Raw genomic sequence first — 56,623 nt, 5'->3', positions numbered from 1 at the left:
ACTGCACAAACCTTCCACTTCCCTCCCTGCATGGCCTTGGCCCACGTCTCTCCGTGACCTGTTGGTTCCTCGGCCGCAGTGCCAACGCTGGTCCCCAGGAGCGAGCCAAAGGCTGGGGGCGGTCTTTGCACGAACATCGGAGGCAGGTCTTGGCTTTGGCGTGGGCATCCTGACCTCTCAGGGCTCGGTGGGCCCATCTGGGTTTTTACTGGTGCAAAATGGGCGTTATCAGTGCTGGAACTTGATTTTTTCCTCCAGGCATCTGGTGGAAGAACATGCAGCATTGGGGATGGGTGCATGGAAGGCATTCCAGCAAGCAAGGCTGCACAAGAACACTTTCTGCTCAGGGCCATCCGTCCCTTAAATGAACACCCATAGCAGAGATGCTGCCCTGGGGCCTATGGACATTCCTTGGCTATATTTGGTGACGGATGGAGAATTTGTTGCTTCCCCTTAACCCATCTGTTCTCCTTATTGGCGGGGAGGAGCTAACACCAGAACTACAGTGTCGCTATTCGGATAAACCCAGTACTTCAGCAGCAATAAATCTTCTCTAAAAAGCTTTTGCTGCCTCCCACCTGTTGGCTGGGAGAAGATCAAGTTGACAAAAGTTTTCCACCAAATCGTATTTTTATCCAGGACTTCATCGTGAGTCCAGATTACAACAAAAGCCTGTTCACAAAGCAGAGGGAGGTCGCTGTATCACAGCACATCTCTCACCTCTGGAATCCCACCTCTCCCAGAGGTCTCCAGCTCCCAGGTAGCTGCCTTTATTGCATTTTCTGAATTCCCTTAAATCCCAAAAGGCCCTTTTCCTTCTCATCATCCCCACCCCTTCACTGTAAAACCTGGGAGGTCCCAAGCAGGGACCCCAGACACTCTTGCTGGCTGCACCAGGGAGCCAAAATACCCATTGTGAGAACGGCAACAGAGAGAGGCGGGCTGGGACCAACACCGTTTATTACAGAAAAACACCCAGAGGGATTTCATTAACATGGCAGTCCATTCACAAGAAAAACCGCCGGAGGACAATGAAGTGAAACCCACAGCAACAACACACAGCAGGGAAGTCCAATCGTCGGCCAGTGCAGCCCAAGAAGCACAACCGCACTGTCCCATCGGGGTGGGAGATGTGCCCAGCCCATGCAGCCAGTCCTGGGGACTGCATCGCTCCCCCAGGCGAAGGGCACGTCACAGATGGGCACACGGAGAAAGCACACAAGCAGCAAATCCACATCTGCCAGTTGTAGTGATGGAGGAGAAAAAAAAAAAAAAAAAAAAGTAGGAAACCACGTGGATAAAAGCAAATGGGGCAGCCATGGCAGGAACGGAAAATCCTCCCCACGCAGGAGGGACGCAGGAGGTGCAAAGGGAGGTCTACCTCACTTCGGACCTGTTTCCCGAGCCCCACGTCTCCCAGCGAGCCCCTAAGCTGCCCTGGCAGCAAGAGGACCCTAAGCAGAGTCACCAAAACTCCTGCCCGCACCATACCCCTGCCCTCCAGCTTGCACCCAGCTCCCCGTGCATCTCAGGGCCTTCGGGCGGCAAAGCTGCTGAGATCCAGGGCCCTGCCCCAAAACCACAACACGCTGCTTCCCTGGAGCTAACAGCACCTTCAGACAGAGCATCTCCTCCTGTACAGCCCAGCCCTGCCAACACCCCTCAGCAAAGCACACATCCCCCACGGCACCCGATGCAAGCACCCAGCCCCACCGGCTGTGCTTGCACCCTGTATCCAATCCCACCAGCACCCTGCCCCGGCTGGGGGCTCCTAAGAGGTTGCTGAAAACCCTATTCCTCTTGCAACATCACCCCCCGGGCTGGCAGGAGGCCCCAGTGCAGCCCATTTGCAAGCTGGGCTTGGCTGGGCTTCCACGATGCGATCTTCAGGAAACACCTTGGAAATGTTTACTGGGGGGGGCCAGGCTGTTCTCCCCACCCCAGCTGCCAAGAAGGTCTCCGAGATACAGTTCAGATCCCAGTATCTGGGGTTCACATTAAAAAGATGAGACCTTTTTATAAACCTGTATATTAATAGATGTGTTACTGAGATACTAATTTCTTTCCAGACCTTTTTTTTTTTGTTTGTTTGGATTTTAGACCTTCCTCTAAGGTGTTTGTCACCCAGATGTGACAAGTAACAGTCTGTCAAAGCAAAACAGTTCTGGGGGGAAAAAGTGCAATTTCCTTTTCACTGCTAGAGTGGGATTTAGTGCAACGAGGAAACAGGCTCCCGAGCCACTGAAGGCATCACTAGCTTGTTTATATATTCGTCAAAAGTACGATAACTCCAGCTCTTGGCTCGCTGTCGGGAAGGGATGAGCTGTTTTAGCTGAAACTTCCCTGCAAAGTTGAGCCAGAGGCAGACACATACCTCAGAAAACTATGGTTCATGGAGCTGGTGTTTGTAGAAAACTACTATCTGAGAACACTGGGCACCCTTTGTGCCCAACCATGGGGTGTACTGCCTAAAAACAAAACACAACAAAACTACAAGAAAGAAGTAATCTTTACATTTGTCTCCTCAGAGTGTCCTTTGGGACAGGGCTTTGTGCAGAAATGTCAGTGGGATTTTCACACCTATTTTGGAGCAGCTTTTCAATTGATTTCTCTTCCTGTTTTTTAATCAGAGATTTAGTTCTCTCTCACAGCATCACTAGCAGAGGTGTCTATTTTAGGAAACACCAGAGGTTTTAGGAAGCTGAGGAGAAAAAGATTATCAACTCATATGGGCTCAGCCTAGAGAGGAGGGAAAAATCCTTTAATTAAAACCCCCAGGCTGAAATTCTCTGCAGATTTATCTAAATGGACTTCAAATGATGTCCCTAACATATTAGGGCCTGCTTTTAACTTAATTCAAGCCTTAGGCATGTGTCTGCAGACCCTGGACGGCTCACACAAGAGCTGGGCTTTGGATGCCTCACTGAGATTATTATTTTAAAGTGCTAACTCATGCAACTGTGAAACCCAAATTTAAAAACCTGGGCCAATAATATGCTAACCCAAAGCTCCAAGCAGGAAACAGGATTTATATATATATATATATATATATATATATATACACACATACATAAGTTTTTGTTTCTATTTTTCCAAATTTTAGTGCATGAATGGAAAGCTGTTCAGCTGACAAAATCTTGGAGAAAGGACAAAAACATGAAAGATTTTCTGGTTGGGGAGCAGGGGCTGGGGCTGTGAAGGAATAATATTATGGTTTCATTTTAGTTAAAAGGGACAACATTTTGTTTCAAAGCTGCAAGAAGGGTTTTGTGTGCTCCCAACTTTCCAGTTCAACAGTTCAGCCTGAACATTTGCTTTGTAAATCAAAGGCTTTGGGAATTACCTGGGGTTTTGCAAAAAACACCAATAGGTTAAACCTGCCTGGCACAAACAACCCACAAAAGGCGAGATCCATCTTCTTCGAGGGATTTTGCCTGAAGCAAGTGCAGAGCGCGGAGGAACAGGGAAAGGCTCGTGGGGCTGCCCAGCACAGGGGAGCCTCCAGCCCCGCGAGGAACGGGGACAACGCCACGACATTGCAAGGAATAGAGGCGAAAGGAAGCCTTTCATCACCCCCTTCCTCCATCCTTGCCCCTGACAAGGCTTCCGCTGGGGAATAACCTCATGCTCTCCAGGGCAAACGCTCTCTGCCTTGCAGACCACAGCCCAGGTCAGAGCGTGGTGCGCGGGGTGAAGTCTGTGCCGCGCACCGGGGGCCGTGGGACCAGCCAGCTCCTCTACTTGCTGTGCTACTTGCTGTTCGGGGTTTGCTTCTCCTGCGCCGGCCGCTTGTGCTTCTGGGCGACGCCGTAGGGGACGTGGGCAGCGATGGTGCCCATCTCCTTGGCTCCCTCCACGTGGAACATCTGGTCATCGAAGAAGATGTGAGGACGGATCTTCTTCAGCAGCGGCCCCTTGGGAGCCCCGGCCAGGAACAAAGCCTCATCTGTCTCCAGGCCCCAGCTGCGCAGAGTCTTTAGGGCCCGGGCTCCCGAGCTGGCCGCGCTCCTGGCAGTGACCAGGTAGGTGCGAATGGGACACTCCATCCTCAGCCCCTTGGAATAGAACTTCTTCTGCAGCTTCCCCAGGGCCTCCAGGAAGCCCTTCAGGGGGCCCTGCCAAAGAAAGAAGAAACCATCACTTTGCAGAACTCCACACCATCCCTTCCTCCAGGCACCCAGTCCCGGCAGAGCCAGACTAACCCCTTCTCCCTGTAAGCCCCCAGAAACGACAGTGAGGGGCCAACTGCAGCCATCCCATGGGCCAGCAGTACAGGCTGCTGACCCACCCCATCTCACACGCCACATGCCGACCCCTGGCTTCTTCCCAGAGGCGAGAGCATCCCTGCGGGCTGTCTCTCTCTCCCAGAGGCTTTTTCTGGCTGCACCCCAGCACTACCTGTGCCAGAGGCTTGTTCTCGTGAGCCTTTTCGTGCTCAAAGAACATGTCCAAGCCGTGAGCCTTCACGATCTGCTCCGACTCATCAGAGAAGAGCACGGCATCACCATCAAACGCCACCCGCAGCTGGTTCTCTGACACCTCCAGGTCTTTGCTGGGGCTGAAGATGGTGGCTGCAGCGATGCCTGTGGAGGTAAAGTGTGAGGCAAGAGGTGGCAGTTACCCAAGGACCTGGCCTCGTGGCTTATCTGTTGAGGAGCAGAGCAAAACATGATGGGCTGGAAGTAAACTCTCCAAGGAAATGCATGCACCCAGTGGTGCCTGCAGCTTGGTCCCAAGACGTTTTACAGCAAAAACAAATCCCCAGATGACAAACCTCCGTTTGCATACAAAAATTAACAGGGAAAACCAGTGCCTTTGCCTTGGAAAAGCTGTGGATCTCAAGGAAAGCCTTATTTCTATGGAAACTAGAGGCTCTTGGAAGCATCAAGGATAGGATGTGGGACAAGGCAGACCCTAGCTGCACATCAACGTAGGGACAGGGACATTGGAGCTATCGCTCCTGGCACCAACCCCCTGAGGGCTCCAGGCTCCTCCCGCTGCCCCCTGCCCCCCAAGCTGGACCCCAGACTCACCCTCTTCAATGGCCCCACTCACTTTCTCAGCATCGGAGGAGAGGTAGAGGTTGGTGTGATAGGCCTTGAGGTAACAAATGGGGCTGTTCCCTCCCGTCATGCAGAACCTCTCGATGAACAGATCTGAGGGCAGATGGACCCTGGGGTGAGCCTAACTGCCCCCAAAACAAGCCTTGACGCTGCTCCCTTGTGGCCTCCCAAAAGTGGGCAGGATGGAGGCTAATTTTGGTACTGCCATTCAACAGCACGGCAGCCAGAGCATCCTCACCGCCAGCCAACTTCCACTCAAAGCTCAGGAAATTTGGGAGAAGTGGGCTCAGCGTGTGGTTTGCAGGAAAAGACAGGAGAAAGCATCTTGCTGCCAAGCAGTAACACTCTGCCCAAAAGCCGTCGGCACCCGTGCAAAGGACAGCTTTGCTCTCAGCTTACCATAGTGGTTGATGCTGTTGATCAAGCGAACCCCAACCTGGGCATGGTTGTTGGTCATGAGGACGATGTCGAAGAGCTCCTCGCTGTCAGGGTAGAGCTCGCGCAGCTGCGTGTTCACTGCTTCCAGCGCCTGCAGCACCCCAGGGTGAGGGGAGTTGGGTGTCAGCGAGCCCCAGGCATGGCCCTGACCCCCTTCTCACCGAGCAAAACACTTCTGTTCACCAAAACCAGGGATCTGGCCAGACCCCAACTACACCCTGAGCCAAGCTGACATCAGCAAGCAGCTTTAGCTGAGAAAAAAAGAGACTGATTTGGGGGAAAAAAAACCCACATAGTTACTCTTCTATTTTCAAACACAAAAGGTTTCAAGCTTTCATTAGGAGATGAGAATAAATCAGCTCAAAGTTACAGATAAGTGTTTATCAAGCAATCAGAAACAGAACAAGTCCCTCCCCACCACGTGGATTAGTTTATTCATTGGGAACAGGCAAGAGATTGCTTCAGTGAGGGCCAGCCCACAAAACGGCACTGAATCCAGCGGAAGTGGGGCAGAAATTGGAAAATAATTTTAAAGTTTGAAATGCCTTATTTCAACATGTCGAAATTAGAAACTGGCTGACTCTGTAGCCAGGCTAAATTCAGCCAATTTAAAAGAATAAATAAATTGTAATAAAAGATATGAGAATTCCCTAAAGGGAAACTTTAAATACAATCCAAAGAGATGATTTCTTCAATTCTTGGGCTTGATTGCCAATTTGGAAAATTCAGCGTTTCCTCAGTCCTGGAAGGAGCGTATCACTTTCCAGGAGGTTTATTTCACCTCTGTTTGCTCTGTGGCTGCATCCCTTCTGCCATGCTGCTCATTTCCCATCCCTTCCCCACACAAGCACCCCATAGCACTCCCGTCTCCCCAAAACGTTTGGGTCAGGACCACAGTGCGGATTCAGCTTAGGCAGGTGGATGCTCACCTTCACGAAGGGGAAGGCAGCCCCAGGGAGGAAGGGCTCATTCTCATGGTCCAGCTGGTATTTCACATAGGCCTCCACCCCTTGCTCGTTGTAAATCTTCTGCTCCTCCTCCATACGGAAAAGCGCTCGCGACGACACCGCGATGGTGATGGCATTCTCGGGCTTTGGCTGCAGGGAAAGGGATAAAATTGAGGAGGCAGCCCCTGCCCCCAGCCCTGCTGCCCAAGGAGGCATCTGTTAACTTTCAACATGAAAGGCCACGGGGTGGGTAACACCTCCATAGCCATTTGGAGGATGACGGGGCAGCTGCAACCCTGATCTTCCAGTGCTTCAACAGATGAAACCCTGATGCACCGTCCCCGTGCATTTGGGATACCCGAGAGCCTTTTTCTGCTGCTCCCACCATGCCCAAGCTCTCCCACTGCAAACAGGCTCCCAGACCCAATGTGTTACCCCAGGAGAACCACTCAACCCCATGCAGAAGGAATTTGTGTGGCTTCGCTCTGCCCCCAGCCAGGAAAAACCACACACTGCGGCTCAGCCAGATCCGCGCTCCCACGATGCTGTCCAGATGTGACAAACAACCCGTGCCAGCTCAGCTTATAAAAACACTTGATATAGTTATTGTGGGCGGAAACATGACAAACAGGTGGTGCAAGCGATGATTTATGAGTCATTATTATTAACGTTCGAGGGCTCGATCCAAAATCCACTGAAGTCAACAAGGGGCCTCTAGTGGGACTTGGCAGCGGGACAGGGGACACCAGAAAAGTCAATCTCATCTTGACCCCCAACCGTCCTCGCTCTCCCCTTGGAAGGCAGAAGGGTGTTAATCCCCATCACTCACTTGCAAGCATGAAAACAAATTCATTACTGATGGCCAATAAGAAATCCTCGCTCCCAGAACAGCAAATCCTAAGGAAGGACAGCGGCGCAGGCAGCCCTGTCCCCAGGAGACTCTGCCTGCAGCGAGTCCTGGGAGCAGGACAGGGCTTGGGGGCTCACACGTGGGGGAGACTCCCTGGGGAGCTGAGAGCAGTCCCAGCCCACATGCTCTCTGGGTGCATCTCCGCAGGGAGCCTGTCAAATCCAGGCCATCAGCACTTCAGGAACACCTCACCCTCAGCTTCTCTGTGATTTCCAGGATCCTCGTGTAGCGCATTGCCCCATGACTAGTGCAGCACGTTGCCTCGTGACTAATCCTCCGGCAATGCCGTTTGCCCAGGGGCAGGAGGGCGCCTTCACCAGCTGCTCCGCACACCCAGGTGCTCCAAAGTTCAAGCTCCCACCCTGCCTAGGGCTGAGCTTTACAGAAACACCAGCCTGGCAAGGACAAGGTACCCCATCCACATTGGGGATCTTTGCTCCCTGCCGGGCTGGGCCTGCCCTGGGGCTTACTCTGCCCCCAACCCGGCCCCGCTGATCCTGCCCAGGGTGGAGACACACCCAGGAACCAGGAATGAGTCAATGGCAGCCCCCATGCCCATTCCCAGCACCGCACCCCTCCCCGTAAGCGGTGCCCAGGGCCAGCCCTGCAGCATGGTCGGTCCTAGACACCTCTCCAAGGCCATATCAGTACCCAAAGCCCCAGCAAGCAGATTAAGCAGTGGGTGATCAGGACTAGACACAGATTAGCTCAGGCTGAGAACATCGCTGTGGCCAGAGGGATCCCCCTTTCCCACAGCATTCGCAGAGAAATAAGGCCCCGTTTGGAAGCGGCTCTTTTGAGAAAGCAGGTGAACAACCCCCAGGACACGCAGGATCACACAGGTCTGCGCAGAAGCTGATCAGCGACACCAGCAACGCTCCCACAAGTGAACCACAGCCAGGTCCCCATCTTACGTTTAGCCGCCTGGTGGGTGTTAGCTATTAACTTGTCACGGGCCACGTCTTGGCGCTCCAACCCATTAATTAATAACTCTGGTGTCATGGGCCATTTATTAGCTGAAAATATTAATAACTATTAAAGGTCTTGGGACATCCGGCTATTAGCCTTCATGAAGGAGTCCTGCTGCTGCCGAGTCCCTGCAGCGGCGGGTTATTTATCTGGGTATGGAGGAGAGCTGCTGGGCACTTGCTCCCCGATGGACCGCAGGGCAGAGCATCCTCCGCAGCCAGCCCTGCGGCGGGATCTCCAGCAGAGAAAGTAGGTCAGCAGCACGCACGGCACAGAGGCATGTTCAAGGGGTTGAGATGCGTGTGCGGGGCCACAAGCCGAGCCTAGCCGGGTGCCCAGCTTAAATTTGCATCTCTATCTCCCCCGCGGCACACACCTTGCACCCAGTGGGTGCCAAGAGTGCAGGCACCTTGCGCAACGGCAACAGGCTGCTCAAGGTCCCTTCCCTGCCATTTAAAGGCACCAGCCTGCAGGAGGTTAATTTGAGAGGTAATAAACGCAGCAATAAAAATAACCATAAGCTCGAGGCCTAACTCTGTGCCCCAGCGTGGGCTGCTGGAGCCCCAGCTGCCTGCGGGCGGGAAGCCCAGCCTCCGGGAATGGGACCTGCTGGATCCTGTTCGCTCCTGCCAAGGAAGATTTGCACCTTTGGAGCACTTTGAGCAGGAAAGTCTCACCCGGGCACTAACGCAGCTCTCAGCTCCAGCTGGGCTGGAACAACCCCACTGTTCTCCGGGAAATGCTGACATTTAGAAACTAAGGCAATTCTGCTCTACGAGGAGGGAGCCGCATTTTGACATTTCTTTGAAGTGGAGGTTTCATTTGGAAGCGCTCCCTCCTCAGGGTTGTTCGGATGCTTCTCCATCCCCACCAGTACTGCAGATGGTCATTACTACATTCAAAAATGGGCTTGAAAAAGTCAGAGCACTGCAGGAACCACAGCACCCCAAATCCCCCATCAGAGTGCTGTGAACAACCTGACAAACCCCACTCTGCCTTGAAACATCATGGTTTTGGGGGAAAACACCCTTCGTTTTTGGTAGGAAGCACGTGCATGGGAGGGGTCTCACACCCACAGTCTGTGTTGGGATACGTTTAGTCCCACGAGCTGTCGTGGAGCCTGCACGGCACCCCATCCCACCACAGCCTCCCGCTCCAGCTGCCCCAGCCCCGGCGGGATGGGCACTCTGAACCACAAACCCTGTTTTGCCCTCAGAGCAGCATCCAAGGTCAGCCAAGGTCAATTAAAGTTCATCATCCAACGCAAGCCCAGGAAGCAGCTGGGGGGCTCTGCTCAGCTGAATCCAACCAAATTTGCTGCCTGGGGATTCATGATGATTTCCTCTCCCTTCCCACGGGAAGGTCAGACCCAGCCCCATCCTGAACGTCAAGCAAGAGATTAACAATGTGTTTAACAGGAGTGCGAGCAGGCCAACGTGGGGGAAGGTCCCATCCCAACCCTGGGTCAGGCTGGACAGGAGGGATGAGGAGGGACACATCCTGACAGCCCAGCCCTCTGAAGAGGAACACCAGCCCTCAGCATAGCTCCAGGCAGCCTACGAGGTCCATACCCCATCTCAGAAGCCTAACTGACCTTTCCAGCAGGCTGTGCCTCCCAGACCCAAACACCCCAGTTTTGGGGTAAAGACGTATTTCAGTGGCGACTGGAAATGGCACATTTCTCTGCAGGCGCAACAGCTGGCAGGCTTTTAAATCACCCTCCTAATCGGATGTAAATCCTAAGCAGCCCCCCGAGGATTAGAGGCAGACATTTGGAAATCCCACACGCTGCTGGGATGTGCAGTGAGGCCATGTACTCCCACCCACGAGAGCCACAGGTGCCCACAGTGCCACCCAACACCAGTGGCTTCACTGCCACCCCTGGAGGCCATCACTGGCTGGCTCTGAGGCAGGAGCCACAGTGGAGACCCCATTCCGCACCCCTTGATCCTTTTGCGTTGCCTGGACCCACCTCGATCCTAAAAACCTGCAGGAACTCTGGCAGCTCCAGGCACTTCTCTACGTGCTGCAGAAGAGCAAATCCTTGTGGACAAATTCAAAATTTGGAGGTGAATTTTGGTGTAAGATTTGGTCACAGAAAGGGAAGAGGAAGGGCTTTGGGTCTTGCTCCAGGGTCAAGCACGATATTCAGGTCCTCACCCCAGCTAAAGCATCCCAAAAATGCAGCACCCTGGTGAACCAGGTGGCTCCCCATGGGTGCAGGGGACTGGCAGAGCAGGGGACGAGCAGAGTGCCCTGAGGAGCGGAGCCAGCAGAAGGCCAGCTCCCACCGACCCAGCCTCTCCTCCCTGCACGGCGTCACTGGAGAGGCTGGGGGACATTTTCCACATTGCTGAAGAGTGACAAGTCTCATCGCTGACCTCCCCAGCTGGCAGGAGCGAGGCTGAAGCAGCCGTGGGAAAAGCAGAGACCCTTGCAAAGCAGGGAGCCCCGGGGGGGCTGCGGGGACGCCCTGTTAACTCATTTCCCAGCCAGGAATGGGCTCCCCAAAAATGCTCCCCCAAAATTACCCTGCCTCCTGCCATCTTACAGCCCGTCTCCAGGAGGGAGCAGCTCCTCACACCTCACACCTGCTCCCCCACCAGTATTTGCTGCGGCTGGTGGAGACATTCGGCCAAGAGGACGGACAGACTCAACACCCGCAAGGGCGCAGAGGGACGACAGCAAACTCCATTTCCCGCCCTGGGCGGCCGTGAGCCCCCTGCTCGGGATCGGATTAAAGTTCAGGGCAATGGCTGAGATGGTTTTGAGTTTTCCAAACACATTATTTATAATGCAGAAAAGCGCTCTGCAGTCATCCATCATGAGGTGCGACAGCTGCCTGGCAGCGTAGGGCAGCCCGGCTGCGTGCGAGGGCAGCCGAGCCGCCTGGCCGCAGGCACAGGGTCCCCAACCTGCCCTGGTGGAGGGGCTCAGGGCAGGGCAGGCACCATGGACATTGTCCCCAGCCCCACGCAGGTGGATGGCACAGCCTGACTTCAGGGCCCAAGTGCCTGGATCTCAGCTCTGCCACTGGTTTGCTGTGGAAGCAAACCACGACATTGCCCTGTGCCTCAGTTTCTCCAGCTGTACTGCAGGGATGGGCGTGCTGGTCACCAAGTGGGCTGCAAGGAGAGGAAGAGGAGGAGCCTGGGCTGACATCCGCAGGAGGCTGAAAGCATGGCATGAAAGACAACCAGCCACATCTCGCCACCAAGCCAGGCTGTCCCTCTCCTCCGGGCAGTGCTGCCAGTTGGCGGTGGGGACAGGACTGGGGCCTGCCGCTGGGTCCCCAGTGGGGAAAGCATGGGGGCTGCTCCAAGTTGGGGTCTGCAGCGCAGGGGCTTGGCTGTCTCCCCTCGCTGGAGGGGTCACATGCCGAGCTTTGCCACAAAAGATACCGGCTGCTACCGGGCTCCGGACCTCACTGTGGGCAGCAACTCTGCCGGGGCCCCAACCTTTAGGGGAACCCGCAGCCCCTAGGATGGCTGTGGCTGGGTGGGTTCACAGGCTGCAGGACCAGGGCTAGCCCACCCCGGGACACAGCCCCCAGCCCCACCAGGCTGCCAGCCTCGCCAGGCTGCAGCTATTCTGAGATACAGCAGCACTTTCCAGGCACTCCCATGTTTAAACCCAGCAGGCTCAGCCCTGGTTAGATAACAGAGGCTTTCCCTCTAATCTCCCGGAGCAGGCGAGCCTGGCAGGGGCAGCTACACCCCCGCGACACCCCACTGCTCCGGGAAGGGATTCAGCCTCCGGGCTGTCCCCCTGCTTTGCCACAGCCACCCCTCCTGTCCCTGGCAGGGCCTCCCACCTTGGCGCAGGGGACAGGGAGCTCACGGGGCACGGAGTCGCTCTGCAAGGACACCTCAGCCCAGGAGGGATCCAGGAACACGCCGGGGACCTGCAGGAACCCGGCGAGACTGTGGGGATCCGGAGAGACCCCTGAGCAACCAAGGGCAACCCATGGATGCCATGGAGGAGTGGGGGCACCTGGAGAGACCCAGGGCTTCCCCAAGGACCTGGATGGAGACAAGGTGGGCAAAGGAAAACCAGAGACACCCCGGGGGACCCCCAGAGCACCTGGAGGAAATGGGGCACCCAGAGAGACCCAGAGAAGATGAGGCACCCAGGAAGACCCCAGAGAACCCGCAGGAGAGATGGGGCACCTGGAGAGACCCAGGGGGACCCGGAGGAGATGGGACATGTCCGGGGGGGGTGGCACCCAAAGGAGACGGAGCACCCGGGAACACCCCAGAGGGGGCTGGTTTCCCGGCTCGGACATCTCGGGGGGGCTCTCACCGATTTGGGCTTCTTCTTGGGGGCGAGATTGTCGTAAAAAGCCTTGGCCTCCTCCCAGGGCCGCCCCGGCGTCTCGGCCGTGTCCGGAGGCTCCATAACGCGGCGGCGGCGGCACCGGCGGCGGCTCCGTGCGCGGCACCGGCGGCTCCGCACGTACCGGGAGCTCCCGGAGCCGCTGCCGGCCCGGCGGAACGCGCTTTATAAGGCATCCCATGAAGCTCCGGGGTTTCAGCCCACCGGGACACGGCTTAACCTCTTCGGGACCGAGCCCGTCCCGCCGCCGTCCTCCGTCCCGACCTCCCGTAAACACCGGGGGGCTGGAGGCTCCGCAGCCGCTCCCGGGCAGAGTCAGCCCCGGGGGGGGGGCAGCAAACCCCCGGGGGTCGAAGGGAAGAGGCCGGGGGAGAAAAGTGCCACCAGCAGAGAGCCTAGGGAGGACACGGGGGGTGACAGGGGACGCAGGGGTGACAGCAGCTCGCACTCAGCCCAAAAGCACCGGGGGTCGTTGGGGTTTGCCCACCCTTGCAAAGCAGAGGGTGGCACCGGTGCCAGGTTCGTGCTCTGCGCCGGGGAAACCTGTGCCGCATGCTGGTTAATGGAACGAGCACAGATATCAATTAAGGCTCTTCATTAAACATTCTTCCACGAGCGCTAGCGGGGCTGAGTCCAGCCACAGAGCTGTGCGTAAAGCCCAGCTTTCAGCTCAGGCTGAAAACTGCACCATGACCAGCAGAGCCCCAGAGGCCCTCAGGGAGCAGGGGGTGTACCCCAGAGACCAAAACGGGTCAGTGAGGAAGGACCAAGTGATGGAAGATCCCACCTTGTCTCACCTGGCGCGGTGCGGTGCCTGGGAGGAGGTTGCAGAGCCCCAGCACTGAGGCCAGCAGAAGGGTGTTGCCCAAAGCTCTGTGCCAGCAGATCAACACCAACCCTCCCTGCAGACCGCAGCCTCGAGACCCCTGTGTCCCTGCCCATGAGACTGGTCAAACACAGCCTTGCTTGCACTGGGGATCCACCAGGAGAAGCTGGGCATTGGTGAACAGAGCTGGCTCCAGGGCTTGCCCAGCTGACTGGATCCCAAATCCTTTGGGATGCCTCATCAAAGGCTCCCTTTCCCCAGGGCCTTTGCTTGTCCTGGGAAATAGCTGAGCTTCCTTTGGGGTGGCCCTATGGGAAGCAGGAGCTTTGAGGGCCCCTGGATCACCGAGGGTGTTCTCAGAGTCCCCTCTCGAGCTTGAGTCACTGCCCTTTCAGACAGCAGCCCTGGCACGTCTCCAGGCTCCGACACAGAGGGGACAACCTGCCCCATCCCTCCTTCCCCAGGCACTGCTGAGCTGCAAACACACATGCACACTCCCGGACAGCCCAGGCAAGCACTGCAGCCAAACCCAAGGTGCAGAGCTCTCCCTCAGCAGCACTCCTAAAAATACACACACTGCTATGGTTTTGGCATCCTCCCATCTCTGTGCTCAGGGGCTGGCTGCTGCAGGACAGAGGAGATGCTGGTGATTTGCAGGGTGGCAGCCAAGCCACACACCTCCCCACACGCTGGAGCCAGGCAGGATGGGGTGAGCATGGCCAGGCTCGCAACTGGGAGCCAGCATTGCTGCCCAGGAGCCAGCTCTGCCTGATTAACTACAGAGAAGTATTTAAAGTTGGTGAGAGCTCCTTAGCAACAGGCGCTGTCTCTGCAGGCTGCTGATGGAGAAGAAAGGCCAGAGGAAAAATATGAGCAGGAAAGCTGGGGGTGGAGAAGAGGAGGCTGAGAAAAAGGACAAAGATACGGTGATAGAAGGTCCCAGTTGCTGGTGGTGCTGGAATAGGACCCAGGACAAACCCACCATGTCCTCTGGCTATGCCCAGCCCTGAACGAAGGGCATAGCCAGCGTCCAGCTCCTGATTGACAAATTAAACCTATTGCCAGAGATGTCTGGTCCTACCCACACCCAAGAGATAACATTCCCTTTCCCAAAGCCACTTGCATGGCTGAACGGTTACACTTTGACCCACCCTCAAACTCCCCAGACTGAGCCCCCCTGTGCTGTCTCCAAGGGCTTCTCCATCCCTTGGAGTGTCACAGGCTCAGTTGAGACCCATAAATGATGCCCAGGAGTGCAGAGTTGTCATCTCACTCTCCCCATAGCTGGGAGCCAGCTGCCCCCCAGTAAGCCCTTCAGGGGGGAATGCCACACATGGGGGACAGTTTATTTTTCCATTAAAAAAATAGATAACAACTTCACTGTCTCCTAAGAGATATTACAGCCATCAACACCACAACGTGCAGACTAAATACCAATCTGTGAAAATATTCCTGTTCTGGGGCAGGAGGGATGGAGGCAGCAGGCTGGGATGGAGGGAGGAAGGAGACAGACATGTTTCCTGTGGCCTCAGAGCCTTGCCAGGAGGCTCAGCAGGTACAGGACCTAACCATACCTCTCCACAGCCCCAATCCAGGACCCACCAGCCCCCATAGTAGTGCCACACGCGAGGAGCAGCACCAGGATATGCCTTCCATGCCCACACTCTTCACCTTGCCCCAGGGCAGCCCACAGAGGAGTCAGGTAGCCGCTGCCTTCAGTCTAGGACCCCAGGCATCACCTCAATACCCAAGAAGGCCAGAAACTCCACAAAACACCCAAGATGCTGCCAGGGCAGTTGTGGAGGTCACCCGCTTGCTCTGCCAGCTCACACAGGTGATGGGGTGTAAGGTGGCTTCTGGGATCAGACACTGGCCACATCCAGGGGTGGCCTTGGACACTTCTGCACTCCCCTAAAGCTCCCTGACCAACCCTGGCCATTCCCAGCAGCAAAACCAGAGGTGGAAAACCAGAGCTAAAGCTGGGCAGAGGGAGCCAGAGCAGTGAGGCCTTGGGGAGGGTGCAGCACCCTGCCCCAACTCCACAGCACCCTGGGGCCAGCCCTGGCCCCTCTGGAGAGCCTTGCGAGGAATTGCCAGTGAAAGAGAGACCAGGACTTGGGACTTTTCAGCCTCCCTGGAGGCATCACAAGCAATTGGGGGCGGGGGGGGGGGGGATCACTGGAAAGAATAAAGAGCTGGTTTCAGTTGGGATCAGGGAATGGGCCAGGCAGAGAGCAGTGGGGGAAAAGCAAGGAGAAAGCAGCAGGGACATGGGAACAGTTGGCCCTGGGGAGCCAGGACACTAGCCATTGGCTGCAGGGAGTCCAGCTCCAGGATGGGAGAGGGTTGGTTTGGGGGTAACCTCAAGCCAGCAATACCCAGAGCTGGCTCTACCCATCAAGGGAGAGCTACAGCCCATGGCCCGTGGGCTGCCCAGGGCGCAGCTGGGAGCAGAGGCAGCTGGGTGGCAGGAGCGGCGGAGCGTGGCTCACGCCTGGGGCCAGGCAGGCATGGGGGGGGACTCAGCAGAAAATGGGGATGGAAACCATCACGGGGAGCAGAGGTTGGCTGCCACCAGTCCAGCGATGAGCCCCCAAGGCTCTATTTCTGCATGTCACACTGCAGGAGGAGGACAATGGAGGGGTCACTCTTTGCTGCCTCCTTGAACTCCTCCAGGGAGATCTGGTCATCCTTGTCCTTGTCCATCTTTGTGAAGATCTTGTCAACACGCTGCTGGGGTGTCAGCCCATCTTGGTTCATCCTCATCATGATCACAGTCCCCACCATCTTGTAAATGGCCTGGAGCAGGAAGAGAAGCAAAGTACCAGAGCAGGAATGTTAGATGGGCGAAAGGTCCCAGAACAAGGCAGGGGACAGGATTGCTGCTCTGCTGGGACCCAGTTAGCTGCTGGCACGAGCTATGCTGCTGCACAGCTACAACCAGGTGCACACTGGGTACCTTTCAGACAAGACTCTGGGCAGGAACTCTCATTCTTTGGGCCAAAAGGGACCCAATAGCTGTGAAAAGCCTAGAAAAATCAAGCTACCCCGCTGATTTTAAGCACTGGTACCTCAATGATCTCCAGCATCTCCAAGCGTGTGATCTTCCCATCCCCGTCCAGGTCGTACATCTCAAAGGCCCAGTTGAGTTTCTGCTCAAAGGTGCCCCTGGAGGTGACAGACAGGGCACAGATGAACTCCCTGAAGTCGATGGTCCCATCACCATTCTTGTCGAAGGTGCGGAAAGCGTGCTGGGCAAACTTGGAGGCATCTCCGTAGGGGAAGAACTGCAGGGAGGAGAGAGGAGAGAGATTGAAATGGGGAGAGGGAGCTCAGCATGGAGGCTGCACCCGAAGCAGCACCCTTGCCCCAGTAGGAGCAGGGTGCTCCAGCCCTGCAGGCAGTGCTCGGGTCCCCGACCGGAGCCCACCTTGATATAAAGCTCCTGGAACTCCTCCAGGTTGAGGATGCCGGTGGGACAGTCCTTGAGGAAGCCCTTGTACCACTGCTTCAGCTCCTGCTCGCTGAACTCCGTGCTCCTCACCAAGTCATCCAGCATCTCCGGAGCCAGCTTGCTGCTGTGCTTGCCCATGGCTGCCCCTGGGAGGGAAAACACACGGCTCCTACACATGGCTCGGGGAGGGCTGGTGCTCCCAGACCCGGCCCTGCCCCAGTGGCTGGCCGACCCCACATGCCTCTGCCCTGTGCTAGAGCTGATCCACCCAGCTGATGGGTGTCCATGCACCGTCAGATGCCAGGACTGTGACCGTGGCACTGGGGCACTGCTGGAGATGTGCAAGAGCTGGCCCTGGGGCAGCCCACCAGTGCAGCCAGCAGCATCACCTCCATTCCCCCACCCTCTTCTAGACTGGCTTCCTTTGGGCTGTAGAAAAACACTCAAAAAGCAACTGAAGACCCAGATCTCCTCCTCACATGGCCTTTACTAGGCCGTGAGGTCCACCTGCCCTCTGTAAGGACAGGACAAAGAAGAGGTAACACAAGTCTGCCTCTAAAGCAGGGAAGAACCTCACTGGCACCATCTGACTTTCAGCATCCAGCTGGCCGCAGCAATGCCCAACCCACCCCTGGCCAGCCCTTGGTGAGGATGGGGTCCGTGGCTGAGCACCCCTCTGCTGCAGGGCTGCCTGCAGCACGATGCACTGGAGCTCTGGCAAGCCCGCAGCTGCGTGGGCAGGATGCGGAGCTGCTCCGATACACGCCGTGCCCGCTCCCACGCAGCCTTGGCTGCCGGCACCGCTCAGCCCGAGCGGCAGATGGTTTGCTGAGAGCTCCTGGAGCTTCTCTCTCTAGAGAGAAAGTTGAGTAGAAGTTCACCTGGAGCCCAACCAAGCACCATCTCCCTTCCGAGCATCTGATTTCCTGGCCATGTGGGCTGCAGGACACGGGGGTACCCTGGGGATGGGCACAAGCCTCCCCCCCGCAGCAATGCAGGGCTCCTCGTGCTCCCAGCTAATCCCACAGGCAGAGGCTGCTTCCTGCCCCATCATCCCACCAGCATCTGTCACCGTCTGCCGCGGCAGCGCTTAACCCACCACCCCTCAGCAGCCAGAGCCGAGGAAACGTCCGGACGCCCACAGAGCGCAACGCTTCCCCAGTGATCCCAGCTTGGTTTTAGGGCTACACAAGTCTCCCTGGCACAGCAGCCCGGCTCTAACCTGCAGGGACTGATTAATCCCCACCACGCACTACGCTCGTGTCCTCCAGCATCTCCCACCAGCCAGACTGGTGGGTGGATGCAGCCTCTCACCTGCACAAGGGGCAATTTTCCCCATAATGGAACAGCGAGGGCCTTTGCTGGAAGCACCACACCTTATCCTGCAAGTAAAGCCCTCGAAGAGGGCAGGACTCAAGAAAAGCATCCTTTGGTCCACAGACCTCGACTCCCGTTTCTGAGCAGGACCCAGCACAGGCCATGCCGGGGCAGGGGGCAGCAGGGAAGGCTGCTGGGGCCATCGCATGCTGGGCACAAACCGCTTGTCACAAAGCACCGATATCATCATCGGTCACTGGCTTCTGGTCCCAAAACAGGACAGAGAGGGGTCACTAAAGGTGTGCCCCCCAGGACTGCACCCTTGGCAGTGCAGGGCACCCAGCCTCCAGCACCACCCCGGCGGATCGGCACCCTGGGGAGAAGGGAAGGGGCGCAGGGCTCTGCCGCAGGGGATGGATGGACGGACGGATGGGGCGGCCAGGCTGGCGGCAGCAGCACTCATGGGTGCGGGGGCTGTTCTGCCCACCCTGGGGGACAGGCTCCGTGGCACCGGCCCCGACACCCTCTGGAACCGGCTCCCGGGAGCAACGCGGCTCCCGGCACCTGCCCCGACGGCGGCTCCGCACCGGGGAACCGGGTCCCAGCCCCGGGGAATGGGGGTGCGGGGCGGCGGCTCCGGCCCCGACGGCCCTTACCTGTCCTTCGGCGCGGGCGGGCAGGCGGCGGCGGCGGCTCGGCGGGGCCGGGAGGGGCACGGAGCCGGTGCCGGTACCGGAGGGGCCGCGGTCCAGCCCGCCGGCTCTGCCCACGCCGCTCCCGCCCCTCTTGTAGCCGCGGGCCGCCCGCCCCCCCCCCGGCGGCATCTTTCGCCCATTGGCTGGGAGCGCTGTCAATCAACAGGGAGGGGCCGCGGGGGGGAGTGGGTGGTCGAGGTGGGATACTGGGGGGGGGAAATACTGGGATGCTGGGAGGGGAAATAGCACTGAGATGCTGGGGGATGCTGGAGGGGAAAGTGGAGGGAGTCCTGGGGAGGATGCTGGGACCGGGATGCAGGGGGTTGCTGAGGGTGCTGGGGGTACTGGGGGTGCTGGGGGTACTGGGGATGCTGAGCTCAGCATCAGGGATGCTGCTGGCCCTGCCTGGTCCCCAGTCCCTGCACTCTCTGCCCCTCCTGCTGCTGCTTTCCTGGCCACTCTGCCCCACTCCCCTGCCTCTGGCTCCCGTCCCTGGTGGTGGCTGATGCCAAAGCACCCCAAAATCCCCTTCCCTTGGTGCACTTCAGGGGTGGCAGGGGTTAGCAGGGGCCATGCTGCCTGCATCCTCCTGCCAGGCAGCCAGCGCAGGGCCCCATGCTGCCTGCACTGAGGGGACACGGGGTCACACCTCAGTCCTCGCTTGGCAGAGCCGCAACTGAAGCACGGAGGGGAAAAGGCCGGGAAAAACGCTCTGATTTCCAGAACCAAACGTGGAGTGTTTCCATGGCGATCGTTGGCAGCTCTACCCCGTGACCTTGGCCATCCTGCTGTGATCCCAATGCCACCCAGGACAGTCCGCAGCAGCCCCTCTGCAACTGGTGGCCACTGAGCCCAGATGAAGCCTCCAGCCAGGCAGGGCTGGTCCCCATCCCGGTCCCCAATGGGGCTGTGGGGTGCCATGGGGTGCTCTGCCCTTCCCCATGGCTCAGCATGTCCTGGCCCAGCCCTGGTGCACCCTCGCTACGGAGGTGACTGTATGAAGCTGCAGAAACTGCCCCAGCCGGAGGTGAGAGAGGGCTGGTGTACAAAAAAGAGACAAATATTTGCAGCTGCATATATGCAGCGGGACTGCAGGGATCCATCACGCGCCCACCTCGGGGGTAGGAGGGCTGGGACCCCCACCATGGGTGGATGTGGCATCCCTGCACCATGATCCTGTCCGGGGCTGGATCCCCAGCAGGGATGCGGGCGATTCAGCCCGATGGTTTTCGAGTCACTCCAGCAGCCTCCGCTGGGCACATGTCTGTCCCCAAAACCTCTCAGTGAGCCTCCCCAAGAGCTTGGGGGGGATGAGCCCCCTTCCCCGTGCCGGCTGGGCAACCAGCTGCTGGTTCTTACATGCTTAAGTAGAGAAGACATCAATTAGCACCACTGCAAACCGCCCGCGCTCAGGGTGCGCAGGGGGACTGAAAAATTAATGAGGGCTTAATTGAAGCAGCATGGCTGCCAAGGCTGAGACCTGCACAGCTCAGTTCATGGGATGGAGAGTGCTGAAGGGGCATGGGGCGGCTGGGAGAGGCAGGGGACCGCAGGCTGGAGGTGTGACAGGGATGCCCTGGGGATGGGGACAACGGTTGCTGTGGGGTATTGGGGTGTCCAACTTTTGGGGGCTGCGACGCCCCGAGTCCTGGTGCTGGGGAGATGCAGGGCTGGCTGCACTGGTGGCCCCGAGCACACGGGCTGGAGCACCCGACTGAGCCCAGCACCCAGATTGGGGCACCTCAAGTCCTACCCCAAAAGGGATGTTCGCCCTGGGATTGCAGAGGGGACACCAGGTTGTCTGGGGAGCGGGGGGGGACGGGACGGGACACCGGCTCTGCAGACAGCGCTGGCTCCGTGGCAGCCCTTTGCTCCCCGCTCCCGCAGCAGCATCACCCCAGCTCCCTGCCCCGGTGTCCCCGGGGTGCAGATCTGCCAGGGCCTCGCAGGCTCCTAAAACCCTCCTTATCCGGCGACATTGCCGAATGCGAAGGGCTGCAGCTTCCCCCAGCGGCTACGGGCTGCACCAGCACGGCTTGGGGGGCTGTGCCCGATGTGGGGGGACCCCGCAGCCACAGCCCCCCACTGCCCGGGGCTGCTGCAGCTGGATCACCCCACACAAAACTGCCGGGAGCAGTGGGGAGCAGAAGTCACCGCCGGTCGCCCCGGCCTCCTGACAGCCCTTGTCCCTCTGCGCTGCCAGGTCAGCCGGCTGTGACACCAGCGGTGCTCGGGGCATCGGTAGCTCTGCCAGCCCCTCTGTGACCCCACGACACGGTCCTGGGCAGGACCCATCACCCCGGGTGGGGTCAGCTGGGCAGGGCCGGGGACGGGGATGGGCACTGCCCCTTCAGGCCAACGCACAGTGTTCAAAGCCAGTGCAAGCCCACGAAATCCCCGATTTCCCAGTGACACACTGGACAGCAGCCACACGATCAGAGCACAAGGCTGGTGGGCCATGGGCACATGCTGGGACATCAGGAGGGGCTCCAGGTGGCTTCTCCCCTGGCACATCCTCACCACGGGCCACACATCCACAGGTACACATGCCCAGGGGGAACCTGGTGCCAGCCCCACTGTGGGCAGCGTTTGGGGTTGAGCTGTGGTTTGCAGAGAGTTTTTGGAGCAAAATGGGGATTTCTCACTCGCTTGCTCATTTCTTCTGCTGCTCCCTCCCTGTGAGCCGTGTTTCCTCGCCAGCAGCCTCAGCTTTTCCCCAGCCTCTCGCCATCCCTGGAGCAGGTCCCTTCCCTGCCCGCTGTGCCCCAGGGCTGAAGCTTGGTGCTGGGTGCCCTGGCTGGTATTGGGGTGCTGTAAGGTGGGCACCCATGTTTTGCTGCACAGAAATGCCCTCGTAAAGGAGCAAGGAGCTGCTGTCACCTACGCCGTGTCCCTGGGGGACACCTCTGGGTGCCACTGGGCAAGCCAGACCTGAGGTGATCACAACACTGGGGTGCCTCTTGATGGCCACACTGTGATGCTTGGGAAACAGAGGTGCAGGGTGGAAAAGCAGAAACACTCCAGTTTTGGGGTTCCCCACCTGCTTCCTACCTACCCCCCCCCCCCATCACCCTTGTGGGAACAGCTCTGCATCAGCATGTTCCACCCAAACCCCTTCTGGCCCCAGGCCAGGGGGGAGCCGAGGGGGGGCTGGATGGTGATGCCTGGCCAAAATGTGTTCCCGGGGCACGTGTCTGGTTTGGCTTTGTGGCAGTGGCACCGGGTGGGTTCGGTGGCTGTCCCTCTCCCCAGAGAGGCATCTGGGGTGGGGGGGAAGCGGTGCCATCCATGGGCTGGGGCAGGAACAAATTTGGGTCTTCCCTCCCCCTGCTCAGAGCAGGCTGCGGGTGCTCGGGCTGCCAGGCTGGCTCTGACGGGGACGGCAGAGGGGACATAGGCACCCGCTTGGCGCCACCACGTCCCCCAAAACCATCACCCCAGCTGGACCCGGTGCCCTTCGCCCAGGCAGGCCGCAGAGATTTGCCGGCCGGCACGCAGGGGGTTAAGCGTCTCCGTCTCTCTCACACTTGAGACGTCACCGTCACCAGTGGCGTGGGGAGGGGGGGGGGGTGCTGGGGGGGCCATGGTGGTCTTTGTGGTGCATTCGGCAGCTGGCGCAGGGCGGCTCACGCACACGGCGGGCGGCTCTTCCCCGGCCCCCCGCGCTCCGCCGGCATCCGCAGGCAACGGGCAGCGACCACCACCGCCACGGTGAGCGAGGGGACGGGGACAGGGATGCCACCAGGCCTGAGAGCAAGGGGGGAGGGGCGGGGGGGGGGGGGGGGAAGGCAAACGCTGTCTGTCTCCCTTCGGGGACCCAAACCGGTAGCAACCCCTCGCAAGCGGTCCCTCTTTTCCTTTGCGCCCCCCAGCCTGGTGTACTCGATGGGTGCCCCCCCCATCAAGACTGGGGGGGGGGGGGGGGGGGGGATGGGGGGGGTGCTGACATCCCCCCCACCATAAGCACCCCTGGGATGCTGCAGCCCCGCGGTGGCCCTGGGTGGGTGCGGGTGCACGGGCTGGGTGCTGCGGTTCGGCTCCCCGGCAGCCCTGCGGTAAATCCTGCCCGCTCAGCCGCAGCAAGGCAGAGGGAGAGGCCCCCAGCACCCCCACCGGCCCCGCTCGGGGTGGGTGGGGGGGGGGTTCAGCCCCATGGGGACAGGGACGCGACCCCCACCTCCTTCCAGCCAGGGAGGTCCCCAAACCGGGGCGGGGGGGGGGGGGGGGGGGGGGGGTGACAAGGGTGACAGCCCTAGGAAGCCCCAACCCCACCCTGAGCAGGGCTGGGGGTGCCCTGGCTCATTCTGGGGTAGGATCTGGCCCCTGCACCCTGGTTCCCGGCGTAAGGGGTGTGTGTCCCCCCCCACACCCCACGAAAAATCCTTCAAGGCGCCGCGCGTCCGACCCTGCAAAGGCTGCGGCGGTGCCGGTGCGACCATGGGCGGGGGGCAGCGGCAGGAGGGGCTCGGTGGTGGCGGTGGGCACCGGGCCCGGCACCCAACGGGCACCCAGGGGATTGGGAGGGGGCTGGGGGGGGGGGGGGGGGCGCGGGATGTGGAGCTGAGTCAAGGGGAAGGGGCACCCAGCCGGGGGTGCGGCGCTGCACCAGGCTGCGGTGCCCACAGCGATGCTGCGCCGGTGGCAAAGGGGCACAGCCCCCAAAAAACAGCCCCGGGTGACAAGGGGGTGGCTTGATCCGGGGGCACTGCTGCCCAATTGGTGTGGCCAGCCGGCCGGAGGGGGGGGAGCGATGCTCGTGGGTGTAGGATTTGGTCCTGCCTGGAGCGGGAGGGGGGGTTTCACCCCGTCGACTGGAATGTCCCCATGGAGGTGACACCCGCTGTGGCGTCCCTGTGGGGCAGGATGCTCGGGGGTTGCAGGGTGCAGGGAGATGAGTGGGTGCCAGGGTGTGCCAGAGCAGGGCTGGGGAGCAGGGAGGCCACCGCAGGGAGGGACAAACGCCAGAGCCACCTCAGGGGTGGCTGGGGACAGGGAACCCCCAGCCTCCAGCCCTGCACCCCTTGCGGGCAGCCCTCCTCCAGCAGCGCACCCCTCCGTGAGAGCAGTCCTGGGGTGGGGTGCCTTTCCCAGCGGATTTGGGATGCATGATTCCCCCAGTTCAGTCTCGAGGCGATGGGCAGCCCACGCTGGAGGAAGCCCCTCGCCCTCCCTGACAGCCACCTGCGGTGGGGACGAGATGTGGCTCCCCAGGCCAAGGGCCACCATGGGGCGTAGGCACCTGAGGCCAAGGAAATGGTGCAAATCAGCTGAGCCCCAAGCAGAGCCACCCCTCCAGTCCAGGGGGGCTGCAGTGACCCCCATCCTCCCACCCAGCACCAAACCCCTATGCCACGGCTCAGGCCTCATGCCAGGGCATCCCCACGCCGGGGACCCACCCGTACCCCCCTGCCTGGGCACAGGCAGTGTTGAGCGGTGACAAATCCCAGCTCCAAGCCACCCGTCAAGGACAACCGTGGCGCGGGCACAGGGACACCCGCACCTGATCACAGCATGTCTGCAAACACCGGGAGCAGAGCGGGTGCGAATCTCCCACCCCACCGGCCAACTCAGGCACCCCAGACCCCTCCCAGCACCGTCCTGTGCGGCCCAGCACCCCTCCAAAACAGCACCCAGCAGGACGAACCCCGTGGTCACTGCACCAGGGCAGCCCTGGGTGTCTTTATGCCCCATCCCAGGGTATGAGCACCCACCGCACGTGGGGAAACTGAGGCAGGGGCGTGCAGTGGGGAACCTGGGTGCCCTGACTCCCCCAAAGCAGCTTGAATTTTGGCATCAGGCTGGTGCACGCCATGCACCCCCAATGTAAAGCCACTGCTTACCGGGCCTGGGAGGAGGAGGAGGAGGAGGAAGGCAGAGCCATCACTGTTGATGCCGAGGGGCTGCACTGGGGCTGAGCAGGGAGCACTGGCTGGGGGACAGCAGCCCCATCCCAGGCACGAGGCCACCCCATCCCTCCCTGCCACTGCTGCCTCCTCCAGCTCTCCCTCTCCCCTTTCCCAGCCACGTTAATTAAACCCAAGCGCTTAATTACAACCTGCCGAATCCCGCGGCTGCTTCCCAGAGCCCACTAACACCATGGGGCCAACCCCGACTCCTCCACATCCCTGTAGGAAATGTGGGGGACGGGAGAACCTGGGGAGCATCCTGGCGCCTGCAGGATTTGGGTTGCAGTTCAGCAGCAGCATAAAGGGATCTTCACGCAATGCACAGAAAAGAGCAAACGCAGCGGCGCTGGGAAAGTCATCCTTGGGGGTCTTGGCCTCTCCAAGGAAAAATGGGGACAGATGGCTCAGCCCCGGGGTCATCCCCGAGCTGCTGGCAGGTTCCCCAAGGGGTGTAGAGAGAAGGGGATGCTCAGCCGGTGCCCAGCGAGCTGCTGGCGGCACCGGCTGCTGGCAATAAAAAAATAATCGAGGCAAATAAGGTGAAGGCTGGCGGCGGCGTGCAGGGATGCGAGCCAGGGGAGGTGCCCACCACACTTCCCCGCCTGGTCACCCACTGGCAGGTCCCCGCGGTGGGGAGGTGCCCGACCCTCTTGCCCTCCTGCCCGCAGGTCCCCGCCGGCCCATGAAGTGATTCCGGCGGGTGGCACAGCCCCTGCTCCTGCCATAGCTGCCGCCGCCGCGCCGGGCACTGAGGTAAGGACCCAGGGCTGTGGCCGTGGGGTGGGTGGGATGCTCCGGCGTAGGCACCAGACCCCCAAACTGGGTCGGTGGGGCACAAATCCCAATGGGGTTCTTCCCTTGTCCATGGGGGATGCCCAGTGCCGTCACCCAGGGGAACTGGCGTGACCTCACGGGGGTCACCTGGGGCAGCTCCCCATCCCCTTTCCGAGCGTGGGGGGCCGGAGTGAGGGAACCCGGGGTGCCTCAGGGGAGGTGGTGCGGCCAGAGGTGCCCACAGGAAGCACGATGCTTGCGAACCCGCGCCCCGCTTCCCTCCCCGCCTCGGCAAACGGCAGCGCCAGAAGTGCCGGGGGGAGCCGCCACGTTTCGGTGGACGCCCCGGCTGGGAGGGTCTGGGCTGGGGAGGGGTGCAGGTAGGTGCCACGGTGGTGATGGCGGTGGGGTCCTGGGCATGCTGGGGTGTCCGGACAGCGGCACTGGTGCTGTCCCACTCTGTTCTGTTTCTCTCGCTCAGGTCTGCTGGCCATGGGCAACCTGATAAAGGTATTGGGCAAAGATTTAGAAAACTGTCCTCATTTTTTCCTGGATTTTGAAAGTAAGTCCCGTGAGCAGGGCGGGCGTGGGGAGGGGGCCGGGGCTGCCACTACAGCTCCTCTCTGGAAGATAGGGACAGGCAGAGTGTCCCCAAGCAGCCCCGTGTCCCCAGGCACCTTGGGGCAGCCCCAGATGTGACCCACAAAGGGCTGAGTGGGGCAGGGGAGCAGGACCCCGAGAATTGCCCCATCCCTGAAAGCAAGGGGAGATGTCCCCGGCTGAGTGGCTGGGATGCAGGATACGTCCTGGCAGCAGGACCTGGGCTATGAGGGCCTCAGACACGTGCCCGCTGCTGTTAGTCGATGGCACCGGGTGGCCATGTGGCATGACCCTGCCACCGCTACAGCAGGGAGAGCCTGGAGGCCAGGGATGCCGGGGAAGGAGGAGGGAAGGATCCGTGCTGCCGGCGCTGCTGGGAAGAGCAGTGCAGTGGCAACAGCCTGTGGCCAAGGGACAGGGATTGGGGATCCCAGCTGAGCCCGAGGGACCTGCCCCAGCTTCCCACTGGCCTGGGCTAACTGGGACAGGAAAGCATGGCTCCTGGCTCTCCCAGGCTGGACACGGGGGTGTACAGAAGATAGTGGCTGCCATGGCAGGATGCCAGACTTGGTGCAGCCCCGTGCCCCCCCCCCCCTTCCTCCCTCTCCCTATCTTCCTCCCCGGGGCACAGCTCAGAGCAAGAGCGAGGGGGGGGGGGTAAAAATAGTGCAGCAGCAACCACTCGCCCCGGCCCCGGCGGGGAGAGGCCGTGCACAACTCGCCACACTGCCTCCGGCACGAGCACATCCCAAAATAGCTGGGGCTGGGGTCACACAGCCACCCCACTCCCATGGTGAGGGACCTTCCTGGCTCCTCCTGGGTCCTTTGAAGCAGCACAGCCTTCACCCACCTCCAGACCCCTCCGCAGCCCCCTGGCACGGACACAGGGCTCTGGGGGCTCCCCAGGACCCCCTGTTTTGGGGCTGGCTCCACAGCTAGAGGGGGGAATGCCTGTAGCCAAGACTCTGGGGACTCGCTCACCGCTTCGCCTGCTTCGCCGGAGCCCGGCGGCTCTCTCCTCCCTTCGCTCCTTCCTCTCCATCACCCCATCCGCCAGCGCTCATCACCATCGCGGGGGGAAGAGGCTGCAGCCCGGGGCTGGGAGCAGCCACGGGGTCACCCACCGGCTGGCCGGGAGAGCCTCGAGCCCCCGGGGAGCAGCGGGGGGAGGACGGGGGCTCCGGCCGCCGCCGGCCGCTGCCCGCAGCCCAGCACCTCTTCCCCGGGCACCACCTCACCATCATGCTTTTTTCCTCTTGTTTCTTCTCTTGCAGGTTTCACATGGGGAACCTTCTTAAAGTGTTGACTTATAACGAACTTGACCAAGGCCCTAATTTTTTCCTTGACTTTGAAAGTGAGATGGGATTTTTATTTTCCTTTTTTGTTTCGTACTTATTCTGAGTTCCACATCCACGCCATTTTGAGTTCTCGTACCCCGTCGCCCATCGCATCGCGCCCATCCCAGACGTCCTCCCCCTACCTCTGCCATCCGGGGGTCTCCCCAGGGAGGGGGGGGCCATGGCCGCCAGGGGCAGCCCCATGGCCGGGGGCTATCGCTCCCCACCTCTTCCCCGGGGCAGTTTGCAGCCCGTTGGGGCCAGCCCGCGGCTGGGGGCTGCTCGGGGACCCCCGTGAGCAGAACTGTGGTCACAGGGCAGCCAGGACTCACCCCCAACTACCCCCCCACCCTCCGCGGCTTGGCTCAAGCTCGGTCAAGGAGACGGACCAGGGGGAGAAACCCACCAGGAAGGGCTGCAGGCTGGCGGGAGAGCGGCGGGACGGGGTGCTGGCACCCCACTCTCCGGCTCTCGCCGCCCAGGGCCCCGCTCAGAGCCCTCCGGGTTTCTCTCCCCGGGGCGCTGCCCTGCAGATGCGCAGCCGACGGAGGCCGAGACGGCGGTGTGGAACCAGGTGAACGCCGTGCTGGAGGAGGCGCAGGCCATCCTGGCCGAGCTGCAGTCATACACGGGCGCCGGGCAGGAGATCCGAGAGGTGGGTGCAGCCCCAGCGCCCGCTGCCCACCCACCCGCCATGGCTTGGGGCAACCGCCGGCGTTCTCCCCTCCGCAGGCCATCCAAAACCCCGGGGACCTGCGGCTGCAGGAGAGGGCCTGGAGCGCCGTCTGCCCCCTCGTCGCCAAGCTGAAGCGCTTCTACGAGTTCTCCCTGCGGCTGGGTGAGTGCCCCGCGCCCCCAGCCCCCTTCCCCGCATCCCCCCCGTTGCATCCCGCATCCCTCCCCAGATGCAGGAATGGGGGGGGGGGGGTGTGTGCTGTTGGGGGGAGCCCTGGCCATGGGGTGTGCTCAGGCACGGATGCCATGCTGCCCCGTGCCTCAGTTTCCCCAGCCGGGGCTGGGGAGGTGCACAGGAGCAGGAGGGGGACCAGCAGTGCTTCGTCCCCAGAGAACGCCCTGCGGAGCTTGCTGGAGGCTCTCACCAGCCCCCCGTACGCCCCAACCCAGCACCTCGAGCGGGAGCAAGCCTTGGCCAAGCAGTTCGCCGAGATCCTCCACTTCACCCTCAGCTTCGACGAGCTCAAGGTACCTCCTCGTGCCACCCCGCCAAGGATGAGGGCTGGGGGCGGGGTGGTCCTGTGCGGGGGCCACACACTGGGACCGTGAGCCAGTGCAGTCCCTTGGGACCCCCAAGACTCGCGCTGGGCCCTGGCCCCTAACACAGGACTTCCCTCCACAGATGACCAACCCCGCCATCCAGAATGACTTCAGCTACTACAGAAGGACCATCAGCCGAAATCGCATTAACAACCTGCAGGTGAGAGGGCAATCCCATTCCCTGCCGCACCCCCACCCTCCCCCAGATGGCCTTCCCCAGGGGACTGGGGACGTCTCGGAGGGGGATGTCAGCCACCCCAATGGCTCCCATCACACACACACACCCCCCCCTTGGCAGCTGGACGCAGAGAGTGAGGTGAACAACGAGATGGCCAACCGGATGTCCCTCTTCTACGCCGAGGCCACCCCCATGCTCAAAACGCTCAGCAATGCCACCACCAAGTTCGTTTCAGAGGTGAGTGAGGCTGGGGGGGACCCTCAGGGCAAGGGGAAGCCCCCCTCCAGCCCTGGCACCACGCGGGGGTCAGGCAGGTCTGGGGTCTCCCATGAGGGGCTGGGAAGGGAAACAGCAGCCAGGACCCGTTGGGTTTCAGAACAAGACCCTCCCGATTGAGGACACGACCGACTGTCTGAGCACCATGGCCTGTGTCTGCAGGGTGATGCTGGAGACCCCGTGAGTACCCCGCACGGGGTGGGGGGGGACATCTTGGTGCCGGGGTCCCTCTGCCACCCCCCCCCCCCCAGGCTCACCCAGCCCCTCTCCCGGTGCAGGGAGTACAGGAGCCGCTTCACCAACACCGAGACCCTCCTCTTCTGCATGCGGGTGATGGTCGGCGTCATCATCCTCTACGACCACGTCCACCCCGTGGGGGCCTTTGCAAAGACCTCCAAGATCGACGTGAGTGACCATGGGGTGTGCTGGGGTGGGGGGGATGTCACAGCTGTCCCACTCATCCCAATGTAGCTGTGATGCCCAGCGGTCCCTCTGCAGATGACCCCTATGGGGACGTCTGTCTAAGCTGGTCCAGAGGGCAACTCATCCCCTCTGAGCAGTGAGGAGGAGGATGGGGAGGAAGGGGGGGGCAGCCCCTTGCAGCAAGTCTGGGCTCTCACAGCCTCTCTCACTACCCCCCCCCCCCCGCCAGATGAAAGGCTGCATCAAAGTTTTGAAAGACCAACCCTCAACCAGCACCGAGGGGCTCCTGAACGCTCTGAGGTGAGTCAGAGGGCCGGGGGATGCAGCAGAGGGTGTGGCATCCCCCGACAGCGCTGTGGGGTGGCAGCAGAGCGGGTTGGGGTACTGCAGGGTGACCGTCCCCTCTCTGTCCAGGTACACCACTCGGCACCTCAACGACGACACCACATCCAAACAGATCCGGGCCCTGCTGCAGTGAGCGCGGGGCGGCCGCCGGAGCCAGCCCTGACCCCGCGCACGTCACCGTGTCACCTACGCCCATGACCATACCGCTCATTTTGTACAGAGGGAAAAGGGACAATAAGAAATAAAAAAAAAAAAAAAAAGATCAAAATGGCCCAAGGCCACCCCCCACGCGCTCCTGCCCTCCCTTCCCACCCTCACCCCCCAAATTAGCACCTGCCTACTGGACACAAGGTGCGGGTGGCACCGTGGGGACACCGCGCCGGGGTGCTGGGGCCAGGCAGGATGGACCCGGGCAGGGATGTGCCGATAGGGCCAGCAGCAGCGAGCGCCCACGGCATGGGAGCACCTTGGGGTGGGGAGAAAGGGGCAAAGTGTCGCCCCCCCGTCCCCCTCCTTGTCCTCCAGCATCTGGCTGTGGAGGAGGAGGAATAAACATCCCTGCAGATCTGCACTGACTGGTGGAAATGGCTCAGTCTCACCTGGTAGATTTTTAATATGAGGAATTAAATCTCCACTCACCTCTTCTTTTCTACATTTTTTTTGGGTGTGAAATAAAATGACATTTAATCTGTTCATGGCCGGAGCGGGGCCGTCTCTGCTGCGTCCCGTCCCACGCTGGAGGCACCTAGGTCGCCGTGCCTGGCCCTTGTGGGCTCTGGGGCCCCATCCGTGACACCCTTGGGACTAAACACCCCCCCCAACCGAGGGACCATGTCCCCCTTCTGTCATGCCCTGGGGACCCATCCCCGCTGGGACAAATCCCATCTCCCAGCCATGTCTCAAACCCACCATGATGCTGCCGGTGACCAGGAGCTCCTGGAGGGACAACAGCCCAGGGCTGGCCCCCAGCGTGCCCCCCCCCCCCCCCCCCCGCCATGGTGGTGCTGCCCCCCCACCCCGGCTGCCCCCAAGCCAGCCCGTCTAGGGCACGCTCCTGCCCTAATGCCCCTGCAGCTGCAGACTGGGAGAACTGGGAGGCTGCTGGAGGCCATGGCTGGCTGCCACGGGGCCCGTGCCTTTGCCGGCAGATGGCCCTGTGACACCGTGACAAAGCAGCCCCTGTGACACCCCACACACACACCTTGTGCCAGCCCCACCATGGGGGGACCCACTCGGCCTCCGCCCCCCCCACCGGCACCCCCCGAGCTGGGGGAGGCCCCGTGCCAGCCCTTGGCAGGGGCTGCGTCCCCCACACACACCATGGGGACACCTCAGGGCTCCCCCCTGCCACCGCCACGCTCCTGGGGCCCGGGGACAAGACCCCCGGGGTTTGGTGTCCTGCCAGCCGGACTGTGCTTCTTCCCACCGGGCAGCTGCCTGCACTGCCGGCGCCCCCTCGTTGCCCCACATGTCCCCCCCACATTGGTGATGGGCACCCCACGTGTGACACCCAGAGCCCTCGTGTAGGGTGGCTCTCTTGGTGGCATGCCCGTGCCTCAGTTTCCCCACCTGTGCAATGGGTGACAACCGCTGCTTCCAGCATGTGCTGGAGGGCACACGGGCACGCAGGGTCCCCACAGCCCCCTGCGCTCCGGACCCCCCCCCCCCAAATTGAATTGCTCAGGGTGCCAACACGGGGACACTCATTCCACCCACCACAGCCGCCGTGTCCCCAAACCTGCATGGGCACACACCAGCACCCCCCGGCCACAGCAGCCCCAGGGCATCATGAGCAGCACAAGGAGGGGACAAAGGGGGGGGGGTGGGGGGCGGGGGGGAGACCTGGCAGCCCCCAGCCTTTTGGACACCGGCAATTCCCGGGCCTGGTGCCAGGATCTGGCGGCGCACACCCAGGCTTTGCCGCCAAAGCCACCGAACTCCCGCGCAGGACGGGACACACACGCTGTTGCACAACCTCAGCCAACAGCTCCTTTTATTTTTAGGCTCTTGCAACACGGTTTTCCCGCAGCCTGCCTGAAATGCTGCCGACGCACCGGATGGGCCATGGCATCCGAAACGCCCTGCCCTGCTCCAGCCCCGGCAGTTCTCAGAGCAACACCAGCCGTGCCTCAGTTTCCCCATTAGTTACCTTTGCCCACCAGCCCTGCCAAACCCAGGGGCTCCCTCTCCCCCAGCCCATCACCCAGGCTTCATTAAATCCCCCTGGTGCTCTGCGGCACAACGAGCCCACCTGGGAACTGAAGATGAGGCCAGGACATGGCTCGGTTTGGTGGCTGCAGCTGCTGCGTGTCTGCAGGAGCTGCCGTCTCCAGGTGACACCATCCCCCCGATGGTCCAAGCCCATCGGAGGCACGGGGACAAGATCATCCCTGCAGTGTGGGAACTGGGGTGAGAAGAGCTGGGACAGCATCATGACCCAGGACCTCCAACGGGAGTTAAGGGACAGCTGGATCCTTTAAACCCACCAGCGAACACGGGCACAGACACCAGCTGGTCACCGGGGCCGGGCGAGATGGCAGCTGAGCCACGGTGCCCCGGTGCCGGCCAACTCCTGGTGCAGAGCTGCAGCCCGGCCGCTCGTAAGGTCCCCCCCAGGCCCCCTGCGCTGCTGCCTCTTCTTTAGGAGGGGAGGGCTGAGGCCAAACTCAGGCCACATCTGTGGCTTCAGCCCCAGCTGTCCCCCACGCAGCACCTTGCGGGGCAGAGCAGGTGGCACGTCCCACCCCAGCAAAGGGCAGCGCCGTACGGGTGAGAAATCTCTTTGCAGGATGAGCAGATTGGAGCATTTCACAGCCAAAACACACTAAGAAAAGGGAACCAAAAGGTAAGCAGAAGTGAGTCCTCGAACATCACAGATACTGGATCTGAGGTCAGCAAAGGGGCTTTGGCTGCTTTGAGCTCCAGGGCTGGGAGCCACAAGCGAGGGCGGTGGGACTTGGCCAGCCCCACCGTCCCGTGCAGGCAGGGAGTCCGGGCTGAGCTTGATGCGGTGCCATGGAAGGAGCTGGTGAAGCCTGGAGGCAGGCAGTGACGGGGATGCAGATGGTGCGATGCTGCCCGTGTACCCCTCGCTGCTGGACGCGAGGATTCGGGCTGCGCTGGCTGCCACGGTGCCTGCACTCCCCGCAGGGTGTCCCAGGGGTGTCCCCTGGCACCTGCATCGCCAGCTCCGCCTGGCACCCAGCGCTGCTGGTGGCCGGGGAGAGGAGCCCACCCCAGCACCGCGCCAAAACACCAGCGCCCAGGTGAGGGGACTCCTCCGAGGACAGGCAGCACCACGGGGACGATGCCCCGTCAGCGAGGGCGCAGGTCTCTTCCAGCTCAAGCTCTCCAGCTGCGATGCTCAGCCGGGCCAGCGCGCCGAGGACTTTAATTGATGGCGAGCCAAGCCACGCCAGGCCTGTACTGTTTTCTTAATCCCAGTGTAATTAATGACCTTATCTTTGGCCAAAGCCATTTAGATTAAGTGGCTGGTGTGATGGGCTCGGCGGCTCCGGCTGCACAGATGGAAGAGCTGCGTTTGTCTGGGGATTAGCGGAGGGCAGATGGAGCCAAGTGCCATTCCCCATCCCCAAACCGCTCGGCACCGACAGCAGCCTGAAACCTGAGACCACAACAACTTTCTCAGCGAGTCCTGGCTGGGACTGGAGAGCGATTTCACATTGTTTGTGCCTTCTGCGGGAGCCCCGGGAGCAGGCAGGGCCCGGAGCAAGAGAAGCAGGAGCTGAACGATGTGCCCACCGCCAGGAACTGGTGCGATCCTTGCCAGGAGCTTGATCCCAGTCCCTGCCTTGAGTCCTCTGAACAGCAGAGGTACAACAGACACTGGTTTCTTCTTTGGGTAGCAAACCGTCGCCGAGATGCTGGCCCCGGCTCTGCCTAAATAAAAAGCTGTGTCCTCATCGGCAGCCCCTACCTCTCCGAGAAGGAAAACTCACCTGCTTCTTGCTGCTGGCAGGAGCGGGGCACGTTGCCACCTCCCGTTTCCCAGTCCAGCCACAGCAGACACAAGCAAGCATGCCAGACCCCCGTTCTCCTGGGACACCTGGGAGCTGCTACCCCCAAAACAAGGCACTGCAGCGGGTGGCACGGAGCAGGAGGAAGGTCTGGGAGACCCTGCCCGACCGTGGCTGCAGCACAGCCTGTTAGGAGCAGAACAGGCAGACTAGCAGCTACTGTGGTAGAGGAATAACATTTATCTGGGGGGGGATAACAAAGTTCATATTAAACCGATTAAGGATATTAAATCCACTTCTAACAGCATGGTCATCTGACTGCACTCAGGAGACAGAGCAGATAATCCCACCCCTCATTCACGGAGCTGCCCCGATGATCCCGGCCTGGCCTGGGGAGATGACTCGACACGTCCGTGCTGTCTATCAGAAGACATCGCTCAGCACATCAGCGGCGAGTGGGGTTTTACACCCGGCCTCTCCTGCAGCTCATCCATCCAGACGAGGAGAAGGCGGTTCCACGCCACGACCCCTTGGCCGTGTGCTCCAGCGCTGGGCTGAGCCCCCATCCACACACCCGGAGTCAGCGCGGACGGCAAACAAGTCTGGGCCGGAGGAGAGGTTCAGCTGGCGCTGCGGACAGACCCAGCAACACAAACGCAGCGCCCAGCGTTTCAAAGCTGATGCGCGGCTCTGCCCAACGCTGGCAGAGAAAAGCCAACCCAAATTCCCAGCTTTCCCTTGCACATTCCCTTCAGTCCGAGCTCCCAAGCTGCTCCACGCCCCTATCAAACGGCCCAAGGCAGCCACCCCATGGAGCATCACAGAAATAATTCAACGCTGAGGAAGACAAACCGGAGGTTTAATCTACTCCCCAGCAGAGCAGGCATCTCCAGAGCCTGCGATGGCAGACCCACCCACGCAGCCCTTCCCCTCGCAGGCTGAGCCCCAAGAGAGGGCTCTTGCCACATGGTGTATCACAGGCAGCTGAAGGAAAAAAAAATGGGCTCTGCCACACCAAAACCCTCCCGGGAGGAACCATCTTGGTGGCATTCGCCAGGAGAACCCCAGCTGCCCTGGAAAAGGCCCTGCCCGTCTCACCCGGAGCGGCACGCCAGGAAGCGCGGTGGCGCAGACGGCGTTTGCGACCTCCAGGAACGAGGCTGCGGAGAGCAACGGCCTCGCAGATGCGGCACAAGGAATTTGCTGCTCAGCAAGTCGGATTCAAATGCGGGGCCGGTTCCCACTGCCAAACCACAGTGTAAACCCCCAGGAATTCAGCTCTAACTAGGACAGACTCATCTGTTGCAAGCTTGATGAGATCATTTCCAAGTTCCTGTTTAACAGGTGCCAGCTCCTTCTGCACCTGCTATGCGCACAGGGATCAGCCTGCCTCCACCACGCTGAGAACATCTGCTCAGCTCCCTCAGAAGCTGCAGAAAAGGTGACTGGAAGAAGAAACCAGGCCTGGACATCCTGCCCTGTGCCCAGAGCAGGGATCCTGGGCCAGGTGGAAAGACAGAGAGCAAGAAAACTGCGCTTGTTTAACAGGGAGGGGAACCCACAATGATCTTGCAACTTTATTTCCATATAAAAGAAAAAAATATATCCTCTCCACAATAAAGGCAGTAAGAGCTCGCTCAGCTCCGGAGCTGCGCTCCTGGCCAAGCTGGAGGAGCGCAGGGTAGTTCTGTCTCCGAGAACACCACGTTCACATGCCAGCAGGATCGTCTCAACCATTCCGAGGATAATGCCGCGTCTCTGGCAGGAATGAACGCTCGGCATGGGAGGATGCTCCTAGCAGCCTTGCCCCGGGGCCCAGCGCTTTCCAGGCAGGGCTGGGGAAGCATGGGAACACGGCGCGGTGAGGCCACATGAAGAGCATCTGACGCAGCCGACGGCCTTTGGCCATCCCTTACGCACCTGCCTCGTCCCCAACGAAATGACTCAGCTCCTTCGGTTCAAGGCCACCCAGCACCAAGTCCCTTCCTCGCCGCACAGGTGGAAGCGCGGCTGCTCCCCTTCGCCAGCGGGTTTGCAGGCCTACGGCAAAGGCAAGCCGCTGTCCTCGCCCGAGGTCTCCGTGCCCCCGCTGTCCCCCTCGGTCTCTGCAGCACGGCTGGCAGCCTCCAGCTTCCTTCTCTTCTTCAGGTGGTGCAGGTGGGATTTGGATCGTGTGTGAGCTGGAGGAAGAGGCAAACAGAGCATTTAATTCCGGGAAACTTGGAGAAGGAAGGAAAGGCCTGACCTGAACCCCCCGTGCAGTGCAGAGCACGCTCTCTTCCCGTCCTCCCGCACAATTCACTCCTGCAGAAAAGCGAACTCCCAAGCCCTGCCCTGGCCATTTCCTAGGACACTTCTGGGCCAAACTATCGGGGTCCAGAGGGGTCAACCCTTCCAAGCCTTCCCCTGACCTCAGGAAGGACCGGGAGAGGGGAAAAACCCTGGTTCTGTATACGCAGAAGACTCCAGACTGTCAGGACTCAACCTTCTCAGCCAGCCTGCTCCCAACCGAGGCCCAAGGCCGGGAGGACGGGAGAAAGGAGCGCGTTACCAAAGAGGCGGCACATCGCAGGATGCGGGCGAGGTTGTGCAACTCTCCACCACCCCATGGAGCGCTGCCAGGATCATTTGTAAGCCTGGATGCCTGCACCACAGCACTGGGGATATCCTGTACATCTACAGAGCAGCGAGGGACGGAGCCCGGGGCATAACTGTGCTTTTGCATAACTCCAGGGGAAGGCCCCCAGCTACGAGAGCACTTCAGCAGGAGCCGGCTGGGAACAGAGGCGTAATCCCAAGGGTGCACCTTGTGCTGACACAGCAGGGCAGCAGGAGCTGTGTTTCTGTTTGAAATCACATAGTTCAGGACACTAAAACCTCCTGTACCGGTGGCATTACCTAAGTAGAAGGCGCTTTGTCTAACCAGACCAACGTACCGTCCTAGCAGGGCGTTTTTGCTATTTCCAAGAGATCAGAGCAGCAATTAAAGCAGCAAACTTTTCAAGCAGGGCCTTAATTAAATGAGGGTATGTGCTCACTGAATCAAGGCCCTCAGGTGTTTTCCAGTCATGCTTTTCTGCCAAAGGATGAAATTACAGGCAAAGCTGCTGCTTTATCACATTGCTGTAGGGTCACCCTCAGCTTGAAATAAAGTCTCACCTCTTGCAATTTGTCGCAAGCAACAGCAAAGCTTACAGTGGCTGGGAGAAGGGCTGATTTCTGCTGCTGTCTGGGGAGGTGTGCTCTTTCAAGTCCATACAAGTTGTAAAATTAAGATAAAATTTCAAAATCTTCCAGAGCCAGTGGGGTACTGGGAAGCAGTTCCCAGAACTATCTGTAACTTGACTTAAGAAAAACAGACCAGATTGCAGATTGACTCAGCTCCCACCACTGTTTTCACTTCCCTTTGAGCTTCTGCATTTCGCAGTTACTTGTAACACCCAGGTTTTGGACCATTTTTCTCCCACCATCTGGGGATTTGAGCCAAATTCAGCTGGATGCAGAGAACAGCTGGTCTTGGTTGAGAAAGGTATTATCATCTATCAGCGTTTGAGATGGCATCCCTAGAGGACATGTAGTTGCAGCTACAGTGTTCGGGGGGATCTTGAGGAGTTCCCATCCGGTCACTAAACTTGCTGGACCTGGAAGGATGGCACAGATCGTGACAGCTTTCAGAGTCCTCTCATTCTGAAGTAGGTAGAGCTCCTTCAAAGCACCTCCAAGCTAAGGCAGCTGAGACTGGCTAAAACAACAATTACACTTACGAACTGATCTCGCTACAATGAGCTTCCTATTCTGAGCCAGCTTCCACCTTTGCTTTCAGCAGTTCCCTGGCTCAACAGGAATAAGCAACTCGTTCCAATCCGACGACCAACGACCTGGGAAATTTATCTTTGCATTGTGTCTGCACATACTGCATCTGGGCAACACACGGAGATTTACCAGTTTCATTTCTGCAGCCAGTTTCTCCACTACTTTTTGTTTCTGGTTCTCAGCACGAGCCTCACAGCACAGATAAATTCACTGAGTTAATCTGATTCCAGCTGAGCTCTTTTAAAGTAAGTCTATTGAAAATAGAAAATCCCTTTCTATTACCATTACAGCTAAGAATACTTTTTTCTTTTTTTAAAAACACACAAATAGGAGAAATTGGAGCAAAACTGAGCTATTAAAAACATTACCAAACTTCCATTTCACACAGCAAAATTTAGAAGGAACAAATTTGTTCTGTGCTTTTTTGACGAAGTACCTAAAGTGCTCAAAAGCACCAGCAGCCCTGACTAAACACACACAGCTCTGAGGCTTGATGCGACGTATAGATCCCCACGTCTGGCGTGACGGCAGAGAGCGGCAGTGTTTACCGGGTGCCGGGGAAGGGGGGGGGGGGGGGGCAAGCCCGACAGATGGCTGCTGTGGCACAGCTCCTGCACCCCCTCTGGGCTTGCAAATGGCTGCTTTCATACACGGGCTGTAAACAATCCTTGAAAGCCCAAGATCATGTGCTGAGGGTCATCCGGCCAAGCAGAGACGGCCAAGGAAGCTGCGGTGCTCCGGAGAAGCGCCTCGCTCCATCCCTCCGCAGAAGTGCACTCACGGTGCCCCCTGCCAGGTCCTCTCCCCTCCCCCTCGCCGGATCCTACCTGCCCACTCCCTGTCCCCGATGATGACCCTGTCGCAGAGCTCGCACACGCGATGACTCCGTTTGTTCTCGTTTACATCACACTCCATCCTCACAGGCTCTGCTGGGGGCTCGCGTCCCTGTAGATCAAATAACGCCTCAAATCGGTTTCTGCTATGACAATCGGCTTGGCTGTGTTCACTTGGGTAGAGTTTGGGATGTGAACTGGCCATACCCAGACACCACGGTCAGCAGGACAGACACTGCAGTTTCACCATGCAAGACATGCGGAGTACTGGGCATGAGGAGAAGTTTTCAGCTTAGACAACCCCCTGCCACTGTGAGGAAAGCCCAAGGCTGGACACACAAGCAGACAGCCCTGCTCATGGGAGAGACTAAATGCCAAATGATGGGGCCTGGAGACTACCGAGAAGCTGGCTTCCCTGTCACGGCTCATGTGTTAACTCCAGTTGCCCAGTACCTGGATGAAGCTCTCCACAATCTCCAGAGCAGGTTTCAGCACGTCCTCCTCCCACCGCAAGAGATCAGACACTTCCAAGCCGTACACTGGGGGCACGTTGGGCCCAGGACCTAAGGAGACACAGAAAAAAACGTCACCGCCAGAACCCCTCCAGCATCATGTCCCAGCACCCACAGGGCAACGCGGGGATCCGCTCTTTCCTATCTAGCTGTCCTTTAGCATTCAGAAGCCAACAGCACCAGCCTTTCTGGAGCCAAAATCACCAAAGGCCTCAGCTCAGGGGGCACCAGCCTCGCAAAGAGCAAGAACACCCAAGAACTCCAGCGAGCATCTTCACGGTTGTCTGCCTTCAGGACAGCATTGCGAAATCCAAGCACGCCAACAGCCCATCGCAACAACAAACGCTTCCTCGCAGCAGCCGTGGCCCACGGGAGGCCGCAGAAGATCAAAAAGCTAAATCCAGGCACGAAGCTGTCCTGGGTTACAGTGTAAAATGTGCCAAAAGGAAAAAAAAAGTATTCTATGACCACCTTCAGGAGCTGTTGAGACCAGGTGGGGCGGTGCTCCCTGCCTCCCCCCTCTGGACTATCTCCTGTCGATGGGCACAACAATGCCTTATCGCCTGACCCATCGGTAACTCGCTCCTGGGCTATCTCCTGTTAATGGCCCATCAAGGAACTGCCTCACGACTCCCCATCCCATGGTGAGATGCTCCGCCCGGGGGGGGGGGGGGGGGGGGGGGGGAGGCAGGGAAGGAGCCAAGCAGTCCATGCCAAATAAAAACGGAGATTTTGAACACCCTAGCAGCCGCCTTCTACTGGATTCCCAGAGGAGCTTTTTCCCCCCACTGGAGTTCCAGAGGACAAGAGCTACCTACCTACCACTGGATCTTCGGAGGAAGACCAGACTCTTTTACCTGATCGCTGCTTCAACAGAACTACACCCATCGCTTCAGGAGGACTGCAGCCAGCATCTTATCGGACTGCTACTGCCACCCTAACAGGGTGTCAGGTTGTATTCCTGACTCTGTCAGTGTAAACCAGTGGGTTGTTTGTTTTTCCCTGCCGTGTGTTATATATATATATATATATTAGTAAAGAACTGTTATTCCTATTCCCCATATCTTTGCCTGAAGGCCTGTTAATTTCAAAATTATAATAATTTGGAGGGAAGGGGGTTGCACTTTCCATTTCAAGGGAGGCTCCTGCCTTCCTCCCCAGACACCTGTCTTTCAAACCAAGACAGAAGCCATCGCAGAAAGCTTACCAAGAAGATGCAGGCGTGGAGCGTGGATGAGGAACCTGCAGGTTCCCACTCAGAGCTGTAATTGCTCGTGCGGCTGCAGCAGCCAACGCTCCCGGCTCCCGGTCGCAGGCCGCGGTGGGAGATGCTTTGCCAACACCTCGACCTGACAAGGCGCAGGTTGAAAGCCACCCCTTCGGCCTCCCCCAGCCCCGGTGTGAGGGCACGGGGGCGCCCGCTGCGGCCCAGCCGGGCCGGGCCGGCTGCAATCAGAGCGCGCCCACTCCCTCGGGCGACGTCGCTGCCCTGCCGCGGCTCACCCGCCCGCGGGCACCGGGCGCACGGCGGCCCCGCTCGGACAAAGCCATCAAAGGCCGCCGCGTGCCAGGCTCCAGCAGGTGCTGCTTTTTATGGCTGCAACCACAAACAAACTCCCGACGGGGCTGATCTGAAGCACACCTGCCACCAGAAAGGTGAGACACAGCCACCGAGCACATGGCTCTATCTTGCACCTCGCTCAAAGCCCGTCTTTTGAGCCGACTTTCTCCCTGCCTTTTATTTTATTTTATTTTATTGTTGTTCTGCCCCTACCAAGCACCTTTCAACAAGTGCCCGGCTCCCAGCTGCTGCTGCTGGCCGTGCTCCAAGGCTGGGGCTGGGATGGGGAAGTCCTGCTGGCTCCTTGCCACCGCCGTGAGCGTGGCCCAGGCGAAGAGCGGCCAGTGGGCTCCTGCTCCTAATCTGGAGGGCAGCTGTCAACTGGGCTTTTCGCCCTGCGTGGGAAGCATGTGTGGGTGTGGGAGGAGAGGGACCATGCTGGGCACCCGAGCCCCGAGCCCCTCGGGAGCTGTCGGCAGGATGGGCTGCAGGGACGCTGTGGCCTTCATCATCTACTGCAGCCCAGCACGGGGCTAAGGCTTTGCTTGCTTTGTTCCACTGGAGTATCAGCCATCCTGATGGCACTTCTGTCGGGAGGGGAAGGTCTTCCTTTCACAGGCGGCCAGGGGTACTGGGGAAGCAGTGAGAAGGAGCGGGACTCCTAAGTATCTGGGCACAGATGTTGTGGGCAAGATAAACGTGGACGGTGCCGGGTGGGCTGTCTCAGCAGGGCCGAGCGGCTGCTCTGCAACCCAAACACGTGGGAAGGAATCGGGGCAGAGCCAGGATCAAAGGAATCGACTGGGACACTGGATGCCTCTGGCTCCTGGAGGGATCTGGCCAGGGACAGACACCTGCAGAGCCAGGGCAGCCGGGGCCAGCAGGAAGAATCAGGGTGGGATTGCCTGATCTCTGCCAGACTCGTGTCCCCCCCCCAACGCATGCTACCCCAGAGCAGAGGAGCCACCACTCTCCTCCTTAAAGCTGGGAGCAGGGGATGTGCCGAGGAGGGATGAGAAGAGATGCGAGAGCAGGGATGGCAAGGCAGGGGAGGAACAGAGGACTTACGTCTCAGGAAGCGGTTTCGGACCCATTTGTTCTGCCTCCGGGCATATCTCTTGGTCACCTGTTTCAGGGCCTGGATCCCTTTGAAACAGAGGGAGTAAAAAAATAAAGGCTTTATTTTTATTTTAGCAGGTAGAACAAGCTGTTCGGGGGCTGCACTGCTATCATAATGCCTAATTGAATACTTCTCTGCACAAACAAAGCCCAGGACTCCTTGTCCTGCCCACAGTGGGCTCAGAGGACCGTTCACCACTGTACAACCGTTCAACATTTAGTACCAGACTTATCGTATCCCTCCGTAATCATGTCCCGAGCAGACACAACAAGCAGACACTTCTGCACCAGACTTGTTTTCAAGCCTTCTATCATTTCTGTGGTTTCCTCAGCCTCCATCTCCACTCTCCTCCTCGAGACAGACCGACTCTGCCTGGGACCTCCGCTGTGCTGAGGAGCTGAGCAGCTCTCTCCTCTAACAACAGCAGAACTGTCTGCAATGACACGTGCCACACGTGCCACCGAAGAGCGCATCACTACTGACTCATGCCGTGATCCACTAGATCCCCAGATTCCTTCCCACCATCCTGCTGCTGAACCAGATGCTGAGTTCTGTTTCATTCCTTCTTTCTAGCCCTGTTCTCCCCAGCATTCACATCCCAGGTGGGATCCCATCACCCAGATCACCAGTGGACCAGCTCCAGATCCCAAGTCACGCTGTGCCCAGTACATCTTGCAAGGAGGCCTGGGGGGAGGGAGGGAGGAATTGCTCTGGGTGTGCTCAGAGATGCTCTCCAAGCACTGAAAAAGGAGTCCCTGCTCCCCGAGGCCGGCAGAAGTGGAAAATGCAAAGAGAAAGACGCAGCTCAACCCCAACAAGACCTGCCCCAAGGTTTGAGCTTGGTTCAGACCATCACGCAGTGTCACCTGGAGCTGCGTGGGGCTGAGGGACGTAGGGCACACAGGCTGCTCCTCCCACCTTTCTGCAGCAGCAGGGCACTGGTCTCGGGCGAGCAATTCCCCTCACTGACAAGGTACTCATGGAACTCCTTGAAGCCAATGGACTGGAAGATGCCGTGCTGGTAATCCTGCCTGGAGAACAAGACAAGAGGCAAGAGTCAAGACCACCTCCTCCAGAACAGTGGGAGACCTCAACCCTCCCCAGAACAGCTGAGGTCTCTGCGTCTCACCCTGCAGGGACCTCTCCAGGTGACACAAGCCCATGGCCTCGGGGGACAAGCCAAGCCAGGCACAGACAGGAATGCAGACCGGTGCCTTCAGTGCCACCCCACGTCACCTTTGCTGTGTGAACACTCAGGCAGCACCGAGTCACTTTCACTGAGGGGAAATGTCACCGCTTGGCACGTACGATCCAGGCAAAACTAATTCAACACTGAGACCCACAGGGACTCTGTTGTTTGACCAACCCTGGCCTAAAGGTTCTGGCAGGGAAGGTCAAGAAGTGCTGGAGGATCTGGCTGGTCCAGACCTCTCTGCTGACGGTGCCCCCGCAGAGGCAAGCACCCATCCAGTCTGCTGGCCCCGCCGCAGGAGCAGGCGCTGCCAGGAGAGGGCTAGGAACAGCGATCCGTCGGAGCTGCTGCAGGGAGAGTCGGCCCAGGCCCTGCGTGGGTCTGGGAGCAGAAAGGGAGCTGGCTTCTCACCCACCGGTTCTCAGCCACTTTCTCCTGATTGTAGCGTCGGTGGAAGTCCCGCAGCTCCTCCAGCAGTCCCGCAGCCAGCATGTCATCCACCCGCTTCTCCAGCCGCTGGTCCAGCGCTGGGAGGAGGAGAGGCAGGACACGCTCAGCCACTCGGAGCCATGCCCTCGGGAAGCCCACCACTGGACAACGTGCCAGGATGTGCTTCGGCGCTCCCAGCCTCCCGATCCACCTAAGGAAGGCAGAGCCCAGCAGACGAGGGGAGCAAGTCCTCTGTCACGCCCACTGGTGCCAAAGGAACCGCTGCCTTGTTCAGCGAGGAGGCTGGGGCAGGAGCAGGGAGTCAGCCCTAATCCTGCATCGCATTAATCAGCCAGCCAGGAGCCCACACTTACCTTCCTGGTCTGCATGAAGCCACAAGATGCAGGAATGTGGGTATTTCAGGGGCCCACCTAAGGGCCCCCCACCTTCCTCCTCCTGCTGCTGGTGCAAGATTTCACTATGGGGGATCCCCGTCTCTTCAAACACTTGGAGGCTCCTGTGAGCAGAGACAGACAGAGCTCAGAGGCTGGGTGAGGATGAGCTTTTCCATTTCCCCAGCAGCCCTGGGGGCTCCAGCAAAGGGAACCACAGACACTCGCTACGATCCAACCCTCTCATGTCGGGGGGAGGGCAGGTTTCTGCCCCGTCCCGTGCCCGGCATCCCGAGCACGCCCAGGTCCTGGGGGTGCAACGCACTGCAGAGCACACCGATGGCACCCAAGGAGCCTAGAGCATAGCCACCCACTCCTGCCTGGCACCGGGACAAGCCCTGCAGGGGACAGGGTTCTGGCTCCAGCCCTGCCCTTTCCAGCCAAGCAGGGCTGCAGGGAAGGGGCCAGCGTTGCCGATGCTGCAGAGCATGACCGCCAGCTCAGCCCAGCCCAGCCAGGGAGGTGGAGGAAGCCGCGCAGGGTGCCCAACCCTCTGTCCCCCTGCACCGTGCGAATGGGGTGGGCGGTGTTCTGCTCCCCCGAGGCCAGGGTTCGGCTGGGATGGGCCCGCCAAAGCAGCAAGCCTGGTCTTGCTACTGCGCTGTTCCCACAGAGCTCAGCTATGTTACTCAGCCAGCATGGCAGCTTGCTCTTTAAATAGCTCCAGATAAACCCGGCTGCTGGGGCACCGCAGCGGGAGCAGCCCCAGTGCACACAGGCCAGGAGCGATGCGCTGTCCTGCACCCCAAAGGCAGTTCAAGCTGGGGGCTGCGTGGCCAAAGGTCTCAGAGCCCAGAGAGCTCCCCAACACCAGCGCTCCAAGGTCCCCAAGCACTTTGCCAAGCGGCTAAGAGCACCCGCCTGGGATGGGAGAGCCCATCCTGCCGTGTTCCCAGGCACATGATTCCCTTGGGAAAGGGTGCTGGGCCCTGGCACCCCCTGCCCCCGGCACACCAAGCTCACCTGGCCAGTTTGCGCTTGTCATGGGGGTGCAGCTTGGCCGCCATCTCTGGGTCCACCTGGCTCAGGCGGCGATGGAGCTCAACGCCATCCAGCTGCTCCAGCTCCACTTTCCTGTCGGTGACCGGCTCAGGGGCCACGCTGGCTTTCTCCTGTGGGGCACAGGGCAGCCCCGAGTCAAGCCACCCATCTGTGTGCGAGGACAGCACAAGCAAGAAGATCCCCTAGACCCACAAGGTGAATGAGGGGCTTTTGGTTCTCCTTACCCCGCTCTAGCAGGGAGACCACCACGCCTGGTCGCAGGAAGCCTGCCCTGAACATGGAGCTCACCCTTTCCCAGAGGGATAAGCAGCCCCCCCAATGGTACCTTGGTGTTGATAAGGACCTTCCAGAGCAGGGACTCGATGTAGTAGTTGGTTCCTCCCACAACAATCGGGATTTTATCTCGGGCAAAGATATCTTCAATGTGCCACAGTCAGGGAGCGTAAGCAGAGATGCACGGCAGAGAGGGAGGGCTGCGGGGAGCAGCAGCCTGGGGCCCAGACCCCACCCTCCCAGCCCCACAGAGCCAGTCAGGCTGTAACACAGGGTTATAGGCGTCCCTTATCTCTCACCATCCTCTGCTACCTGTGCCAACTACTACCAAAACTCAGGGACACCCAGGGACTGCCAGGGCGGGCAATCCCAGGCTCAGCACTGTTGCAGTACAGCAGAGATCTTCCCCAACCAGCCCCGAGTGAGGGGCCACCCTGAGCATTAGCTGAGTAAAAGATGCTCCAAGCCCTCCTCGTCAGCAGTATCCTCTGAAAACTGGAGTTAGCTGCAGCGTGGAGAGCCCAAGGCTGACGCAAACACTGATCTCTCTTGCAGGCCTGGCTGTGGAGGGGGGGGAAGTCCGCATCTGCTTGGCCAGGCAGGCTGCAGCGTGAAAGGATATCAGAGCCACGGCTTTGTCTCTGAAATCCACCACCGTGTAGTTAGAGACAAGAGGATCCACAAAGCTGATCATGTGGTGTCTGCACAGACGCTGCTCCTGGGGAGAAACCTTGTTCGTGATGATGTCCAAGCCCTTGTACACCTGGCGAAGAGAAGAGCCTGTCATTCACCTCTGCACCCCACGAAACCCCCACCGGCCACTGCTCCTTCCCCCACGCACAGCTGCCACCTGCCCCTATCACCCCTCCAAGCCCCTCGCCTCTCTCTGGAGAAGCAGGCAGCACAGGCAGCGGCACATGTCCCGTTCAGGCGAAGGAGCAGGAATCTCGCCAAGGCCTGCTCCTGCCAGGGCTAAACTGCCTCTCTCTGGTGTTTGTTCCTGCCCATGGGAGATGAACCGTGAGTCCAACCGCTCACGACTGCTTTCCTGGTCTGATACAACCCTCCAGTTAGAGGTCAGAAAGGCTGATTGAGCGATCAGAGAGTGGTGTCAGAGCCCGGTCAGCGTAACCAGCCAAGCCTGGCTCCGAAGCACAGAGCTCCGATACAAGAGCAGCTGTCTCCGAGCTGCAGGCTCCTTATCTGCTGCCGCTGCAGCTAAAAGCTCCGGCGTGCCCCTCTCCAAACACCCATCTCCAGCACAGCGCCGCGTCTCGTTTGGGGACAAGGATCACCGCTCCCCGCAACCCTCAAGGATCTCTCTGGATGCAACATGCAACTTCACGGAGCCTCTTAAACACACACAAACGGTCTCAGCTCATGCACACCTTAAAAGCCTGGTGTACCGCCCGCTGCGTGCTCTCACCGAGACCGTCGGGTATGGAGGGGTCAGGTACAGGGGGGAGCAAAACACAGCGGTGCGGATCAGTGACCCCAGGGGAAAAGAGGCACTGCCCTGCACCAAGGTGCCAGGAGACACTGGTGAGGGCAGCCAGCAGCATCTCACTGCTTCGAGGTGCGTCTTCAGCTGAAAGCAGAGCAGAAAGAAAAGCCACCCAAACCAACCCCTCGGCAGCGTTGTTGGTAAAGAGCCAAGGCAACCTGCGAGCCCAGCAGCACGCATCCGAGCCACAGCCCAGATCCACCCTCCAGGCTGCGTAAAGCAACTGCCACAGCCCAGCCCGCAGACCCAGGCGGTGCGAGTACCGGAGCCGCCCCAGCTTGGCGTCCCGTCCCCACGGCTCGGCGGGGTCCCGTGAGCAGAGCCCTTTCAGAGGAGAGCACCTTTCACCCAGGAGAAGGGACGAAGGCTCCTTGCCCTGCTCCTCATGGCATCCGAACGCAACCTTCCTCAGCACGGGGTGCCCCTGTGCCCCGGCACTGCCCCCGGCACGCGTGTCAGTGCGTGCTGAGAGGCTCTGCAGAGCCGTAGACAAGCAGGGACCGGAGCAGGGACCCGCATCCCGAGGGTGCTGGCAGCGGGCACGTGGTCGCAGCGGGGCACATAAAGCCTTTCTGTCCAGCCCAGCTCTGCGCTGTGCCAAGGACTGAGCACCCTCCGTGCCAGGCGGCGGCGAAGGCTCTGCTTTGTGCCGTGGTCACAGCGAGGATGTATTTAGCTCCCAGCACCTTCCTGCTTGGAGCAGTCTCCCAGCTTGGAATAAACTGGGCTGATGGGAGAAAGGACTGGAAATGGCTGCGCTCATTTCCTCCTCCATCACTCAGAAACCACCCCAGCCACAGGGCCACACTTCCAGAAACAAATTTCCCTCTAATCCCCTCTGAGAAGCTGCCAAGCCTCAGGCTGCAGCGCAGCCTCCACCCACTGCTTCCCTTGGTCCCAGACAGAAGGACAAGGTGACACAGAGGTGACCCACGGGCAGAAGGCACCGAACGGCAGCAAGGGACGATTGGAGGTTAGTAGAGCAGGGAAGCCCGATCCCTGCCCGGAGCAGTCATGCGAGCTGCTGGGGCGGCTGAACCGGCTGCAGCAGGGCAGACACTCCCCGTCTTGCTTAACTCTTGCACTTGCTGCTCCGAGAGCCAGAGCCAGCTCCTGCTCCGTCCCTCGGAGGAGAAAGGCTCGCCTGGGGGCAGGAAGCAAAGGGGGAGCGGGAGGGCAACCAAATGCTCTTCCTTTCTGCCCTGCAGAAACCCAGCTGGCTCCAGGGGATGGTGAACAGACAGGAGGAGAGGCCCAAGAGGCAGCTCGCTGCCAACATGCCCCGTGGCTGGCTGCAGCCTATTGATCCCCTTCCATTACCCAGCCCGGGCTGAGCAGCACCATTCAATGCAGGTCTCCAGTCGGCCCCAAAAGCCTTTGAATTCGGTGAGCTTTGGCTCCGTGCCTTCTCTCCCCCTGGCAAGGGCCAGTCCAGCCCTCCAGCTCCGCCGACTCCCACTCGTCTGCCTGAAATCATAGCCAACACAGAGGGCTGACGGGGAGGCTCGGAGGTAGCCGGGAGTTCCCAGTGCCCTGTGCGGGCAGAGCCGGCATTTACAGTTCAGGCTCCAATCCCCCAAGGTTCTCCCGGAGATTATACACCGAGAGCCTCCCCGAATATCTGGCAACAAGAGGAGGAATGCAGTGTCAGTGTGTGGGCTGGGAGGAAACAAAGGCGGCCTTTTACACACACCCAGCAAAGCCCAGAGAAGGTTTCCACCAGCTGGCTGTCGGCAGGGCCTCGCACCGAGACGTCCTCCCGACACTCATTTCTATTTTCAGCAAGCGGCTCAGATAAGCCTTTGTTGCTTTCTAAGGCCTCAAAACAGATTAGCGGCAGCCTGGAGCAGCAGGCCTCCGAGGCACCGAATACAAGCCGGGGACTAAAGATGCTTAGCCTTGACAGCGTCCTCCCGCCTCTGCCGCTGAAACCCCCGGGCAGGTCAGCCCCACAGCTCACTGCACTGGAAGGTCAGCGCCATCTCCCCTTTTAAAAGGTGGGGAAACTGAGGCATGAGGCACAAACACCAGCGATCCTCAGGAAACGGTGCCTGTGAGGATCCTCAGCGTGCAGCCCGGGAAGGGTGGACTCTCCCAAACCCTCCCTCAGCCACCCGTTTCACGCACAATCCCAAACTCCGTCCCCTTGTCCCCATCTGCACGAGAGGGGGAAAGGCATTGTCCTTGCCCCGAGTGCAGGGATCACTGCATCGAAGGTGACACGGCGGCTGTGCAGCATAGGGACCCCAGCCACATCCCAGCCACCTACAGCCGGGAAGAGTGTGAAGACTTCAGAGGGGCCAAGGGATCTCCCAGGTGGAGAGCAGCATGGAGGACCCAAACCAAGCTAGGGTGCAAGGAGAGCACGACTCACTCCCAGCTCTGATCCCTGCCACGAGAAGGATGTCAGCAAAGGCTCTTAAGATGCCCTGACTTGACGTAAGAACGGCCAAATATGCTACAACAGCCCCTGGAGAAGGACTGCATCGCCACTTCCAAGGGTGGAATCCAGAAGGGACAGTGGGATCAGGAGCAGACGGGGCCCTCCAGCAAGCTGGCACGGGGATCGCTGCATGCTCACCGCTCAGCCAGGAGCGGGACTGGCTTCACCCCGCCTGGCTTCCCCAGGGAACGACTTACTCCTAAAGGAAACTCATTGGGATGACAAACCGCAACAGAAAGGACAAAAAGAAAGATTAAGAGGCCATCAGATTAACCAGAGCTCCTGAGCTGCACGCAGGCAGCAGCTAAGTCTGTCATTTGACCATAGTGACTCAGGGCCATGACAAAAACGTCCCGGAGATAGAGGGGTGCCTGTGTGCGGGAACAGGTGGGCTCGGGGCTCCCCGGCCCCTTCCCGAGCCTGGCTCCAGCTCCAGCAGCTGCCCAAAACACTGCCAGCATTTGTCAGCGCTCCATGGAGCCCGCACGGGGCACGGCGATGAATGGACAGAGGGGGCCGAGGGCGACACGGTCGCCGGCAGCTGTCAGTCGAGAACGAGCAATGGGATTTTTTAAAAACCCAGCGACTCTTCCGCAAGGACACCGGAGCCAGCTCTGCGTGGCAGAGGGGAGACAATATTCCACGGGAACAAAGCCAGCAAGAAAGCAGACCCAGTTGGCTGGCTGCGGCCGCCTAAGCGGGGCACGGGGGTTAGTGGAGCATGGTGGGGGAGGCGCAGACGCGAGCTGCTCAAGGCTGTGCCTTCAGGCGGCTGGGGCCGAGGAGAGGCAGGGCTCCCCCGCCTCGCCGCCCCGAGAGACCGTGCCGAAAGCACGCTGCGTTACAGGATAAAGCAGAGGAGCTGCTCGGCTCTCGCTCCACAGTCACGCTAGAATGAGATTAAAAGGAAAGGAGGACAAGAGCCACTCAAGCCCGGATGCCATTGGGCGCCTGCAGCCAGAGTCCTCCCAGCGCCTGCATTCCCATAGTGGGACTTGAAACAACCAGAGCACAAAATACACGCTTCAAAACATCCACCAGCGTGAAACAAGAATTCGCAGCACGCCAGTCGGCTCCAGCCGCGTCCGCAGAGCTCGGGATGCAGCAGGAGCCTCGTGTTTGCAGGATCGCTCGAGTCAGCAGCCGCTTATAGAGGGGTTTGGGTTGGAAGGGACCTTACAGATCCTCTAGTTCCAACCCTGCTGCCATGGGCAGGGACACCTTCCACTAGAGCAGGTTGCTCCAAGCCCCATCCAGCCTGGCCTTGAACACTGCCAGGGAGGGGGCAGCCACAGCTTCTCTGGGCAACCTGTGCCAGGGCCTCACCACCTTCACGGTGAAGAATTTCTTCCTAATATCTAACCCAAACCTGCCCTCTTTCAGTTTGAAACCATTACCCTCGTCCTATCACCACTTTAAGTACTGAAAGGCCACTCTAAGGTCTCCCCAGAGCCTCCTCCAGGCTGAACAGCCCCAACTCTCTCAGCCCGTCCTCACAGGGGGGGTGCTCCAGTCCCCTGAGCATCTTCTTGGCCTCCTCTGGACCCGCTCGAGCAGGTCCATGTCTTACTTATGCTGAAGGCCCCAGAGCTGGACACAGCACTGCAGGTGGGTCTCATGAGAGTGAGGTAGAGGGGGAGAATCACCTTCCCCAGCCTGCTGGCCACGCTGCTTTTGAAAGCCGCACTTCCCCGATATTAAAGCCTGCTGTACGCTGGGCTGGTGGTCACCGCAAGGTCCACGAACCTCAGCACTCACAGTACGCAAACAGGAACAACTAACCCAACAAAAGCTCTAGGGCTTGTCCAGATCTTGTACTAGTAAAACTGCACCAGCCGAGCTCTGCTCGGAGACACCTCTGACACGGACACTAGAGCAGAGTAACTCCCCTTGGAAACTTAACAGCAGCCGCCTAAAAGCTGCCCCAGCCCAGATAGGGTCTGCAGAGAAAACCAGCCCGCGGGCAGTCCCACCCCAGGCTCCAGCAGAGCGAGAGGGACGTGCCAGTCCTTCGTCAGGGAGCGTGTGTTAAGCACTCGCAACACCAGCAATGCCTGGTGGTTCACGACGGCTGGGCCGGGCAGCCGGGAGGGCAACTGCCCCTGATCAGGCAGCGCTGGACAAAGCTTCCCTGTCTCGCCTGAACGTTTTGCCCCTGCAGGATTTTGCCAGTTCAGCCCAGGCCTCAAACACTCCTTCCCCAAGAGCTTAAGGAAAACATTCCACAAAATTAAAGCTTTCTGATTGCTTGCTCCAAATTCAGGAGAGGGAGTTTTTAAATTTAGCTGTCTAGGACACAGTGACCAGCATCAGTGCAGGAAACCAGGAGGTGGCCACAGGACAGCGAGAGTCGGTCTCTGAGCAGCTCAAAGGGCAAAGGGTGTTGTTGGCAGAAAACACCTTTTTAAAAAGCGTAATAAATAGGTTAAACATTAAACCTGATGGCAAGTTCAGGCGCAACAGAAAGAGAACAGTGAAAGTGCTGATTAGGAAGGAAAACATTTTGCTAAACAATAACAAAATCCCTGCGGTGGCTGAAATCTACATCTTGTGACAAAGCTCTTGTAGCTGAACGCAATGAGGACCACAAAAACGAAGCTCGGTTCCTCGGTGTTTACTGACCCTGACTGTACAGCTGATATATTCCACACTGCCACTTGCAATAAGAGACAAGACCACAGAGACTGTTGCTGGCAAGTAGCACACATCATTTTCAATATTCTTCCCCGTTTCCCGTTGGTGTCCCTTTGCTGGTGACTGAGGAGGGGAGCGCTCGCCTTCAGCTGCCATATTACAGCCTCTGGAAGGACGGACAGCACCAGCCGGCACTGCTGCCTCACCGGGTCTCCCAGCTGGGACGTGAAGCACAACACAGGGACCAGCCTGGACCAACACATGCACCCTAAGGCCTCGACCCAGCTGCAGTTCCTTAGGGGGGGACTCACACCTTGTCCCGTGAGGTTGCCCACAACCCAAGGTCCAAGTCAGGAGTTCCACACCTGCAGGAGCAACCCTGGGTATCACTTACTACCGATTAACTCCAGCTGCGTTTCCTTAGTCAACTGCTCCTTACAGCTATCTCCACGTAGCTTTTCATGGGTCAAAATTAAAACACCCTTGCTTTGGTTTCTTTCTAAAAGGTGAATTTATTGCAGGGGGTGTGTTGAACAAACCACCTCTGCAGTTTTGGTTGCGCCACCTTGTTCAGAGCTAACAAGTGAGCACAGCACGCGTGTGCGTGTGTCCCCCCAAGCAGGCTGTGACACCGCTCCCTCAAAACCAAACAACCGGCCACAGGGACAGGGGCACCGGGAGCACACCCAGCTGGCAGGATCCGTCCCTCGGGCTGTCCCCCACAAACACCCGGCCACAGAGCCTGGGGTCCCCGGGGGAGCCCACCCTGCAGCCCCGTGGGGCTGGGCCTCTCTGGGCCCCGACCAGGCCCCACTTCCCCCACCCCCGTAGCAGGCCAAGCCGCCTCCCGATACCCTCAGCCAGGCCCAAGGCCCTGCCGGGGATCCGGGGCCCGGCTCCCGCCTTCCCTGGTCCCCAGGCCCGGCCGCGGCCTCCTCCAGGCCCGGCCGCGGCCTTCCCCCGCGCCCCAGGCCCGGCCCCGGCGTCCGCCGGTCCCCGGGCCTCCCCCCGGGCCTACCTCGGGCCTACCCGGTCCCTCCCGCGGAGGCCGGGCCCGGCCGTACCTGCATGGAGTCGGCGCTGACGATCTCTCCGCCGAGGCGCAGCCCGAGCTGCAGCGCCAGCGCCGACTTACCGGTGCCGGTAGCGCCCAGGATCACCACCAGCGGCGGCCGCGGCGGCGGCGGCGGCGGCGGCGGCGCGGCCCTGCCCAGGCAGATCGCGGCCGCCGCCATGGCCCGGCCCGGCCCGGCGGCTGCCATGGGGACAGGCGGGCGGGACGGGGGCGGGACGGGGCCGGGGCCACCCGCGGGGAGGACGGGGCCGGGCCCTGTGCCCTGTGTCCCTCTGCCAAGCGCGGTTCCCGTCCCCGGCCCGGGTCCCTCCCCTTGCCCCCGGCCCCGGCCCGGGTCCCCATCCCTGTCCCCTGCTCTGTGCCAGGTCCCTGCCCCTGCCCGTCCCCGCGGCCCCGGCCCTTTTTCGGGTTCCCCGGGCACCCCCCGCCTTCAGGGTCCCCCGCACCCACGAGCGGGGTTCTGCCCCGTGGTACCTTTTTTTTTTTTGGGGGGGGGGAGGGGTGGGTGGGTAGAATGGGGTGGGAAGGATGCTGTTGCCATAGCAACGGGGCAGGAGGACGAGGAGTGGGGCTGTTGCCATAGCAACAGGGAGGTGCGCGTTGCCGCGGCAACAGCAGCCTCCACGGAGGCTCGTCCTCCCCTATCGCCACGGCAACAGGGGGAGATGGGGAGCGGGAGACTGTCTCCGTGGCAACAGAGGGGAGGGAAGGCAGGGATACGGTTGCCATGGAGACTGCGGGAGGAGGGTATCTCCCTGGCAACACACATCCTTTGCCATGGCAACAGCGAGCAGGAGGCTGCGGGCCGGGGAGGGATGCTGCAGCCCGACCCTCGCCCCCCCACACACACTTCGGAGGGGAAGGGATTATCGCCGCCTCGGGAAACTGTCCTAAAAATTTGCCAGCCCAGGCGTGAAGGCGGCAGCGAGCCCGCAGCATCCCCCGGGCCAGCTGAGCCTGCCCCGCACGAAACCGGAGAGGAAAGCTACGGTGGGAAAGCTGAGGTGGTTTGGGGAGGGAGGCTTGGTAGCAGAGGCAAGGAGGTGAGTCGCAAAGAGCAGGGCAATGTGCGTTAAAAAAAAATAACTGTCAGGCCTGGAAACGCTGAATTGCGATGGTTACAGCTGACACTTGCGAATTGCAGCACCAAACAAGCGAGGAGGAAAAGCCCTGTGTGTTTATTTTGCTCACTGAACAGCGCTGTCAGGCAGCTTTCCTGGTCCTTACCGTGGCAATGTGAGAGGAGACATCTGCTTGAGTAACCGGGGAAGTTTCACATAGGTGTGTATTTATATGTCTGCTTTAAGCAGAACTCAAAGGTATGTGCAAAACTGCAGCTGCTCCTCAGTTTGATTTAGAATCGTAGCATCATAGAACAGTTTCGGTTGGAAGAGACCTTCAAGATCATCGAGTCCAACAATTTGAGACCAACTACATTTTCTACTGGTCTCCGATCAGGCCACAGGATCTGCACATCATTTCCAAGAAAGAAAAAAAAATGTTTTAAACATCCTATGTTCCTTCAGCTTGAAAAGAAAAAGCACACCTTACAAAAAACCATACCAGGAGGGTCACCTTGAGCTGAAAAAAAAAAGACATCAGCCTGCAAGTGTCAGCGTACACACAACAAAAATAAACCTTTGAGGGACTGGTACATCTGTGCTTTGTTTCCTGCGCATGGGTGAGGTGTCAGATTTAGGTCACCCTGCTCTGTGTTTAAGCTGTGATTCCTGTGAGCACCTTTTAATACAGCTCTAAAGCGCTTTCACACAGCATGATGCAACATGCAGAAAGTGTGAAATGTTGCCGGAACCAAAGGGAACGGGTGTTTAAGAGCTTCTGTGGAGAATTATTGCTTTTTTCAGGCTGGCTTCCCTCGGGTGATTGAATCTCCTGCAGCAGCAGCTCTCTGCTGACTTACCAGCAGTAACAGGATCCCGTGTCCCTTCTGCATTCAGAGTAAGACTTTTGCCGCCAGTACAACAGAAACCCAAAAGCATCGGGTTTGGGGGCAGCAGGGAGAACACACCTGTATATGATTTCATCCACTCGGCAGATCTGGGTACAAGAAGTTCTCTGATGCCCCTTGAAGCGAGCGGATTGCTTTCCCCCCCTCCCTATAGGGTTACGGCCAACCACGGCCCCATCCTGTGACCCATGGGGCTGCGGTCACCCCACACCAACTGCCCCAAGCCCCATTAGGAGGGTTTACGGTTACACCAAAGCCTTCTACGAGCCAGGCACGGGCTCTCTGCCCCTCCTTGTCAATAAAGCCACTTAAAAGGAGGAAAAATAATCCAGGTGATTCGTTTCCCTGGCCTCACCACCATGACTGCTTCTGTTTCGATCGCTGGGAGAAAGTCAGGACAAAGAGCTCGGTCTTGCTGGCAGCGAGGCAGCCAAGCCGTGGTGCAAAATATATTCATTTCTGTTAGTGTCCGAGACACCCCAAAACCCAGCAGCCAGGCCAGCCCCCACTCCCCCCCCGAGCATTGTGGGGCAATGTGTGGAAGCCCATGGCCCCCTACATGGAAAAAGCCAACCCAGGCTGTTGCAAACTTATTTATTTATGAAGTGTGAGGTAATGAAGAAAGTGCTAAATCCGACCACAGTGTTAACTCTAACGGTTCTCAGCAGGTCAGTGGGGACCCAAGGGTGCCATCCTGCAGGGTCACCCCTGCCAGCACCCCAGAGAGGGGGCAGGGGACTCTGCCACCCACATACCCCACTGCAGCCCGGACAGCAGGATGGCACAGGCAGGGGGAAGCCTTGAAAGCAACACAGCCCCCTCTGTGCACCCAACCTGGCCCCTCCAGCCAGGCTCTCTGCAAAGCCCAAAGTTTTGCTGGGGACTTTAAGTGGCTGCAGGTGAGGGGGTGCTCACAAGGGAAAGGGGGTCACAAAGATGGGAAAGGAGAAAAATCCCCTGTTATTGCAAATGGGTGGTTTGGAGAGCTGCAAGGGGGGAACCAGCCTCCGTGAGGACTCAGCTCAAGGGTCCAGCAGGAGCCAGCCCCTTCCTGATCTCCCTAAAGTGCAGCAGGACTGAGCCCTCCCCACAGGGGGAACCCCCCTCCAAAAAAAATGTTTTTATATATATAAAAAAAGCAAACTCTTTACCAATACTTCTCAAAAAGTGGTACAAAAATACAGTATAAAAAACACAGCCTCCAGTATAAGACTCGCAGTTACAGCAGCAGTTTCTAGAACACGAAATCCAAGACAAGCTACTGCGTGAAGTGGTAAGAAAGTGAGGTACGGTCCAGCCGAGCAAGGGGATCACCCACGGGGTGCTGTTAACCCTGGTGAGAGCGCCATGCTGCCACCACCATCTCCACGGGGATCCATCCAGAGAGGAGCCCCATGCTGGGCTCTCTGTCTGCCTCCACCTGCTTCCCTGAGCTGAAGCAGACCATGGTTGCTTGGGATTTTAGGGCAAGATGGATACCCAGGGGCAGCTCCCACCGATGCTGCCAGTGGCAAACAGCAGAGGGGTGCAGGGGCTGCTGGGGAGAGGGAAGAGAGTTGAGCCCACAAATCAAAGCCACTTGAGAAAGCTTCACAGGGGGGAGACGAGGAAATCTTGCAACACCCGGTGTCAAGAAGCCAGCCTCCCACAGTGGGAGTCCCCCTGCAGCCCAGGGCGCCACCACAGCCACCCCACATGCAGCGACCACCGTGTGCTCCAGCCCCCTGGGGCCAGCAGTTCAACAAACAGCCGAAAACAAACAAAAA

At 59.6% G+C, this 56,623-nt stretch overlaps 4 protein-coding genes across 6 annotated transcripts; 1 reads left to right on the top strand and 3 right to left on the bottom strand.

Moving 5' to 3' along the window:
- Positions 1 to 3,748: 3,748 nt before the first annotated feature.
- Positions 3,749 to 12,725, bottom strand: NT5C1A (5'-nucleotidase, cytosolic IA). The gene is made up of 6 exons (XM_086480390.1): positions 12,630 to 12,725; positions 6,431 to 6,598; positions 5,463 to 5,592; positions 5,034 to 5,156; positions 4,399 to 4,583; positions 3,749 to 4,115 (listed from the first exon to the last, which is right to left on the bottom strand). The coding sequence occupies exons 1-6, from the start codon at positions 12,723 to 12,725 to the stop codon at positions 3,750 to 3,752; spliced, it is 1,068 nt and encodes a 355-aa protein (XP_086336516.1). The 3' UTR covers position 3,749.
- Positions 12,726 to 16,089: 3,364 nt separating this feature from the next.
- On the bottom strand, positions 16,090 to 17,080 carry HPCAL4 (hippocalcin like 4). 2 transcript variants are annotated; one of them, XM_009960685.2, is made up of 3 exons: positions 16,919 to 17,080; positions 16,560 to 16,775; positions 16,090 to 16,287 (listed from the first exon to the last, which is right to left on the bottom strand). In XM_009960685.2, exons 1-3 carry the CDS (start codon positions 17,078 to 17,080, stop codon positions 16,090 to 16,092), a joined length of 576 nt encoding a protein of 191 aa, XP_009958987.1. The 2 variants fall into 2 exon arrangements, with proteins under 2 accessions (XP_009958987.1, XP_009958986.1); XM_009960684.1 differs by lacking the exon at positions 16,560 to 16,775.
- A 9,046-nt stretch (positions 17,081 to 26,126) lies between these two features.
- LOC104352753 (CYFIP-related Rac1 interactor A) lies at positions 26,127 to 30,201 on the top strand. 2 transcript variants are annotated; one of them, XM_086479770.1, is made up of 10 exons: positions 26,127 to 26,196; positions 28,105 to 28,226; positions 28,304 to 28,409; positions 28,638 to 28,774; positions 28,929 to 29,006; positions 29,145 to 29,261; positions 29,401 to 29,480; positions 29,579 to 29,705; positions 29,953 to 30,023; positions 30,138 to 30,201. In XM_086479770.1, the coding sequence occupies exons 1-10, from the start codon at positions 26,127 to 26,129 to the stop codon at positions 30,199 to 30,201; spliced, it is 972 nt and encodes a 323-aa protein (XP_086335896.1). The 2 variants fall into 2 exon arrangements, with proteins under 2 accessions (XP_086335896.1, XP_086335895.1); XM_086479769.1 differs by lacking the exon at positions 26,127 to 26,196 and adding an exon at positions 27,477 to 27,588.
- Positions 30,202 to 35,608: 5,407 nt separating this feature from the next.
- On the bottom strand, positions 35,609 to 53,048 carry TRIT1 (tRNA isopentenyltransferase 1). The gene is made up of 11 exons (XM_086479702.1): positions 52,878 to 53,048; positions 45,855 to 45,995; positions 45,285 to 45,383; positions 44,921 to 45,069; positions 43,880 to 44,022; positions 43,492 to 43,603; positions 42,803 to 42,915; positions 41,833 to 41,910; positions 39,145 to 39,254; positions 38,686 to 38,803; positions 35,609 to 36,225 (listed from the first exon to the last, which is right to left on the bottom strand). The coding sequence occupies exons 1-11, from the start codon at positions 53,046 to 53,048 to the stop codon at positions 36,086 to 36,088; spliced, it is 1,374 nt and encodes a 457-aa protein (XP_086335828.1). The 3' UTR covers positions 35,609 to 36,085.
- Between the last annotated feature and the right edge of the window lie 3,575 nt (positions 53,049 to 56,623).

Source organism: Leptosomus discolor, chromosome Z (genome assembly GCF_034619465.1).
Source record: "Leptosomus discolor isolate bLepDis1 chromosome Z, bLepDis1.hap2, whole genome shotgun sequence".
Lineage (NCBI taxonomy): Eukaryota > Metazoa > Chordata > Aves > Leptosomiformes > Leptosomidae > Leptosomus > Leptosomus discolor.
Note: the sequence above shows the minus strand (reverse complement) of the source record. Positions and strands in the feature narration are given on the sequence as shown.

What these genes read in the sequence shown, in the direction of transcription:
- NT5C1A (XM_086480390.1), bottom strand. Translation starts at nt 12,725, where the DNA reads ATGGAGCCTCCGGACACGGCCGAGACGCCGGGGCGGCCCTGGGAGGAG. An exon ending in CCAAGAAGAAGCCCAAATCG is followed by an intron (nt 6,599 to 12,629) that starts GTGAGAGCCCCC and finishes CTTTCCCTGCAG; the next exon opens with CCAAAGCCCGAGAATGCCAT. An exon ending in AGAACAAGCCTCTGGCACAG is followed by an intron (nt 4,116 to 4,398) that starts GTAGTGCTGGGG and finishes TTTCTTTGGCAG; the next exon opens with GGCCCCCTGAAGGGCTTCCT.
- HPCAL4 (XM_009960685.2), bottom strand. Translation starts at nt 17,080, where the DNA reads ATGGGCAAGCACAGCAGCAAGCTGGCTCCGGAGATGCTGGATGACTTG. An exon ending in TCCAGGAGCTTTATATCAAG is followed by an intron (nt 16,776 to 16,918) that starts GTGGGCTCCGGT and finishes TCCTCCCTGCAG; the next exon opens with TTCTTCCCCTACGGAGATGC. An exon ending in AGATGCTGGAGATCATTGAG is followed by an intron (nt 16,288 to 16,559) that starts GTACCAGTGCTT and finishes TTCCTGCTCCAG; the next exon opens with GCCATTTACAAGATGGTGGG.
- LOC104352753 (XM_086479769.1), top strand. Translation starts at nt 27,477, where the DNA reads ATGCTTTTTTCCTCTTGTTTCTTCTCTTGCAGGTTTCACATGGGGAAC. An exon ending in CCGGGCAGGAGATCCGAGAG is followed by an intron (nt 28,227 to 28,303) that starts GTGGGTGCAGCC and finishes TCCCCTCCGCAG; the next exon opens with GCCATCCAAAACCCCGGGGA. An exon ending in CCACCAAGTTCGTTTCAGAG is followed by an intron (nt 29,262 to 29,400) that starts GTGAGTGAGGCT and finishes GTTGGGTTTCAG; the next exon opens with AACAAGACCCTCCCGATTGA.
- TRIT1 (XM_086479702.1), bottom strand. Translation starts at nt 53,048, where the DNA reads ATGGCGGCGGCCGCGATCTGCCTGGGCAGGGCCGCGCCGCCGCCGCCG. An exon ending in TCAGCGCCGACTCCATGCAG is followed by an intron (nt 45,996 to 52,877) that starts GTACGGCCGGGC and finishes TCTCTTCGCCAG; the next exon opens with GTGTACAAGGGCTTGGACAT. An exon ending in TGCCCTGCTGCTGCAGAAAG is followed by an intron (nt 41,911 to 42,802) that starts GTGGGAGGAGCA and finishes TCTGTTTCAAAG; the next exon opens with GGATCCAGGCCCTGAAACAG.